The sequence below is a fragment of the Ipomoea nil genome, unplaced genomic scaffold (genome assembly GCF_001879475.1).
Source record: "Ipomoea nil cultivar Tokyo-kokei standard unplaced genomic scaffold, Asagao_1.1 scaffold2149, whole genome shotgun sequence".
Taxonomy (NCBI): domain Eukaryota; kingdom Viridiplantae; phylum Streptophyta; class Magnoliopsida; order Solanales; family Convolvulaceae; genus Ipomoea; species Ipomoea nil.
In genome coordinates, this window is record NW_017618577.1 from 994,467 (window position 1) to 1,066,555 (window position 72,089).

Genomic DNA, 72,089 nt, shown 5'->3' on the forward strand with positions numbered 1-72,089 from the left:
GGTTACGAAAATGTTGTACCCTAAGGAATAGTACGAGGTCTAACCTCGCTCACTACTCTACGGAAGAGCCGACCTTTGACCGAGCCTACGGCCTGTCGAAGTAAGCTGCGAACAAACATACAGGTTTAAAAAAAAAAAAAAAAAACAATAGGCAGGAGCCACGATCGGCCGAGGGCCACGATCAGTCAAGGTGACGCCTCGGCCACGATCGGCTGAGGTGCGCACCTCAGCCTGCCAGCCTAGGCCGAAGCCCATCTCGGCCAGCATAAAAAAAAAATCATATATGATTTGGAAAATAAAATCATATATTCTAGATTGTCTAGAATTCTATACAGTGTCAAAATGATTCAATTTTACTCCCAAGCCAGCTCAAACACATCCGCAGACTTGGGAGTAAGGGGGCTGGTGACAGAGTAATGGTGCTAGCACCCGACTCGAGTTGTCAACAAGCACCTGACCCGTCGCCCCGTGGAAACCCAACCGGCAAAACTCCAACGGCCAGAAGTCATTTACTACCCCGCTCATTTAAGACAAGGAGATAATGGCTCAGCTCTCATTATGATAGCTGTTACGTACCGCCTCATCAAAGAGCAGTTACTAAGGGGACCTACACTTATGGAAGGGAGTCGTTGCACTTATTAGAAGGCAATTACTGCCTATTATTATAACTGTTACCATTATACTGTATAAGTAGATGATTATTGGATGAGGAGGGGGACACGTTCAATATTCTGTACTAGGACACACGCTAACTATTCTGTACTCAAACCTATTGCAACACAACTTTCATTGTCTCAGTTACATAATAATATTATCCGCTAACATATTTACCGTCAATGGTGATTAGGGATGTCAATTTAGCCCGAACCTGATGGGCCAACCCGAAAAAAATCGAAACCGACAGGGCTATGGCCCGAACGAGCTAGCCCGATAAAACACATTAGCCCGACGAGCCCGAAACCGATTAGCCCGATGCCCGATAGGGCTAGCCCGAAATTAAAAGGGCTAGCCCGACAACCCGAACTATTGAAAATTATTCTTTATTATAGAAGTGATGTGAGAGCTAACATATATGGAATAATTATTATACTTTAAAATAAATAAATAAATAAATAAATAAATATATATATATATATATATATATATATATATATATATATATATATATATATAATTTAAATTAAAATTTTAAAGTTTTTTAAAATATAAATCAACATTAATCTAATATTTTGACTAAAAATTGATGAGGACGGAATTCTTCGTCCCCGCCAAATTCTCCGCGGGAACGTAGATAGGACTATTTTTAATTTTTCGTTGAGGACGGAGATGGGGAGTATACTTCCCGCCCCGTCCCATTCCGTCCTGCCCCGCTCCGTTGCCATCCCTACTCTAAATATGGGTATTCACTTTCAGTTTCTAATTTTAGTTCAGATGGTTCAACCCGCCCGATTAGCCCGACAACCCGAAGTTTAGGGTTAGGGCCAAACCGAACCCAAGAATAAAATATTAATAAACCGATTAGTCCGACAACCCGACAGGGCTAGCCCGAAACCGAGTGGATTGGCCCGATTGACATCCCTAATGGTGATACGCTAGGCGGCCGGCCAGCGCCAAGGCATAGATTAATCGCTGCCTAGACGGGATTTTTGCAATACTGCCTATGGGAGGTATAATTGTTTTTCCCGGTTGGCTAGGAATCTACCAAATTTATTCAATTTTGTATTTATCCTTTTTGGTGTCAGATTAAAATTCTTTTATAAATATAAAAATTTTGTTTCTCCCGCCATTATATATTGTTTATCAAAGAAATTTACATTCAGGTACGTACTTTTTTTTGAAAGGAGCCGGTGTGGCATTTTACTCAAAATAAGCTGAAATAGCGTCAGGATGAACAAAGTCCCAGTACATAGAAGTAGTAAAACTTACCGTGGTAGCTGCTAAAGTATGAGCTAAATAATTATCTGATCTAGGAATAAAACTAATACGACAGTAATTTACATTCAGGTATGTACTTATTAGAGTTTTATGTAATCTAATTTACAATAGGATTCATTATGTGTAACAATAAAGTGTGTGCGTGTGTGTGTATATATGTATGTATGTATGCAATACTTTATATATATCTTGATAACTTGACTTTAATTTTTGAGTACTTAATTAATTTGATAACTTGATAATTTTTTGACATATGATTTATTAATTTATAAGTAATGTATTAAAAGGAAAAAAAAAAAGTAATGTATTAGACTCTCGATTATTTTTTTTTAAAAAGAAAAATTGTATATAGAAAGGACATATTATAGATTTTAAAATTTTACTGGGGAAGTTTAGACGAACCAAACGTGTTAATTAATTTTTCAGGTAATTTAATTATTATGTTTTCATGTAACACCAGACATGTTAATTAATTTTCCCTTTAAAGTTATTCCCATCAGAAATATTATTTTAGAAATTTAATTGATAGAAAACTACCAAACAGACTTTATTGTCGTTGCTTTAATTTCTACTGCTGCTTGCCCACCGTCCCGTACTAGTGTATAACAAAATCTATATTAGCTGATTATAAGGCCATCTACAACCCTTGTTTCCTAATCTCTCATTTTATAAGTTTAAAACTTTCACATCAGCGTATAATCTCCCTTAATTATGATATGAAATAAGAAATGAAAATTTTTTAAAAATAAATAATTTTTTTGCATCCTCGACGACAAAATAACCGTTGAGTCAATTTCTTTCTTCTTTATTATGGTGAGGCGCTATGTGCCTGAAGATGCAATCTCTCGAGAGAATAGTATCTCCAAAGATTGCTTAGAGATGCCCTAGGTCTAAGGTCTCTTATTAAATGAATTTAGTGAGCCTTTATATTTATGTGGTTAAGAAAAGAAAGTATAGTTAATTTTTTTTTTTTGTTTTAGTACTACTGACTCTATTACAATTTAAAATTTATCCAGGGTTCAAACCTGCAACCTCAAATTTGGGAGAGTCACTAGATGTTATTGAGCTACATACAAGCTACTTGACAAATTATTTTTTATTTAAAACAAATAAGAGAAGAAAAAGAATACAAAAGGGACATAATTTTATTTGTACTATGCAATGATATAGAAAATTTTCTATTTCAAAAAAAAAAATTAAAATTTAAATCTCAATTCATTAAACATTTTGTAAATTATTGAAGAGAAATGTATACATTGTATTATATTACTAGTTTTTTACGCGCATTGCATGATTGTGATAATGCCCAATATTTTTTTTTTTAAATAAGTACTTTAAACTATATCAAGGCAAGATTATATTGGAATTGTTCATACATAGATAATTGAATGTTGAATTTGCGTATTTAAATAGGTAATTCTAAGTTTACAAATGCAAGATAATATATTTAAGATTGATTATAATTGTCAATAAAATAATTGTATAGGTATGGTTGAAACCAAATACGGGACATAAGGGAGAGCAAATAAAAATTAGGGCATAAAATATTAAATATATATTAATATTGAAGAGCTAACTACTGATTACCAAACAAGGACATTGCGAGGTAGTTTCCCCCTTCAATTTGTTGTGTGATTTGAATACTCTTTTTGTCAATAAATCCACCAAGTAGTTACTATGATTGGCTTAATTACATTTTTTTATTTTTTATTTTTTTTAAAAATTATTATTATTATTATTATTATTATTATTATTATTATTATTGTTGTTGTTGTTGTTGTTGTTGTTGTTGTTGTTGTTGTTGTTGTTGTTATTATTATTATTATTATTATTATTATTATTATTATTATATCCTTAGGTCATTTTACATGTTAATCTAAACAACTAATTTTTTCAAATATCTTTTTACCAACCGTTGATATAATTCGTTTGTCAAATTCGTTAACGCTAATCGCTAACTGTTGATTGTCAAACAAGGAAATTGCAAGGTAATTCTCACTTCAATTTGTTGTGTGATTTGAATACTCTCTTTGTCAACAAATCTCTCAAGTAGTTAATATAATTGTCTTTATTAATTATAATTTTTTAATTTTTTCATGGTATTAATAAAATACTTGGTAAATAAATATATAGCATTATTTTGTATTATAACTTCGATACTCCCTCTGTCTCATTTTATCTATCCTACTTACTATTCATTGGTCAAACCAACTCTTTCTTCTTTGTTTATTTTCTTTGGTATTTTTACTTATTTTAAAAATTTTTTTTTTTTTTGGTGTTTAATAGCACTTTTAGTGTAGTTTCTAAATATATAAATTTTGTATACTAATACTAAAATTAATATTATGAAAAATTGGATTAAAATAACTTCAGTCAAGCCTCGTTAACCGAACCAGACACATAAAATTGGACAGAGGGAGTATTTAATTAAAAAATAGTGCACAAAAAAGATAATAGACAATGTAGTGAATATAATCAATTGATGAATTTGAATGTAAAGAATTTTTACATTGGCGAAATATAAAAACAATATAACTAATAAAATTATTTCTCTTAATTAATTTATTGATAATGAATATTTTTTTTTAATAAAGACATTGTAGGGACAATATAGTGAATATAATCAATTGATGAATTTGAATGTAAAGAATTTTTATATTGGAGAAAAATAAAGACAATATAACTAATTATGCCAAGTTTGATTGGGGTAGGGTTCGAACCTAAGACCTTTCTTATTAAAATCAATGAGTAAGTTAACGGTGAACTAACAAAAATTAACGGAAAAGATAATATTTAACGGAAAAGTTAACGGATAATCATATTCATTAAGGATAAATTAGAAAATTTGAAGGAAAAATTAAAATCTGATCAATCTGAGCCATTCATTTGATTAAAAATTTTGGCCGCCATTTTTTCTACCCATTATCGGCCTAACTCTCTTGAGCTCTTATTAGTATAGTATAGTAGATGTGTATGTTATTCGGTATTTTTTATTTATAAAATAAATAAAAAACTTAATAATGTCCCAAAGCATTAAAGAAATTTCATTATTCAAAGTTGAAACTACAATTATGATGTATTATACAGTAATAATTTTTATATAAGGAGATGGTACAATGTTTGTCATACAAGATAGTGAGGAAGGCCAAAGGTAATTATAAATGTGAAAAGAAGTTGGTTGGTGTTCAAGTTTTGAGTTGTTATGGATACATTTAATGCTAATTCAAAATATATAATGATGGTAAAATTTAAGAGGGGGTGGGGTCCGTGGGGATTGGGGGCTAATTTTAAATAGGATTATTTTATGGGAATGATGGAGTGGAGGCACACAGACAAAAGTTGTGGGGAGGGATAGTCATTTTCAAGTCACAGTTGAATGAGATTGTTTTGCACAGCAACTTTATGGGAAAACATAAAATTGGATTCACACATCTCTCTATCAAATCCAAAAAGTAAAAGGATCGGAGTCGCACCACATTTTGATTTAAATTTTCTGTACTTCCTTTTTTCCCATGCTCTACTGCATCTGCAAATTTGCCTGCCACTGTTCCCACTAAATTCAAAATGAATTTCGATTCAATTTTACCTTTTTTTTTTGTTTGCCCAAAAAATATCTCTCCCGCCGATAGTCAGAAGGCTAATCCTCCGTCCTAACGATCAGCACACTAAGTAATAGGAGACTGGCCAAATGGTTTGCTCCATTCACATGGGTGGGGATCGAATCCCCAACCTCATATTTAAGGGACGAGGTTTTGAACCACAATTTTACCTTTTTCTAATTATTCTTCCCAAACTTTATATCTGTGACCAACTAAGTTGTCATACGAACCTTTTTTTTTTTTTTTTAATTATAATACGATGTCAAGAACCTTGTTTATAAATACATATTTAGGTGTACTGTGTTTAGTTTGCAAAATATGAGATTATCCTAATTAAGTAATAGGATTACGTTGAGATTAACAAGAAGAATAAACAATAATAATAACAAAGAGTATAGAAGATAATATTTATGTACGTCCACAGTAGCAAAGTTATTATTTAATTAATTGTGATGGTGATGATGAAATTGATGATATAACATTCACGTGACATTTGGTTCAAAGAATAAAAATAAAGTAAATAGAATAGAATTCCAACCAAACATTAAATTCAAACAATGTAATTAATATTTCATATATTTTTCAACATGAAAGTGGAATAAGAAATGAATAGAAAATCAGGGTGTGTTTGGTTGACGGGTTTTACTCACAGGAATAGGTATGGAATTGATTGTTATTGTTTGTTAATCTTTATCTCTATCTATATTAAAGCAAAACAATAGGAGCAAAAAATTCCCGCCAACAGGAACGGCGACGTTTTGACAAAGCCGAAAAATTTAATGCTTTTGCGTAAAATACAGTGTAAAATGAATCGGTTACCAAGGAATTTCAAAAAAAAAAAATAATAATAAATAAATCTGGAAAATCGAAGCGTTGCATACTTAATTACAAATTTGAAGTTATTGAAACCTAATAGAAGACATCCTTTATGAAAGGTCTTATTGTTTCAAAAAGTGATTGTTCCAAAGCTTGCCTCTTCATTGTTCTATAAAAATCCTGAATAAATTCAACCTCTATATAAAGAGGTCGAATCAGGTAAACATAAATCACTTCATACTGCGAAGAAGTAAAGTTCTGTAGAAAGAAATTTGCCGTTTCAATATGTTCCTGTGAAGCAAATCAGTCCACTGCACACCAAAAGAAGATGTGAAGGTTTTGATTAGATTTTAGAGGATGCGAAATTAGTAAAGAATGCTTATTGCATAATGAGGAGGTAAATTCAATCTTTATTTTTTTTTTTTTCTATCCACTGTAATTGTTTTATAATTTGATGACACATTCCACATTGAAGAATCACCATCATGCAGATGCTTTAAATACAATTGCATGTATACATATAATACAAATTGCAGGATAGAGCATCAGATTGTAGATTAAAGCTTCCTTTTTTCCCCTTCTTAGGTAATATTATCTCCCATGGTAATACTATTAACCTTTCATTTAAAGATTATATGACCTATTATCTATTAGGAGTTATAAAGCAGCTAATTATTTGCTCCTATATGAAAGGCTACTTTATAAGTAATATTCTGCATTTTTAAGTGTTTTTGCAGGTCATATTGATTCTGAAAAAATAATTTTTAAAATGATGATTTTCAATTTTTTACACTGCAAAAGTAGGTGATATCAGGAATATTGTTTTGGTGCATTTTTTTGCTTTTAAGTGTTTTGCAGGTAGATATAAAAGAAGCAGATTGAAGTAATTTAATTTTTAACCCAACAAAAAGAATAAATAGGTCTAACCACATGTATTATATTATTTTTTTCTTGCAAAATATACATATCATTATATTTTGAAGGAAATGTCATTATCTTCCATTTTTTTGAAAAAAAAAAAGTGAATAAGATTTTAGTATAAACAGACAAAAGTAGGTCACATTTAGCAGGCTCAAATAGCTCAAATATCACAGTTTCTACTTTTGTTATAGGCTCAATAAAAATTTGAATAGTCAAATAGCTCAAATATCACAGCTAATACCATAGTTTTCAGTATTAGACTACTAAAATCATCATTTGATTATTCTGTAGTAAAACAAAGTACTCATAATTGGATATAGCAGCTGCAAATTATTCCTTATTTGCAGGGACAATGTGTAGGCAGTATTCTTGGTTATCACTAGCCCTATTTCATATGACTGTCTGTTAGTCCCTTGGAGTTGTTCTGAATTAATAGGTGTTCCAGCTAGCTCACTGTTTGAAAAGTATCAACAGGTAAAGCTAAATATTAAGTGTACTACATCTTATAATTTAGTTATGTTTTATTATTGACATTTTTTATATTTTTTTTTATAGGTTGATAATGACATTCCTCCCGAATGTGAAAGTCTGGTATGTCAATGATTTTTAGGGTTGGGCCTACGGCAGCTTATAATGTGAGAGGGTTCTAAGGGATGACGCCTTGATGTCTGCCTACTGTTCAAACCTCAATGATAACCAAGACAAGGATCTTATATCTAGAATGATTGAAGAAGATGATGAAGGAACTGAAGATTCTGCAGAGGTAACTAAGCTTGGATAATATGCTACTTTAATTGTTGCATATACAAAACATCTTTTAAAACAATATATGAAAGTTGATTGCTCTAAATACCTATGGTTTCAGGAAGGCTCCCAAGGTGATGAGGTAGATAGTCCAGTTACAGCTACTCAGCATACTAACAAGATTATCTTAAGAAATTTATAAATGCCCATGTGAAAGTAGAAAAAAATTGAGCTTGGTTTGTGTGTGATGAACAAAGTTTACTATCTTTGTTTTTTATGGCCTTTTGGACTATTCAATTGGTACCAAACGAATAAAAAAAATCAAGCTAAACAGGTTTTAAATTTAAATCAAATCATAGTTGTAGAGTGTATTAAAATGGTCTGCACAAAACTTTGTCAACAATAGAATTCAGAAAATGTTATAAAAATGTTAAGGAATAAAACTTTGGATAAAACACAGAATGATGCACCCTACACACAGAAAAAATAACAACCCAATGTTGGTAAAAGAATGAGTTAGGATGGTTAAAAACCTTGGTCATGACAGAAAAAAAAAAAAAAAAAAAAACAAATTGGCAGATTTTAACACTTATATCTAAAAAACTATGCAGATACATAAAAAAAAAAACTAAAATCAATAGAAGCATCACATTATCAACATGCATATGTAATCAGCGTATACTTAGCTGTTTCGTAGGAAGATTCAATCTATGCAGATGCTGTCAGTGTCTTAGCTTTGAAGTAGGTAAACAGCCTTGAACTTTCAGATCTGTTCTTTTAAAGCCTAATAAAATAAAATTAGCTGTCATTAAGAGTGCACACCCAGGATTTGTTGTTGAACTCAGGTTTAGATCTCCGATCTGGTGTACAAAATACCAAATTGTATAATCCAGAAAAGAACACAGAATCGATAGAAAACTGAAATTAGGGTACACACTCGGTGCAATTTGTTCATAAGTATAGAGAAACTGAGAAAAACACCTTAAGAACTCGAGTCTATCTGCTGAGAAACATTCAAGGTTTCAACGATTACCCTCGATGAATTTAGCTATGGAATTGGTGAAAATAGAGCAGAATTCAAGACGCACTTCATCTAAACGGAATTACCCCCCAAAAAAATAAGGTGGGAACACGAAGATTCAGACAATTCTAGAGAGAGAGAGTAGTAGAAATTCCCCGGAGAAAAGAACAAGGATCGGGGAAGCGTGGCAATGGTCCGGGTAGCAATATGGTAAGGGCAGGGTCGTTCGGGGCATGTTTGTTGGGCTTTTATTTGGTCCAAGTTAATTTGGATATTCAGCAGGCCTGGATTAGTATAATTGAATTACTAATATATATTCTAATTCTATTATATATTTATTTGCAATATAATTAATACTATTATATATATCTATATTATACAATTGTTAATACCCACTTTATAATATAACATTATTAAGTATAGTATGTGTTTAGCTATAAATTGTATTTTATATTATTGTTAGATTATTAAGACATTATATATTTAAATAAATATTTTATGTTCATAATCATTGCTGACAATTTGGAGAATGCTTCTTTGATAAATAATTCAAGTCAATTTTCACACGAAGTTTATCCCTTGAACAAATACTGAAGACAATCCTTAAAAGATTGTTCTGCTAATTTGGATACACTAAGTAGTACTATAACTAACGATAAACATTTTTATATATTTTTAATTTATTATAAATACGCAGAAGGTGTATATATATATATATATATATATATATATATATATATATATATATATAGAGTTCCCATGCGATATATTTATATTATAATAATATAATTTATTATTAACATTTGTTTATAATATCATTATGAACAGTTAATAAAGGTAACTAAAAACAATTTTGAAAATGAATAGGTTTATATTAGTCGTATTTCTAGAGTATATATAGTTCCCATGTGATAGATTCATATTATAATAATAATATAATTTATTATTAACATTTGTTTATTTAATATCATTATGAACAACTTAATGAAGGTAACTAAAAACAATTTTGAAAGTCAATATTAGTTTTATTTTGAGAGTAAGTAATCTAAAGGATTTGAAAATTTTGATATGAGGGGATAATATACTATCTATAAAAAACAACTAAAAATATCGTATACGAAGAAGTTTTTAGTAATGTGTAATATAATTTCAAAGTTAATCATTATTTAATAATTATCTAAATTTATTCTTTTATTTTTATTTTTTTCTACTGTTAACCTTTTGTAGATTATATTTGTCCCTGCATCGCACGGGTGCATGGGTTCATTCTTGCCCATAAGAAATACAGGACATAATATAGAAATGAATTTCAACAAACTTTAGGAATTATTAGAAATGGAGTTGAAATGCTTAAATGATATAGCATTTATTATATGATTTTGTAATCAAATTTGGAATATAGTTAGTGTTCACGTTTTTTGTTACTTTAGAGAGTAATGTTTATTTTGATTTTTTTTTTGTGCAGAAAATCAAGGCATAAAATGTTGTGAGTTTATTCTATTTTATATTTTAGTTTTATATTTTTAAAAATTTAAATTAATAACTAAATTTAATAATTTTGTTTATAAAGCTTAGGAAAAATTACAAAAAGAGATACAAAGATTGCGATCGTTCTTTCCAATAGGGAAGGGCGTTGGTTAATTTTGCAATTGTATCTTCGTCAAATTCTAGATTATTTTCTTCATTTTCATCCAACATTACTAGGCGTAATTTCAAGTTGCAATATGAGTCTGCTTTGTATTGCAAATGTGGGCTAAAATCTCTGTTATGCGTGGGTGGTGATAGTTGACAATATACACTCAATAACGGTGTTGAGTACTTGACCTTTAGAGATGCGTGTTATGCTCATGGATTGCTACTGGTCAACTGCACATTCATTGAGGAAAGCTGGGTGGGCGGAATGACGGATTCGCAGAGGTTGAAATATCTAATCACATGTTAGTATCATCCGGGGGGACGACATTAAAGCAATTGTGGAAAGTACATTTCTAATGTTTGCAAATGAAAACACTGACCCCGAGCATCTGATAGGTCGTGCTATACTAGCACCAACGCTCAACGTGGTCAACGCAGTTAATGAATATATGACTGAGTTGCATAATGCCGAAAGCAGGTCATACTATAGTTCAGACGCAGTATGCAAAGCCGACGGCGATAATTGTATACTTGGAGATGTACACACATCGGAATTTCTAAACAGCATTCGCGTGTCGGGTCTACCAAATCATACACTGAATTTGAAAACCGGCTCACCAGTAATGTTAATGAGAAATATTGACCATTCTCCATAACTTCTCTATCACAACGCCACCAAAAGTACAGCCTACCCCAAACTAAGACAAACGTAGGGCCACACTCCTACCCAGGAGGCCGAACTACGAGTTGTCTAGGGGTGAAAGGGTGGACTATGACACCGGGCTTCGGGGACGAAGCCCCTTGTAAGGGGGGGAGAGTGTAACACCCCGTGTTACGGCCTTTAATCCTGGATTAATTATTTAATTAATCCCGCTAATAATAATTAAATATGATTAATTATGTTAGGTTCCCCTTTAATTAATTAATAGGGTCCACCATGAACCGTGGACCCTTGCCTAAATTAGAGGCTTAAGCCTATTAGGAATAAAGATAGTAAACCTTTTACTATTCAGATCCTAATTAGGAATCCTAGACCTAGTTATCTATTAGGAATAAAGGAAGTAGGCCTTTTTACTATTCAGATTGTGATTAGGATCCGCTTTAATTAATATGGACCCTTATCCCTAAAGCAAGTCCCTGAATCCTATAAGGAATAGAATTAGTAAACCCATACCATTCAGACCCTAATTAGGAGTCTTAAATATATAAATAGGGAACTTAGGAGACACCCAGAACCCCCCACACGCCTAGACGCCCCATCACCCCAGGAGAGCTCCAAGAATTCCCTTAGAAGAAATCAAGAAAGCAAGAAAGCTTAAAGAAAGATCCTTCATAGCCAAGGAATTAATTAAGGCTAAGAGGTAACCCATGTCTCAACAAAACCTATTTTCATAGCTATGATTTCCCCTTAGGGTTTCCCCCATATTGTTGTAAATGGCGATTGATGATGATTATTATTGATGTCGATATAATGATTCCATGAGGAATCTTGATAATCTTGATATTGGGAGTTTCTTGATAATTATGATGTTCTTGATGATCAATTGGGGTTTTGATGATTATGTGTTGTTCTTGATGATTATGATGTTTTTGATGATTAATTGGTATCCTTGATGATTATGTGTTGTTCCTACCGAATCTTGCAATTAGAAGACGAATTGTATCCTTGTTGATATAAAAGTGATTAGAACCCTAGGTTGTATCGTATGATATTATTCTTGGATTATCGGGTGGGGAAATCGCATGTTTGGGTGTTGATTATGTTTAGAAAAGCATGATAGGTTAGGTGGCGTTCGTTCCTCGTATTTGATCCGTTAATTGTCTACGTGTTGTCGTTAATTGCGTTGTAAAGTGTCTAAGCATGGTTTCGGGTTCCACAACGGTTCCCGGGGCGAAAAGTGATGAAACGAGTCAGTGGGGGGGGGGGTAGGTGAGGGTAGGGGACCCGCCACCTACCCGTGGCAACTCCGGGCAGTTCCGGCAGCGGGCAGCCGGCGGGCGGGCAGCTGCCCGCCGGGCACCCGCTGCCCGGAACAGTGATGGCCGGCGGGCAGCCGGCGGGTGGACCCCCACCCACCGGCTACCCGCTGGAATTTTCCCTCCCTCGGGACCCCGGCTTCCCCGTTTGATGTTTCCCCGATCCCCGTGGTGTCCCAACGGACCCCGTTTGTCGTGCCTATGTCTAGTTTGGTATTTCGGGTATCGTTCGTAGGTTTATGAGTCGATTATATTGCATGCTAGTTGAATTGGTATCCCGTTGACCTAGGTGGAAGAAGTATGAACCCCTTAGGACTATTCTTAGTTGGTGATGGTTCACGCATAGGTTTATTTATACGTTTATTCCCCTTCCCAACGTGTAATGTGGGTTGTATGTGCTTGCTATGTGTTATGTGTGCGTGTTGCCCCAATTCGGTTGCGATCGGATTGGTTATTCCTGAGCTGCGGTTCAGAAGCCGGCTACAGTCAGATGGGAATTCCTGGCTGCAGTCGGATGACGGTATCCTGGGCTGCGGTCCAGAAGCTGGTTGTAGTCAGATGGGAATTCCTGGCTGCAATCAGATGACATTTTCCCGAGCTGCGGTTCGGAGGCTGGCTGTAGTCAGATGGGAATTCCTGGCTACAGTCAGATTACACATTCTTATGAGCTGCGGTTCATCGGTCGGTTTCGATCGACCCCTCCGTGTTGCGATACGGGGCAGGGTGCTGCGGGGCCGTGTCAGAGCTATATGCGCTGGCCCTCATGTATGGGCATGCGATTGGTCCTGTGGCGCCAACAAATTGTGTTATGTGTTGTGACATGGACGAGTTGTGATTACGAGTGTCTTGGGGGATGTGACTATGGGATTTATATTGGGGATTGTTCCTGTCGGGTTATGATCATTGTTTATGCTCTGCCTTGTCTGCCTTATCTGTTGTAAACTGCATATGCTCGTTATAACTGTTGCTTGTGTCTGGCCTTATCTGTCGAGTCGTTCCCGGTTTTAAAGCTAGAGTTCGTAGGATATATCTTCATGCTCAAAATGGTTTTCGTATATCTATATATATCTCTATATGTATTGTATTTCAACGCGTTGGAGTGGGTTACCAGCATCTCTCGCTGAACAGATATATTTGGCTTTCAGGCACAGAGGATTAGAGCACTGGAGCGCGCTAGAACTGGAGCGTAGAAGTAGTATAGTTTCCCCTTCGGCCTGCGTGCCATGTTATGCATTTATATTTCGGAGGATGGTAGTTAGACAGCCTGTGCACATGGGTTCTCCAGCCCAGGTGTGGCATAGCACCCCGTACACTTATGTTACGCTTTGGGATTTAATGAGATGTTACCTTTATTATTAAGTTTTAAATGTCTTGAAAATCAGGGGTGTTACAATGATATTCCATTCTCAATGTATTGCATCATTGTATGAACTGAACGTCACGCTAGGGTTACAAGTATCATATTTATATGTAACTCTAAACATGTACAGGTACAAAAATACTCTTTAGTGTTGTGTATCTCGAGCTAGGAGTGTCTAAATAAGGTGATTCAAGTGGCCATGGAAAGACAACTTCAAGGGCTACAACTTTGGTGAAGGCAAGAAAGGCAAAATCCTAGCAGAAGAGCACAACGCAAGTCACAATGTTCGTTGTGAAATGCGTTGTCGGGAAACAGAAAGTACAATGAATTCCACAACGAACGTTGTGGAATTAGTTGTGAAACCAGCGCGGAAATTCCAGATTTTCAGCCTATTTAAAGGCTTGTAAATGACTTTTAGGGGATCTCTCTTTTAGCTCTTTCACTACACTTTCATTTTAGCTCTGTTAGATTAGATTAGGGTTAGATTAGATTTCCATTTCATCAATTAGAATAGATTTCCATTGTTCTAGCTTGAAGATTCATTGATCTACATTGCTTCATGGATTACAACACTAAAGATTGAAGACTTGGGTAACATTTCTTCTCTTTGTTCATATTTCATATCTAATTTGTGTGTTGTGATCTATTGATGATTATGAATTGTTAGAATTCTAGGATTTGGATTGAGATTGGATTAGATTGTGCTTTTATGCTTTGAATGAATGATGAGACTTGATGCTTGAATGACTTGTATGTCTATGTTGTAGAGGTGTGCATGTTGACCTCTCTCCATTGAGAGCTCCAATGGAGAGAAGGGAGTGAGGTTGGAGATTCCTGAATGATGACAATTTCTTGTGGTCCTGTGTTATTAAGGCTAAGTATGCCCCGAAGGTGAAAGACATAACAATTTGGAAGCCAAAGGCAAATATGTCACCAGTTTGGAAAGGTATATCCAATACCACTTCTATTCTTTCCAAAGGAACAAGAAAGGTGGTAAAAAATGGTGTAGCTACTTTGTTATGGCTCGATTGGTGGATTGGTAATCGTCCTCTTAAGGAGGATGCTATCTGAATGATTCAATCGTCCGATATTTTTGCATCAGTACATGATTATTGGGACCAGATTTCTGGTTGGAAATGGAATAAGCTTGGTGGGTTGCTCTCTGATTCTGCCATCAACCAGTTGAAAGCCTTCGTTGTTCACGTGGGGACTGAAGAGGAGGACGGTATAACATGGAGCAGAGGGGCACTTAACCACTTCTCTATCAAAAAATCTTATGAAATAGTAGATGGTTTTGATAACGAACCATCAGCCAGTATTTGGAATAGTATTTGAAAATTAAATTAAAAGTTCCAAATCGCATTTGCTGCTTCCTATGGTTGGCTAGACATGATAGAATCATGTCTAACCTTAACAGGGCCAAAAGGGGCTTAACTACTGATGTCGCGCTTGGATTGCAGGTTTCACCTATGGCCTCGGTCCTTCAAGTGTAGATAAGGCAGAACTTTGCGGTCTGCTCAGAGGAATTCAGATGGCCAGACGTCTTGGCTTCAAACGAGCAATATTTGAAGTTGATTCTAAGGATGTAGTAAATGCAGTCTCAAAAGGGAGACCTCTCAACAGCCAAGCAGACGAGATGGTACAGTCATGCAAAGCGGAACTCAGCTTCTTCGATGGTTGGCGATTGGACCACATAATGAGGTAACAGAATACGGTAGCAGATCATATGGCTGCTAAAGCAACATAAAATTGCCCCCAGAAGCTCGAGAATATGGTCACCATACCCCCCCCCCCCCCCCATATTTTGTTCTTACCTTTTTTGAGAACGATTTAGCCTCTATCCTGATCTGGCGGAAAATAGTTAGCCAACTTGAATTGTAATCGGGTATCCCCTTCATTTCGATCTAAATAAATAAATAAATAAATAAACATATATATATATATATATATATATATATATATATATATATATATATATATATATATATATATATATATATATATATATATATATATATATATATATATATATATATATATAGTTTTTTTTTTTTTTGTTGAGTACTATCAACGGCAAATTATGCTGTGCATCCGTATGCACCGCATGGTGCATACGGATGCAAAAACGCGCGTCTCCCCTTAAAAAAAAAAAATCAGGTTCGATTCCCAACAACAACATATGAACTAAAATTCCATAATCGATGAACTATAATTCCATAATCTAATCTATGAACTAAAAATTCCAGAATGAATGAACTAAAATTCCATAATCTATAAACTAAAATTTCAGAATCGATGAACTACAATTCCATAATCGATGAACTATAATTCCATAATCAATGAATTATAATTCCATAATCTATGAACTAAAATTCCAGAATGAATGAACAATATAATGTTGTTGCTGGGAATCGAACCTGAATTTTTTTTAAAGGGAAGACACGCGTTTTTTAATAAAACGCCGTCATTTTGGCATCCGTATACACCATGCATGGTGCATACGGATGCACAACATAACGATTGACTATCAACTCTATTATAAGGTAGTATCTGTTCAATATGCTTTCTCTATCAGTTGTAGCCCAATGAGTCAATACCTCACCACTGGGGACTTAATCTTATGACATTCCCTCAAGAAGAGCCACAAATGTGCTAACGTAGCACAAGGTGCTTGACATATATATATATATATATATATATATATATATATATATATATATATATATATATATATATATATATATATATATATATATATATATATATATATATATATATATATATATATATATATACACACACACACACACACACAGGATCAGAACAAGTCTGTAGGAGAAAACTAAGAACTAATCACAACCTTACATCTAGAAAAATTGAACGTTCTAGATCAGATTTAAAAAAAAAAATGTGATGACAATTTCGTAATTATCACCAATTTTACTATGCAAACGTGAACACTAAAATCTGTTATTTAGTATTAACGTTTTGCACATTTAGTGTTAACATTTTGCATATTTAGTATTACAAGTTTGCACTTGCAAAAATGTGAAAGTACATTGCAATTAGGGTTTCGATTTTAGAGTTTTTATGACTGAGTTTTTGGTTTTATATTGGTCCAGTGGTTAACTTTTTACTGCTTAAGGTCTAACATTTACAGTTTAGATTTAAAATTTAACTTTTTCATTAATTTTATAGAATTACCAGGTTTGCATATTTAGTTGTTAAAGATTGCATTAAGGGGGCGTCTGGTTCAAGTCATCTTAGATTACCTAGGTAATCTGAGTCTGATAATGTTATATTACCTTGTTTGGTTCAAGTTATGAGATTACCTAGTAATGTTATATTACCTGAAAGCTGATGTGGCGGTAATGTTTCAAGGTAATGTGATTACTCCCGTTTTTTTAAGTAGTCTTACATTACCTTGAATTATTCCAACTTTGCCCTTGTTAAATAATAATAATAATAATAATAATAATAATAATAATAATAATAATAATAATATGGTTATATAATCATATACATGTGTGTATATTTATATATTTAATTCTTTTTAATATTTAAGCATTGATATACATTCATACATATAAATAAATAAATAAACACACACACACACACACACACATATATATAATCAAAGGTTTCGTGAACCAAGCGCTCCCTAATATGGTGTTTGGTTGAAGGAAATTTAAATTTGCTTCCACTTAATTCCAAAGGCTACAAAATTCCCAAACATGGAATTAAAATCCCATGTCCTCCTGCAATTTTAATTCCTGGAATTTTAGGAAGAAAAAAAGATAGTGATGAGTCAAAATTACCCCTTCATTTTTTAACCTAAAATTAAGCCTAACAATAACAATGAACATTTTTTACTTTATACTACTTATTCCCTTTCAATTCCCATGTATACCAAACATTGGAATTGAAATTCCCAGTAATTCTATTCCTGTAAACCAAACACTGGAATTTAAATTCCCACTTTATTCACAGTAATTTATTTCCCATGGAATTGCAATTCCTTTCCCACTTAATTCCCACTCTCCAACCAAACACTCTGTAAATATTGAAGTTTGCAAAGTGAAATTGATGATAATTATAAAAATACCATTGCATTTTTTTTTTGTTGTTGTTGTTAAAATCTAATAATAACTGCCAAATTTTTACAAATGTAAAATTAGGATTAGTTCTTAATTTCTTATTTCTTATTTCTCTCCCTCACAGGATCCACAGGCCTATATATAGTTTAGAACATAATTTAGACCAAACCCGAGGGCTATACTGGAAATAAACGCCTTAAAACTCCGATGGGCAAAGCTCTGTAATTCCGGTTCTTCTTCTATTGTATTGCTTTACGGTGAATTTCTCACCGCCCAACCCTACCCGCCATAACACAGCATCCTCAGCTTCCCCCTTATGTTGGCCGCTTCTTTACTGAACAACACTGGATTTCGAATTCTTCGAAGCTGCCTCGTTGCTCTTCCCCAATTTCCTTGCGCTTCCTCTACACCATCCTCTCTGCTATCTGGCTTTCGTGCATTAACTTCAATGGATTCATACAAAAATTCACCCTCTTCTTCTTTCTCTGCTTTTGCACATTCAAATCGCAGGTAACTTCAATCACAATTTTATGTAAACGCATGCATTTTCTGTTTTTTATTATATTATTTGAATTTACAGCAGCGGTGGTAGAGGAAGAGGATTGGATACAAAGGATAAGAGGGAAAGGTCGAGAGGTAGAGGTGGAGGTGGTGGCTCTGGAAAAGATAAAATTGATGCTCTTGGTCGATTATTGTATGCTCTATTCTTACCTTTTGCATGCTATGTATATAAGCATATTAGTAGTTTTTTGCACTAATAATGTTGATCCACAACTTTTCGCCCCTATAAAGGTGAATTTTTCTGGTGAAAAATTGTCCTAAGATTTCACCGGAAGGACCATTTGTGCTAAGAAATTGATACTCGTGCACCAATTATGCAAGTTTTGAAAGTTGTAGATCAACATTGTTAGTGTCACAATACTCGTGAGACCAAAAGTGCGAAAAACTCCTATGTATATCTTCGAAAAAGTATTTGAAGTGCTGATGATAATGATAGTAGGACTGATTTACTCTTAAAACTGTCCACTGGAACTGGTCATTGTCTTCAATGAGAAGTCAGTGGAAATTAGCTTTTAAAAAATGAACCAAAAAGAACATAAAAGATTTAGTCTGGATCTAACTCAAGCAATTTTAGATTGTTTGGCATGAAACTTTTCTAAAGGGGATTAGGGTATGGAACAAGTTAGAAGTTGTATTCCACATTTTCCAAGGGGAAGGGAGGTGAAAGATTAAAAAATTATACTCTTTGCTTGTATACCAGCATTGAAATTTCTCAGGTTCTGTCTAAAATGCTTTACATTCATAATCTTTGTCAAGGTTGTATTTGCTTGGATTCCAAAGATTGGAAGTGGATAATCTGTAAAGGACCACTATGTTTGAACACATTCTCTTTTCTTTGCACTTAAGCACCTAAGTACTTGCTAATCAACACAAGCAGGTTGCCAACATCTTAATTTGTTTGTTTGTTGGCAATTATCTCAGAACACGAATTTTGCGTCATATGACTTTCGAGCTAAATTTAAATATGAGGAGTGATGGATTTGTCAAGGTCCAAGATCTATTGAAACTAGATTTAAAAACGTTTGCCAATATACCATTGAGGTTGCACACAGTTGACGATATCAAAGAGGTTAGTTCTAGAATCAGTTTCTCCATTTATTGTTGTCTATTGTTTTTGTATAAAACCCATGGAGTGATATGCAAAGATTAATTTGCTTGGTTTTTGTGTGTGTGTGTGTGTGTGTGTGTGTGTGTGTGAATAACTTCTATCACGGACTCTAATCCATTTTTACATTTTGAAAAATTCTATTCTTTTTCATTTACTGGCAATGATATGTGACTAAGTAGTTGACAGTTTTATTGAAAATATAACACTAATGCAATTCTAGCACAAAAAGTTTCATAATTGCACTTTTTTTTTTTTCTCCTTTGTCGCATTTACTATGAAATATTTTGTTCAGAGCCTTGTTGGTTTTGGCTTTAATTTTTGCAAAATAATTGAAACTTCTTTTTGCTCTTTGTATGTTTTAGGCAGTCAGGAAGGACAACAAGCAAAGGTTTAGCTTGTTGGAGGAAAACGGAGAGCTTTGGGTACGTGCAAACCAAGGGCACACAGTTGCGGTAATCAATCTGTCAAAAGAGTTAGTATTATGTATATAGTAGTTTCTGATAGAACAAGCTGTCTTCATTCTGTTGGACCTATTCACTCTACCAGAAAATGGTCAACAATTAAAAACAATTAAAGCCTTAAAGGTATTGTTGGATACTGCTAACACATTGGCAATGTTTAAAACTTTTACCACAGTTCTCAACATGTTGGGAAATTGTTGTTTGCCATTACATTCCCATTCTACTTCATAAGTTCACAGTATCTATTTTACTCCAATGAATATATAAAAATGATGGTGGTGTCAGTAATTATGGGTATATGCAATTTTAAATTTTTATTCCCTCTGGTGTGCATTCGAATTAATGTTTTATGCAAGATTGAGTTACCCTTCTCTGCTGGAATGACATGTAATAGACGGTTGAAACTGAAAGCTTGTTGAAACCAATCCTTTCAGCTGAAGAAGTTCCAGGTAAAGATATGTTTGCAATGTGCTAGGATTTAGGAAGCTTCACTCTCTTATGCTGTATAGTAGTCCATTTTTATTATGGTTGTTTGTGTGTATGGTGCAGTGTGTGTCCATGGGACCTACAAGAAGAATTTGGAACTGATTTTGGAGCAAGGCCTCAAACGCATGAAAAGGTTACATGTTCACTTCTCACGTGGCTTACCAACAGATGGTGAAGTAATTAGTGGTAAGATGATAGGATCTTTAAAACTTTAAAACTTTAAGGTTATAAATCATGTTCATGATACAGGTGATGGGGGCATTGATTCTTTGGGCCGAAAAAGATTGAGAAAAAGTATAGAACATATATTAACTTGTAAAGACTCATGAGTGTTTAAAAACAAAATCATGTTCATGATACAGGCTGAAAATTTTGTAGTAAAGAAGACAGTACTTGGTGAAAGGTTTTAACTTATAAGAAGCCTTGATTTGAAGTTTGCCTTAGCAATTCTTAAATTGTGACCACCCACCTATTTACACTTGTTTCCTAATGTTTTCTAGTATGTACTTTTCTCAAGTGTCATCCTTCTTGACTTCTATGGGGCAGCTACCTTAATGGTGTTAAATTAGGTGTGACTATATTCTCAATGGTGAGAGCCATGTTTCTTATTCTTGCAGGAATGAGGCGAGATGTCAATATCCTAATCTTTCTGGATGTCAAAAAAGCTCTAGAAGGTAATTTTGTATTACTACAAACTACGCAATTAAGGTTGGATCACTTGGCAATCCTACGAATCTAATGCCTTGTTATGATTTCTCTCGTTTTTTTTACTTCAGAAGGAATGAAGCTTTACATCTCTGATAATAAGGTCATATTGACAGAGGGTTTTGATGGTGTAGTGCCAGTGAAGTACTTCAAGAAAATTGAATCATGGCCAGATAGAAAATCCATCTCATTTCCAGTTGATTAACCTTGGATTCCTCCATTTTTTTTTTGAATTTTTATCTTTTACTGTTTATTGAAGTTGAGACATTCAATCAAGAGTCACAAGTTTAGACAACTATAGTAAAAGGTCTTTGACATATGTTTTGAACCATGATGTTTGTCATACTTTAAAAGCCTGCCTTGTATACTGCTTTAGACCAATTACATAAACAATATAGAAGAAATGTTGAGTTTGGTAACTGGCATTTTCAAGACAACAAAGGATTAACTACATAATGTAAAAACTGAGCTATGGGTAATCAACAATCAGAATAAACATTCATCGGTATAATCCTAACCAAGATGACTAAGGATACAAACTTGTAATCACAAAGTCACGAGTTCAAATCTTAACTTTCTTGGTTTGAGTTGGTCAGTTATAGACAACTTAGGTTGGTTTACTTCTTTATTGTCATTTGTTGGCTAAGGTCACAAGGCGAGATTTACTCCGTGCACGAGATTTACCCCGTGCATATCTTCAGGTAGTGACTGTGAGTTTTTCTCGACACTTTCACAAAAAATGAAAATAGTAAACATTCATCAAGTCTCAAAAACCCTATCTTAAGGAAGCTACTCAATCAAGGTGTGGATTTTCTTCGTCACCTACCCCACCCAAAAAAAAAAAAAAAAAAAAGTAAACATTCGTCAAGTCTCAGAAACCCTATCTTAGGGAAGTTACTCAATCAAGGTGCGGGTTTTCCTCGTCACCTCCCCCACAAAATTATTATTATTATTTTTTTTTAAAAAGTAAACATTCATCAAATCTCAAAAACCCTGTCTCAGGGAAGCAGCTAATCAATCAAGGTGATATGATACACAGATCCATATAATCACAAAACTGAATTGGGAAGTCACAATACTACACAATATCCTGGAGAAAAAACCAAAACTTAAAAACAACAGGACATTTTTCAGAAGCCAGTCTTAATTTCAGCCATATACAAATCATATTTTCTCCATCTCTTGATATTTATTTTTACATTCTACCAAAAACTAAAGTTTAATAAATACTTACAAAAAGAAAAAGAAGTATTATAGGCACAAACAAAAAAAATGATATGCATATACTCCTTTCTGTTTCTGCAAACTTCAGTTACACATCGGATCAAATTCCATCTAAGATTCTCTCCTAAAATAGTCACATTCATTCCAAAACAATCAACTTTAGCAGAAACATTAGGAAATCAAAGTAATCTTCGGTTACCAAATCCATAAATTCTTGCACATCTACTGAGATTGACCAGATAGGTTGAAATATCAGAAAGATAAAAAAAAAAAAAAAGAGTAGTTTTGGCAATAATAAGATGGAATAACAAACATCATGGTACAGAAAAGGTGGATTACAAGCATAAGAACAAAAGATGCACTCCATGCTAAGAATAGCAATCAAAACAATTCATGTGAAAGGCAAGAAAAGGTGGATTACAAGCATAAGAACAAAAGATGCACTCCATGCTAAGAATAGCAATCAAAACAATTCATGTGAAAGGCAACAATTATTGTACTATATAATATGCCTCTTTATTTGAGTTTGACAATGATTACACATGTTTAAGGAGTTAAAAATAAAATAAAATTGTACAATGAATTAAGCTACAACACTTACACTCACAGAGTACTAAAACAGATGAGATGCCCCCCCAAGCAAACATAAGTTTCTTCATGGTGAGAATTGAAGCACTCCTTCTATGGCAGGCACGATTAAGATAAAACGAAAAACGAGATATAGGAGCAATGAAATGGAAATGGAAATGGAATAGGCTTAAAAACAAGAATAAGAATGACAATTAAATGAGCAAAAATTGAATCTTGTCCTGCCACATACACACAATCAACGAAGAATGGTATGAATGTATGTATGTATGTATGTATATATGTATGTATCACTGGTCGCTCTTCTTTCCATCGGCATAGTAAGTAAGGTACCATCGAACGAATTTCTTTAAACCTGTCTGCAGATTGGTAGTAGGCTCATACCCGAACTCCCTCTGTGCATAGCTGATATTCGCGTGTGTATACTGCACATCCCCGTTTCTTGGAAGCTTCATTATTTTCCTCTTGGCCTTCACCTTTAGCAGCCTCTCAAGAATGCTGACAAGATCAGAAACGGGCACGGGGGACTTATTCCCGAGATTAAACACCCGCAACTGAGCAGGCCCCTTCTTCTTGCCACCACTACCAGTACTCTTCTCAGCAGTATCCAAAGCCCCCAAACACCCCTTCACTATGTCATCAATGTAGGTGAAATCCCTGGCAACAGTTCCATGATCCGGGGCCTCGAATATGGGAATCGCCTTCCCTTTCAAGATATCCTTAGTGAAAAAGAAGTAAGCCATGTCGGGTCTCCCCCAGGGTCCATAAACAGTGAAAAACCTTAATCCAGTCAAGGAAAGGCCATAGATATGGTTATAAGTATGGGCAATTTCCTCCCCGGCTTTCTTAGTGGCAGCATAGAGACTAGCAGGCTGGTCTGTCCTATCCTCCTCTGAGAATGGGACCTTAGTGTTTAACCCATAAACAGAACTAGAAGATGCCCAGACTATAGCCGGCTGGGGATTAACCCCCTTGCAAACCTCAAGAAGACTAACAAATCCTGCAATGTTGCTATGAACATAGGAGCCCGGATTTTCCATAGCATATCGCACCCCAGCTTGAGCGGCCAAATGCATAACGTGGGTGAACTGAACAATGTCGAAAAGCTTCCTCAAAAGCTCCACATCGTTAATGTCGGCTTCCACAATGTACACCCCTGTGCGCTCTAGAAGGGCTTGCCGGGCTCTTTTCAATGAAGGGTCATAGTAATCGTTGAAATTATCAATGCCCAAGACGCCATCGCCGCGTCTCCTGAGGGCAGCGGAGACGTGGGTGCCAACGAAGCCAGCAGCCCCAGTAAGCAAAACACAGATGCCATTACTTGACCTAACCTTTGCGGAGGACCTAACCCTCTCCTCCCAGGCTGGGCCGCTGTAGGAGCTGGTCCTCAGAGACCTCCTAGAGAGATCTGAAGAAGAAGAAGAAGAATAAGAAGACGGTGATCTGAAGAAGAAAAAATAGATCAACCCCACAAAAACAAAGGACCAGAAAGTGAGCTTGGCAACGGAAGAATGGAGCCTAGACCTATTGTACTTGAACTTCCCAGGGGTTGATGGAATGCTGTCAATGTGCTTCATCTGGGACATTATATATATAACAATTATTCACAATCTTGGAGATTTGGGTGACACCCACTTCTGCCCTTTCTCTCAATCCCTGAAATTTCTGGGCAAACAACTAGGGCAAGGGGGATAGGTAAAAGAAAGAAAGAAAAATCCTATCTTTTTCTTGTGATTTCCATGGATGGAGATGAGGAAATGGAACCAAGGATGGGGGCTGGAGGGGGGTGTATGAAACTTTTGGGTGCTTTATTTGTGGGAATCTTCTGGTTTCTTGGAGGGACTGGTTAACGGTTGTTGTTGGTGGAATTCGGTGGTGGTTTTTTGCTTTGTGGGGGGCTTTTTTTTTTTTTTTCTTTTGGTTCTACAGACTAAAACACAAAGGGAAGGAATGGGTGATTGAAGAGAAAAAGAAGGGAGTGGGAGAGAGAGATTTGAGGGGTGGACTAATGGGTGGGAGAAACTAGTTTGAAGAATTTGGAATTTTTTTATAAAACTAAATAACAAAAAAATCAACATGCACAGGGATTAAGAATTGAGTCAAAACATATTTTATTATGTTGGGTAACACTTGTGTGAGATCGTTTCACGAGTCTCAATCTATAAGACAGGTTCGATATTTGATTAATAGATCAAATCTTTAATTAATGGATCGGATCTGTGACCTTATTAAACAAAGATTCCACCCGTCTCACGGATTGAGACTCGTGAGACGGTCTCACAAATGTTTTTGCCTATATTTTACGCAAATTATATCGTGCACCGCGATGCATGATCGATCATGCACCGCGCATCAAAACGACGTAGTTTTATTTAATGAAAAGAAACAGAATCTTCGCAAAAAATAACTCTGTTCTTCAGTTTGTATACACTGCAGTTTCATTTCGATATAACTACAGTTTCATTCAATATTTATACACTCAAATATGTAAAAATGTTATTTAATTTTATTTTAGAGAAAATTGTAAAAAATACCCCTCTATAATATGTCAATTATCAATATCACCCCTGAATTATGAGTGGTGTAAATGTTGTCCCTCAATTATCAAAACGGTGCACATATAGCCCCTCCCGTAACGGACATGTGGTTCCCCGTTAGTGTACGACACCGTTAAGTCGGAGTAAATATGTAATTTAGTTGTTTTTTCCTCCCTCGATTCAAAGTACCAGCGATGGACAGCGGTGGAGAATCACAAGTCCGTTACGGGAGGGGCTATATGTGCACCATTTTGATAATTGAGGGGCAACATTTACACCACTCATAATTCAGGGGTGACATTGATAATTGGCATATTATAGAGGGGCATTTTTTACAATTTTCCCTTTATTTTATATACACTATAGTTTCATTAAAAAACAACTACATGATCATTTCAATATAATTACAGCTTCATTGTACAATATACACTCAAATATGTGAAATATTATTCACTTTCATTTTATATATACTGTAGTTTCATTTCACCACAACTACAGTATCATTGATATAACTGCAGTTTCATTTGATAATATAAAAATAATACGTGAGATAGTGTCGGTTTAGACACACTGTAGTGTCACTCCGTTATAACTGCAGAAACGACACCGTTTTGACGTGCGGTGCACGATATAACGACTGATTATTTTATGTATCCAAATTAGCCCTAACTAAGTTAGTTTGTGGCTAAAAGTTTGATTCTCAACAGGAGCAGCATATTGACTTCCTTGATTTGAGTTGGTTAACTATGAACAATTTAGGCTGATTTACCTTATTGTTGTTCTTGGGTGGTAGCTGTGAATTTCTATTGTCATTCAAAAAAAATTAATTTTTTTGTTAAAGAAAAAAAGTTGTTTGATCAAGTTGTTGGTTAAGCTATTGACTTTATAATCACAAGATTACAAGTTCGACTCTCAACGGGCAGCCATGGACAATATCTGTTGGTTTACCTCATTGATTGAGATTTATTAAATGCACACTCTTATGACCGTGAATTTCCATCATCACTCAAAAAAAATTAGTTTATTTTGTTTAAAAAAGAAAATTCAACTCTATTAAGAAAAAATAATTGCATTTTTTCCTTGTATTATAATATAATTTTTAAACAGTAATAATAAACGAATATCATTGCCCTTTTCTTGGTAGATGAGTACGTGATTATCCTTTAAGTAGAAGCCAGTCAAAGGATTTTATTGAATACTTTTTATTATATTTAAAATTTAAAATAAAGAAGTCCAGGCCATGTGTTTTAAATTAAAAGGAGCTGAGAATAGGAGATTTGTGGGAGTTGGAGTATTTTGACATCAAATTTCTATGAAATATAACCATAGGATCACTCAAATATAAATTAGCGTATAATAATAATAAATGCACAATTTGGTTTGCATTTATATTAATTATTATATGAAAGACATTAAATGTTACATACCATGGTGGCCAGTATGCAAGTAGGCCAAGTAGCATTATTATATTCTTAACTCATTAGTTCAGTAGACATTATTTGAAAGAAGAGATCAAGATTCGAACTTCGACACCAGTAGTGAGAGAGTGATGCCTAAAGTGAGTAGATCATTTGTGCACACCTTGTCTGTTGAGCAATTAAATTACCGTAATTTACATCCTCCTAAATGGTTTGTCGGATTGAGAATTCAACCTCTTGAGAAGCATTATCCAAGGAGAGGAAGGGATGAAGGTAAGAGTAAATGCAAAGGGCATTAAAGGAGACAAAGTCATGTGAGAGTCACATTTTGCTTGTGGAATTGAGTAAACGGAGTTTGGGAGCAAGGCAAAAACATCTCTCTCTTTCTCAAGGAGGACCCTTTCATAAGACATTTTATGTCCCAAGTTGGTAGGTGCATTGTATAACTCCATCTCCTAAGCATCACAAAATATTTGTTTCAAAGTCACAAATGTGGTGATGGATCGAAAGAATAGAGTATGATTCTCATATTATCAATTGGTCTTAAAAGATAAGTTAAATTTGTTTAATTAGGCAAAAATAATTGGTAGTGCAAGTTAATTACCAATTATCCTATCAACATATATAACTTTTTTTTTTTCTCGGTCTCCGGCACCATAGACAAAGATCTCTTCGTCTTAAAGGAGATGAAGAAAAGCTCTTGGTCTCTAGTGCCAGAGATGAAGAGAAGAGATGTTTTAATATTTTTTTGTTTACTTTTTGAAAGAAAAAATTATCTATCTAGCTTAATCAGTTTTTTTTTTTTTTTAAATAATAATAATAATTTGTAAAATTTTAAATGTTACGTCAGCATTTTTACCTAGAGTATTGGTTATTTTGGATTGAGTGCACAAATTTAACTTATTTGGGGGCCAATTTTTTTTTTTAATTGAATGATCTGATTACATTTTCATAGACCGGTGCTCACTGCACACAAGAAAAACCCCCCTCAATTTGAGAGGTTGCTCCCACACTGCCGCTGGTGAGACTCGATCCCTGGTCATTATTCCAAAGTTTCACCTCTATGACCAGTTGAACTACCCATATGGGCTCTAATTACATTTTCATGCATCTATAGATAAGTGACTAATTTGACCCTTATTTCAAAATAATACTGTAAATTTATTAAAAAAAAAAAAACGTCCAAGTTTATAGAAATGGTACAAATTGATCAATTATTACTTATATATATATATATATATATATATATATATATATATATATATATATATATATATTCTATTTCATTTTGTATAAATAAAATCAATATATAAAATGTAAGTATTTTTCCTGTATATAATATATTATAATATATAATATATTGTATTATTGGGTGGTTGTGGTGCAAGTAGGAAGATTAAGTCAGTTAGTGGCTTAATCTGTTAGGCAACTCAGGATATTCAGTTTAGGATTAACTGAATATCTGCCTACATTGATGGCATGTAGGCTTCTAAGCATAATGAGTCCTCCCACAGTTCCAGTGTTCAGAAGAAACAACATATCATTAAAGATATCTTGTTAAGATCATTTAAATGATACCTTTATTAATATATTTTTGCAATATGTTGTTTCAATAATGATTAATGAACTTGTACTAGTGTCTTTATAAACATGCAATATGTAGTGACTTTATTAATATGCAATAGTGACTTTATGAACTTACCGTATTGACTTTAAACCTACGATAGTGATTTTATAAACATAAAATAGTGACTTTATGAATCTACAATAATTACTTAATGAATATCTATTAGTGTAGTGATTTTACAAATCTACAGTAGTGACTTTAGGAATGTGTAAATTCACAACAAAATTAAAAAAAATTAATATAGGTGTCATTTAAAAGATTCCAATTAGAGCCTTTTAGTTATATACTCCGTAAGTTTTATATATTAATTTTAAGTTTTATATATTAGTTTTATTTGTATAAAAGAAGAAAAAAGAAGAAGAATAAATTTAAGTTGAAAAATAAAAAGATTTAGGTAGAGAAATTAGGTATGACTTGGGTTCATGTCGTTACATTCATCCTAGCTAGTCCATGTTGCCTATGTTTGATTTGTGGAATGATTTTTGCAGGAATAATATTGTTTCGAAGAGACTATAATAGGCCAAAAATATAATAGAATAGAAAATTTAATTCATTTAATTTATTTGGTTCACTAATGTTTAAGGAATTGAAATATATAGTAAACATAAAAATAAAAACATAAAATACTCCTATGTTGAATGTTATATATCTTAATGTGTGTGCATTTTTTTTTTAAAATTAAATGGAGAGAATTTAAGTAGTTCAAATAAAAAACTTAACACATCTTAAAATCTTATGAATAAATGAGTTAATTATCGAAATGGTCCCTTGACTATAGCGAAATTACCAATTTGGTCCTTGACTATTTTTTTAAAACCAATTAAGTTCCTCAACTTTAAAAATCTTAACCAATTGGTCCTCCGTTTGTTTGACCGTTAGTCAACCGTTAACTTGGGACCAAATTGGTAATTTAGTCAAGGGACCATTTTGGTAATTAACTTTAGGGATGGACAATTCGGTTTAGTTTTCTCGAACCGAACTAGTTTGGTTCGGTAATATACCGAACAATCGAACAGTATTGGATTCTTGTATACCGAACGGTTCGATAAAAAATCGAACCGAATTGTTCGGTAAAAAATTGAACTGAACCGAATACCGTTTGTTTTTTTTTTTTTTTAAATAATAATAATAAAAAATAAATAAATAAATAAATAAAAAGTAAATCCAAGTCTCTTGTTGCTTGCTCTGCCGTTCAGCTCATATTCTCACGAGTATCTCTCGTAAATGTTTTATTTGATTTCTTTATGGTTTGATATCAAAAGTTCTATATTATGTGTTATGGTGTTTACATAGTCCATATCCAAAGTCTAATATATAACAAAATAGCAATCCAAAATTCAAACAGTATTCGGTTCAGTTCGATTTTTACCGAACAATTCAATTCGGTTCGAGTTTTTACCGAACCGTTCGGTTGTTCGGTATATTACCGAATCTAACTAGTTTCGTACGGTTCGATTCGAGAAAATTGAACCGAATTGCCCACCCTTAAAGTTAATTACCAAAATGGTCCCTTGACTATAGCGAATTACCAATTTGGTCCCAAGTTAACCGTTGACTAACGGTCAAACAAACGGAGGACCAAATTAGTTAAGATTTTTAAAGTTGAGGGACTTAATTGGTCAAAAAAAATAGTAAATGACCAAATTGGTAATTTCGCTATAGTCAAGGGACCATTTCGGTAATTAACTCTGAATAAATTAATACTAAGGCTTCCCAACTATTTTTCTTGGGTTAAATCATGAGGTGTCCTAAGCAGACCCTAATTGTAGAAGACACCTTTAAGCGCCCATACCATATTCATATTAATCATCATTCACACTTGGCCGACCCAATTATGGGACAAAGTGTTTGTCAGATTGATTTTTCTGAAGGGTTTGAACTCCCGACCTCTCTTAAGGGATGAAAGTGCATGGCGACTCACACCAACTTCCCTACTATTTACCTTGCATAAGGAATAATTCATTTTGAATAATAAAAACTATTAACGAATGACAAAATATTAGTAGTAGTTCGATTTATTTTCAAGAACGTTACCAAACTCATTTCGTGAACCAAATGTACTGTTATATATAAGAACATGCATGGAGATCTAGTCGAATCTCCTTCATTATTGGTATATCCTTAATGATTCACCGAGCTAAAAAGATACGGAGAGTAAATTTCAATTTTGGTCCATTGACCATTGCATTTGTATTAATTGCAACACTTGACTTTCAAAAATATTAATTTAGTACCTTGACTATGTAATTTTTATCAATTTTGATCACGCCGGCCCCAAATTATCGACCAAATGTGAACGAAAAATCTTAAATGAACAATTAATCTTAAATAGAAGGGACAAAATTGTCATTTCATGTTATGTCCACCACCAAATTGGGAAAGTGAGGCTTGACCAGTCAATGACGATGATGATTCCGGCAGCCTGGTGGTGTACGCCTCCTCTGTCCTCGCCACCACCTCCGCCAGCAGCCTTATGCTCTCCGCACCTCCCGATTACGGTCCCTCCCGCTGACGCCGACGTCTCTCCGTTTTCTCCTCTTGTTCTTCATTCTCTTCGTCGATGATCTCAACTTGTTCGTCGTCGCTTCTTTCGCGACCTCCTCCTTCTCGTTCCTGTACAGCACCGACGTGCTGATGCTGTCCCTGTCTGTCGCCATGTTATTCTCTGACGCCATGTTTTCCGATAACTTCTCTAGCATAACGTCCTCCTATCATAACAGTATTCGTATATATATAGTACCTGTTAGATATATTAAATATAATATATTTAATATAATGTATATTAAATATAATATAATATATCTATAATATATATTAAATATAATATATCAATATATTATATTTATATATTGAGAGAGAAGAGAGAGGAATGAATAATGTTATTTGAAGGGATGATTAACAAATGAATACAAACCACATATTTATACTAAATGAAAGCTACTAATCAGGAAGCTAATGCTCCATGTACTAATGCTATAATTTAGGCCACTCTTCACATACAATGCATGACCCACACCCATTATTTCCAACAAATTAACTAATTATTAATTACTTGCTTGGTTTAATAATTATAATAATAATATTATTATAACATTGCCTCCTTTAAACCAAGTTGGATATATTGGTCATTCCAATTTCCTTCTTCAATTTGAGAAATGTCTCTGTCTTCAGCGGCTTCGTAAAGATATCTGCAACTTGACATTCACTTGAACAATACTCAATGTTGATTTGCTTTTCAGCAACCAACTCTCTCATTTTGTGATACTTGATATCAATGTGTTTGCTGCGACCATGAAAGACTGGATTTTTGGACAACGATATTGCTGATTTGTTGTCACAAAAAATAGTTGTAGGTGCTTCTTGGTTGTGTTGTAGAAATTCCAAAATTCTCCTCAGCCAAAGGATGTCCTCATGAACACACTTTGTATGTCAAATGCACGGATTTGCCATACAAGGCTTTTCTCAACCTGTACACTTTATTTTCCTCCCCTTTCTTCAGAAATCCTGCAGGTTGCTCAACATATATTTCTTCTTCAAGAAAACCATTCAAAAAAGCAGACTTGACATCCATTTGATGCAATTTCCAATCATTTTGAGCAGCAAGAGAAATAACCATTCGAACTGTATCAAGTCTACTTACAGGAGCAAAAACCTCAAAATAATCAATACCTGGTTTCTGCTTGTAACCCTTTGCTACTAACCGTGCCTTAAAACGGTCAATTTCTCCATTTGACTTGTACTTCGTTCTGTAAACCCACTTCACTCCAATTGGCTTCTTTCCAGGAGGTAAATCTGTTAACTCCCAGGTACCATTCTTTTCAATGGCACGGATCTCCTCATCCATCGCCTTAAGCCAATGAGTTTCTGTAGCAGCCTCCTCAAAAGTTAAAGGATCACAATCTGCAAAGAGAGCAAATTGAACAATTTCTTCATCAGACAGGTCATTATCATGACCCAAAACATAATCTTGCAAGCGAGCTGGTAAGTGGCGCTCGCGCTGAGATCGTCGAATTGACGGCTCTGGCTGTGAAGGAGACCAGACATTATCTGGAATCGGTTGCTCATCAACAATATTTTCAACAACAGGAATAACAACTGAACTTTCATCTTTAGCTAACCAATCCCAAGCACCATATTCATCAAAAGTGACATCACGACTTATAACAACCTTTTTAGTTTCAGGATTGTATAGTTTATAAGCCTTTGAAGCGTCACTATAACCAATGAATATGCACTTCTCACCTTTATCATCCAACTTCTTTCTCAATGGATTCGGCACGTGGGCATATGCCAAACATCCAAAAACCTTGAGATATTTGATAGAGGGTTTTCTCCCACTCCAAGCTTCTTCGGGCGTCTTATCACGGACACTCTTAGTTGGACACCTATTCAACACATAGACAGCACAAGCAACAGCTTCTGCCCAAAAAGGCTTAGGCAGATCCTTAGATTTCAACATGCACCTCACCATATCCATGATTGACCTATTCTTCCTCTCAGCCACTCCGTTTTGTTGTGGAGTGTATCTAGCTGTCATTTGGTGCTGAATACCCTTTTCTTTCAGAAAATTATCACAAGCAATATATTCTGTACCTCTATCAGTTCTCAAGATTTTAACTTCATAACCACTTTGCTTTTCAACAAAAGCCTTAAATTGTTTGAAAACATCACATGCTTCAGACTTTTGCTTCAGAAACTAAACCCATGTTTCCCTACTGAAATCATCAATGAAAGTAATAAAGTACTTACAACCTCCATATGAGGGAACCTCCAACGAACACAGGTCTGAGTGAACAATCTCCAACTGTTTTGTGGCTCTCCTTGACTTGCCCACGGGAAAGGGATCTCTATGCTTCTTCCCAATCACACAAATCTCACAGATACGATTAGGGATATTCACAACAGGTAAATCAGAAACAAGTTCCTTTCTCGCAAGATAGTTTAACCCAGAAAAATGAAAATGCCCAAACCGCATATGCCATAACCAATTATCATCACAAACTTCAGAATTAAAGCAAGCAAGGAGAGTATGCTTAATTTTCAAAGGAAATAGTCGATTTTGGGACATATTTACCTTTGCAATCAAAACTCCTTTAGCATCTGCAATGGTACAACACCCCTGAGCAATATGTATCTTATATCCTTTTTCTGACAACTGACCCATACTCAACAAATTTTGGTGTAGTTCAGGAACATAGAACACATCGGATATAAAATTGTGAGTACCATCCTTCAACTGAATAGAGATTTTACCTTTTCCCAAAATTGGCACCTTTGACTTATTGCCAAACGTTACTTCAGACCGGACTGATTCATCTAGTTCGGAAAACAATTCTTTCTTCCCACACATATGGTTACTACACCCAGTATCCAAGAACCATATGTTCTTATCTGCAGAAAAACTATCGCTGGCCAAAAGTAAAGTTTCAGAACTCTCACCAGACTTTTCAGTAGTATTTTCAGCAATGTTTGCTTGATTTCCACGATTGTTGTCCTCATTATACCAACAATCTGCAATCTTGTGCCCATACTTGCCACAATTGTAGCAATGAAATGGAAATTTACCTTGTTTGGTATTACCTCCACCTCTTCCTTGGTTGGAGTTACCACGTCCTCCTCCTTGGTTGAAGTTACCACGACCTCTTCCACTAGAACCTCCTCTTCCTCTTCCACGACCTCTACCAGATCCTCCACCTCTTTGATTAGTGCCAGTCACATTAAGGGTGACTTGACTCTTCAAAGCTTCTTCTGCTAGTGGTTCCGATTTTGACGCAATCCTGTCAATATGACTTTCTACCATACCTTTCAGCTCTGCAATTGATAAGAGCTCGGTTTTGTGTGACTCTGTTATTGAAGCCACCACATGGTCATACTTCATCGGCATAGTTCGAAGAACTTTTTCAACCACTGCACCATCTTCAATCGTATCTCCATATAGCCTCATCTTATTCACCATATCAATAAGACGAGTGAAATACGCATCTACTGTTTCTGTAGAGGTCATCTCACAATTATCGTACAACCTTCTCAACGACTGCAACTTAGACTTCTGCGCCCGATCGACTCCTTTGTGTGACACCTTTAAGATGTCCCAAGCTTGTTTTGCTGTTTGAGCACGAGCTAATTGCCCAAAAATGGAATAATGAACACCTTGGTGAATCTGACCCAAGGCCAATTTATCTCGCCGTATAGCGCCTGCATCAGCTCCTTCGGGTAGACCGGGATCAACAAAGCTCCAAAGATTTTGAGCTTGCAAATGTATGGACATCATAATTTGCCAATAATTGTAATCGAGGTTCCCGTCCAATTTGGGACCCGACCATACAATATTGAAATTTGTGGCCATAATTCACTATGAAAAATACCTCGGGGTTGAAAGGTTGACTGGCTCTGATACCAAATGTTAGATATATTAAATATAATATATTTAATATAATGTATATTAAATATAATATAATATATCTATAATATATATTAAATATAATATATCAATATATTATATTTATATATTGAGAGAGAAGAGAGAGGAATGAATAATGTTATTTGAAGGGATGATTAACAAATGAATACAAACCACATATTTATACTAAATGAAAGCTACTAATCAGGAAGCTAATGCTCCATGTACTAATGCTATAATTTAGGCCACTCTTCACATACAATGCATGACCCACACCCATTATTTCCAACAAATTAACTAATTATTAATTACTTGCTTGGTTTAATAATTATAATAATAATATTATTATAACAGTACCGGACAACTAGGGACGACGTAGGAGCTGGTGAAGGAGGAGGCGGTGTAAGGAGGGATGGTTCCAGCGCCATCATAAATGGCGCGTTAGCGACTTTGGAAGTGGGCTGCAGCGAAGGAGGAGGCGACAACTGTTGTTGCGGCGGAGGAGGCGGTGGCGGGGGAAGAAGAGCAGGCTCAGGCTGATGAGAGACAGCACGAATTGCTTTCCCAAATTGGACTGAACACGAAACGACTATTTTACCCCATCCAATTCTGTTCAATTGTTGACTTAAGATTTTTTGGTCACATTTAGCCGTTAATTTGACCGGCGTGACCAAAATTGATAAAAATTGCATAGTCAAGATACTAAATTAACATTTTTGAAAGTCAAGTGTTGCAATTAACACAATTGCAATAGTCAGTGGATCAAAATTGAAATTTACTCATTATTAGGATTTCGTATTCTAGGAACACTAGAATTCATTCTCCACCCCTTATCCTGACTGGGACTCTTTGTATCCTTATAAATACATATCTTCACGTACTTTAAATATAATGGATTGTTCAATAATAAGATCATCCCAGAACTATTGTTCCTGGTATCAGTAGATCAAACGATCAATGGCTACAAACCTTACCAAGAAAAAAAGAAAAAAAAAAAAAAACCACCGCTGCCGCCACCAAGCCCCATTGCCGGTTGGTGGTACAGCCCCGATAAATGCCCTGCAAACAACCCATAACTTTATCTCTATTAAACTTACTTCCTCAAATTATATTTTTTGGAAGATTCAACATGTTCCCTTTCTTCGTGGTCAAAATCTCAGTGGATACGTCATACGTTGATATGGCATGTTATCGTATTAGACTTAATTTATTAAGGCTCCGGATGAGTATTTCGTTGTAGCTAACCCTGCGGTAAAAAAATTTGGTCTGTCAGGATTGTTTTATTTTTGTCCGTGTTCATCTCGACTCTGTCCGATGAAGTTTTGTATGTTGCAGTGGGAAATGCCATGTCCCATGCTCTATGGCAGACTATTGAAGTCACCTTTGGGTTTTCTTCTCGGGCATGATATCTGAGTCTCCATAGTCGGCTGGTTGGCTGCAGTCTTTGTGTCAGGGGGATTCCACTACGAGTGAGTATCTTGGCAAAGCTAATGTTTTAATTGTACTTCTGCAGAAGTCGACCGACCAATTTGTTTGGATGAACAAAATCTCTATCTATTCAAAGGCCTCTTCCCTGAGTACTGCGCGATGATCTTCTCATTGACCACTAAGGGCATCTACATTAGTAGATTTTGCAAAGTTTTTACACGATTTTTAAGAAATGTAATGTGATGCGGAGGAGTGAGAGTGTGGAGAGAGAGAAAAAAAGACCCCATGCAAGACATTGAGTTTTTGCAGCTTTGTGGATCCCAGCATTTTAATTGACTGGGCATTCAATGCCGCGTGAAGACCAAAGTCGCGCCTAGCCGGGAGCGTTAATCACGCTAATCAGACTGTTTTTTTTTTTTTTTTTTTTAAATTTCAGCATTGTTTTGTTTTGTTTTTTTTTTTTCCCCTCTGTCATACCATTTTCTCTTTTCTAATCACACCTTCAAAAACTCCTAAAAAACCACAAAAAAACCCACTATTGAAAATGCCCTAAAAAATCTATGACAATTGATCAACTCAACGACTACCATTTTATTCGTGACAAAGTAGCATAAAAAGGAACTACAAATAAACTACATATCTACAAAAAGACCAAGTGGCATACATCTCAATGTTTTCCTTAGATGCTCAATGTTTTTTTTTTAAAAAAACTTTAAAGTTGAGGAGACATATTAGGACTCTGTATTCTAGACACACTGTAATTTCTTCTCTTTCATTGTATTATTGAGAATATATGAGACCTTTTGTATCCTTATAAGTTATAAATATAATTTGAATACATAAAATTACATACTTTTGAGCTGTTGGTGTTGTAGGCTTGTAGCCTGTGAAAGAAGGCACTTAATCTTTAATGATGGAAAAGTAAGAGAAAATGAATAAGCAGGGTGGGCAGGCCAGGGTGCACCATGTTCCATGTGAAAGTATGGCAGCCAACCATGTTCCAGCACTAGTTCATTGTTTATACCCTGCCATTCCTATGCTATTTAAAAAAACATGTTCAACTCTCAAACAATAATTTATTTAATTTCATTTCTATGTTAGATCCTAAATTTTCATTACAGATTGGATCTCACCTCGGATCCTACAAATATCTGATGCTACGTACACAATAAGTAGTCAACATCAACAATTAATAAAACCTAAACTACAAAACGTACAGAATTTTTCATGAGTTCTATTATGGGGTGTTTTGTAAATAACTGTTAGCTGATTTGGTTAGTGGGTAAAAATAATTGATAGCATTATCTAATTGTAGAAAAGTGTTTGGTAAATTAACTGTTAGTTGATAGCTGATTATATGCAAAATGACTGTCTCAAAAAGCTTATCGAAAGAACTGCTTTGAACAGTTTTTTGAATTTTAGCATTTTGGAGCAACTGTTACAAAAAGCTAATTATCAAACACTTATATTGATTGTTTAACAAAGTCAAACAACTAATAGTGGTCAAATAAGCCAAAATTAACTGATAAGCTAACTATATGTTACCAAATATGACCTATATCTATTTAAAGTTTTTCTTTAATGTGATAGGCACTAATAAGTTATTATTATATTTTTCATATAAAACCATTAAATGTGAGAATAAAAATTGAGAGTAAAGAAGAGAATTACACATAATATTTTTCTTTTTCCATTCACTTGCTCTATAGTCAATATAACTAACACAAGTAGACTTTAGTTGCAAAATGAATAGTTTGCAAGTGTCTTTATTTATTTATTTATTTTTTTAAGGCTTCCTTTCACAGTTGGCAGTTGAATCATCATCAAAAAGTGCAACTCCAGCAAGGGTCATGGCATTTTATTCATGTTGACATCAATGGCATGTAAGTGTTTCATTTGACATTAACACTGTACTGTTCTCTGTGCAGGTAACTTCAGCTCCCATTTTCTCAAGAACCTCAGCAAATTTAGCATCATATCCCCCTTCATTCAGAGAGAGAGAGAGATCCATTCAGCTGTCTTGAAAATATAATGAGACAAATGCATAACATACTATACAGACATAACCATCAAGTAGGTTCAATCAGAAATTTGAAAACAAGTATCACAGACATACTTGGGGGAGAAAATTGATGCCTCCATAGATAAAAGATGAATAATATTAAGTGTTTGTAGGGAATGAATAAATAAGTATGACACAGTGGAAACCATAATGGTAAAAATCACGGGCACCGAAATCCACTATGTATAATGTATAATACATGTACACAAGCATCCATTACAATGGAGTGGAAAGGATAAAGATATATTATACATAAGAGAAAGTTATTCTCAGTTTGAAGCGAGTCTGGTACCCTCTGTTTGATCCGTAGCCTTTATATAAGGTCATTTCTTGGCAGTTGCAACTTCTCTTAACAACATAATGAAATATGCCCCCCACTTTCTGAGCCGCAAAATGTTTGTCGGTGAAAGAAAGTAGAAAACTAATTCATGTGAAACCAAATGGCATGTCAAAACAATAATAACACTCGGAGTGCATTCTTAATGATAGTCGTAGTTTGGACTACAATTTTGTGTACGGAGCGCTAAAGTTGTGTCCTTAAGATTATGCAGAGAGTCACAATTAGGTGCACGTAGGAGCTCATGACCTGCAATCTAAATATATAACATATGATTAGAGGGGCATGTCCTTAGTATCATCATTTAAAATATAAATTTCTAAAATAGAAGATAGGCTTGCGGAAATTCATATCTTTTTTATTTTTTATTTTTATTTTATTTTTATTTTTTTATTGTGACCAACCGCATACTTATTATCGTGACTATTGTTGTAAGTGGTACCACGTGGAGCTTATCATGTAATTTAGGTGGCAACGCATGACTTGCATTGCAATATAGTCGGTAGCAGAGAGGTTACCACACCATATTATGTACGTGGCAGCATGCATATTATGTAGATAGGTGACAATGTAGAACTTGCTGTGTTATTGTTTTTATTTGAACAAGTTGTAAGTTGGACACATTAATTAATTAAAAAAATAATATAAATAACAATAATACTTATTTTTCATGGCATGGGGATATGATACCTCTTTGCACTATGCTGGTAAAAATGTCTTCAAATTCTATGCCTCATCACCAAGATACTCCATGCATGCATAATGGTCTGGACTAGCAATCACGTAGCATTATTTGCCCGATAACTGTGCAATTAGAACCCTGACACGCTTTCGATGGGTTACACAGACCTACTACGGATAGCTTGCACTAGCAATCATGTACACGAACCTCACTATTGCTCAGGCGAAGGGAGAGAGAAGGAGAATAGAATAAATAACTCGAATTCAGGTGTGTTCTAAAATGATGTTGGGAGCTGCTATTTATAGTAAGCAGCCCCCTCCATCCCAGCCACAAAAAAGGAAAGGACGAATATTGCTAGGAACACATGTATTAGGATTTTGATGATACCAATGTAACATAGATAGTAGACCCCTAACTTTTTGTCATTTATTTTGTTACCTTCGTTCTAGACGAAAGGTACCATAACTCACCATGTAATTCGTGTTAAGCTAGTCAAACACACGAAATCGAGTTATGATTCTTAAGTTAGGTTCGTTAATCGAAAGAAGAGCAGTTTTATGAAGCAGAACCCCATCTCTAATGGACAACGAAAGATGAGAAGATCTTCTACAACTGAAAGCATAAGCCGAAAGAAGCCTTATGGTCAAGAGACTTTTTAACTAAAGATTTGACAGCTAAGACAATTCATCTTCTCTCAACTCAAGAAGAATGTTGTCAAATGTCTCATCTGGGGATCATCGTAGGATAAGCTTTCCTAAGAATGAGAGCACACTTATCAAGGTGCATTAAATGCCAAAGTACTACTTTTCAGAGCTAGAAGACAAAATAAGCAGGAGTGCTTGTCTCCAACGTCTATATAGTACAACTGCATTTAATGAAGCAATAAATGCACAAGGCTCTCTGGTTATTAACCACTGGATCATAGGTTTGAAATGCCATCTCCCTCCAACGGATGGATTATTTCTCATCTATAAATACCCATCTTCTCCATGATAGAAGGTGCTGGTTTTTGGAACAATTGAATACTTATTCTCAAAAGCTCCTTATACAAGTTCACTCTCTCAAGCTTTTGAAATCCAGTGATTCAAGGTGTGAAGTTTACAAGAAGACGCATCTGGTCTCATTCACACAACCTTGAAAAAGTCTTGAAATTTTGCATACATTGATTATTCATCAAGTCACCAGCCAGTCAAGACTTCACCGTGTTGGAGAAACTCGAAGATTATTCTTATCCAACCCTCAACTTTGAAGAAGACGTTGATAGAGGCGGAGTAAACTCTAGGAGTTGAAAAACCTTCAAGTAGCTGTCCGGCTTAGTGATCAAGGAAGCTATCTTGGTGTATTTTGTACTAGGAGTGATAGTGCAAACCTTTCACGAGTTGTGAAAGAAGAGTGGAGTAGGCACAGTTGGCCGAACCACTATAAAAATCTCATGTCTCTATCTCTTTACTTTTGTGCATTGCATAACATACGACTCTAACCGATAGCATTCTTAAAAGAGCAAATAGTGCAAAGCAACCTAAAATTTGAATTACATATCCGCTGCGTAATAACCCCGAAAGGAGTTATTCTCGTGAAAAACGAATTGAGTCTATTCACCCCCCCCTCTAGACTCTCCTTTCGACCCTACCGGGACCAACAAGTGGTATCAGAGCAGTTACCTTGAATGGTAAAAGCTTTGCCTTTACTGCCTGGTAGATCCTTTTTTTTTTTTTTTTTTTTTTTTTTTCTTTTTTTTTATAAAAGCTTAAAACTGCTTTTTCTCGTCTTTGCACTTTTTTTTCTAAAAGAAAATGGAAAAAGATCACTCTAACCGATCTAGGCCTCTTGCCTTCAATTTGTCTAAGTTTGATTATTGAAAAGTCAGGATGCAGGCACACCTTTCGGCTATCTACGATGAAATGTGGAATGTTATATGCACAGGTCCCATCACGGTAATGATGGTGAACGCCCATGCTGCTGCATAGGGAGCTGATGCAGAAACGATGATACCGAAACCAAAGTCTCAGCTCAACTCTGATGAGAAAACCAGAGCAAACCAGGATAATGTTGCACGAGACATCCTTTACAAGTCCCTGGACGACTCCCTCTTCCCGAGAGTTTGTGTGATACCCGGCTTTTCTAGCCTTCCTAAAATTAGAAAGTCTTACATTTCAAAATTATTACTTCTTTCTGATCGAGCCATTTTGATTGAGCCATTAGAGAATCTCATCTCTATTATATTTGTCGTTATAAATAAAAATAATATTTTTGTTATAAGTAGTTATGTATTAATTTGAACTAAAAAATAATTATTTTTGGACCGTATGATTTTATATACATTTGAATATAAAATGTATAACATTTTTAGTACATATATAATTATGTGCGTATAGTATATGTACATAAATTTACTAAGTAAATTAACTAAGTATGTATGTGTATAGATATATATAATTATTGTTATTAGTAGATACTTTGTAATATATATATACATATATATATATATATATATATATATATATATATTTATGAGTGTAATACTTATATATCTAGTATGTGATATAATACATGGTGTATAATTATATTTATATAATATAAACTAAATATCTTTTTTCCTCGACCCCGTCGAGATCCACGACCATCGCATGTTCGTTCTCCTCCGCATTGTAGGTTCTTTCTCGATCGGTCGGGATCCAAGCCTCGATCGGGAGTCGGGCCTCTGCTCCATAAACCAGGGCGAAAGGGGTCTCCAAAGTAGCTTCCCTCGGGGTCGTCCGATAAGTCCACAACACATATGGCAACTCATCGGCCCAACTGCGACCAGCCGAGTGTAGCTTCTTTTTTAGACCTTCCAAAATCGTCCGGTTAACGTTCTCCACTTGTCCGTTTCCCTGCGGGTAAGCCACCGACGACCGGACGTGGGTCGTCCCGATCGTGGCCAAGAAATTTTGAAAATATTGACTTACAAATTGGCGGCCGTTGTCGCTGATGAGATGTACGGGCACACCAAAGCGGGAAATCACATTGCGCCAAAGGAACCGAGCACACTACTGAGAAGTGATCGTGGCTAAGGGCTCGGCTTCTATCCACTTGGAAAAGTAATCGATGGCGACAATCACGAACTTTCTCCGACCGGAGAGCTGAGGGAAGGGGCCTAAGATATCTACCCCCCACCTAGCGAAGGGAATTGCAGTCGTGACCGGCTGATAGAAAGTTGCCGGTCGTCCAGGCATCCGGGCAAACAGTTGGCACGTCTCACATTCCCGAGCTAACTTTTCACAGTCTAGCTGGAGGGACGGCCAATAGTACCCGATCAGCATGATACGACGGGCTAACGATCGGCCTCCTTGATGTGAAGAACAAATTCCCGAATGCAATTCCTTCATGACCAGATCGGCCTCAAATGCGGTCAAGCAACGCATAAGAGGTCCTCCGTACGATCGCCTGTAGAGACGACCGTCCAAAACTTGGAACCTTGGGGCTCTAAGCTTAGCCTTTCGAGCACGCTGGGGGTCGTCTGGGAGTCGACCGTGCTCGAGGAACTCCTTTAGATCGGTGATCCAATTGTCTTCTACCGGTTGGATCCGATTGACCGGTAGACGATGGATGCTATGTCTCGGGATCACCAAAATTCGTGCTATCTTCGACATATGTTCCGGGGCGTCTTGAGCTAACTTTGACAAGAAGTCCGCGTCGGCATTATCCAATCGGGGTATGTGCCGGACGGTATACCCCCGGAACTGAGCAAGCTTCTCCATGGCTAGGTCTCGGTATAACTGCAGACGCTCTCCATTGACTTCATAATCTCCGAGAACCTGCCCGACCACGAGCGCGGAATCTGTTTGAGCTCGAATGTAGTCAGCCCCCAAGTCTCGAGCGCACTGTAAGCCATTAACAAAGGCTTCGTACTCGGCTTCATTATTGGTCGGATGGAACTGATACATAAGAGCAAAATAGACTTTGAATCCTTCCGGGCTCGTGACTACCACTCCTCCTCCTGCTCCTTTCTTGCTACTCGACCCGTCAGTAGCCAACGACCACCACTCAGCCTTGGGATCCGCAACCTCGGGGGGTCGGGTATCCCGGGCGGTGCACTCGACCAAGAAATCAGCCAAGGCTTGACCTTTGATAGCTGGTCTCGATCGGTATTCGATCGCGTACTGGGTCAACATCAACGCCCACTTGACTAGGCGACCAGACGATGAAGCAGTTCGGAGGACTGGCCCGATCGGCTGATCGGTCAGCACGCGAATTGCTCGACCCTGGAAGTAGGGAGCCAACTTCTTCGCGGCAATGTATAAGGCGTAGACGACCTTCTCTAACCGGGAGTACCGGAGCTCAGGACCATGTAGCGCGTGGCTTACATAGTACACCGGTCGCTGGACCCCTTCCGGATCGGTTCAGCACAATACTGCGCTTACTGCACGATCGGAGACGGCGAGGTATACGTCTAACTCTTCTCCGAGCTCGGGCTTTGAGAGCACGATTGGTGACATGAGATACTCCTTCAGCTCATCAAAAACCGCTCGGCATTCTTCGTCCCAGACGAATCCATTAACCTTTCGCAATACCTTGAAGAAAGGTAAAGCGCGCTCGGCCAACTTGGAGAGGAATCGGCTAAGGGCTGCCAACCGACTGGTCAATTGCTGGACTTCCCGAACGGTGGAAGGTGGTTGCATGTCCAGAATCGCTTTTACTTTGGCCGGGTTGGGCTCAATTCCTCTCTTAGTCATCATATAGCCGAGGAACTTGCCGGTCTGAACCGCAAATGTACACTTGGTCGGGTTCAGCCGCAACTGGTACTTCCTCATGATCTGGAAGCACTCCTGGAGATCCCGAGTGTGGTCGGATCGATCCCGACTCTTGACCAGCATATCATCAATGTAAGCTTCCATCGTTCGGCCCAACAGATCGGCGAAGAGCATATTGACCATTCTCTGGTAGGTCGCTCCCGCGTTTCGGAGACCGAACGGCATCACTCGGTAGCAATACAGCCCGTCCGGGGTCACGAAGGCTGTCTTGCTCTCATCTTCATGGTGCATCATGATTTGATGATAACCCTTGAATGCATCCATGAAACTCATTAACTCGGCCCTGGCCGTCTCGTCGACCATGTGGTGGATACTCGGTAGAGGATACGGGTCGAGCGGACAGGCCTTATTGAGGTCGGTAAAATCAATGCACATCCTCCAAGCTGGGGGCTTAGGAACAAGGACAATATTGGCCACCCACTCGGGATAGATCACTGGTCGGATGTGCTCGATCGCCGCCATCTTCTTGACTTCTTCTCTAACAAACTCGCGACGATCGGAGGAAAGGTGCCGGGTTTTTTTGCACGATCGGCTTTGCTGCGGGATCGACGGCTAGCTTGTGGCAAATTACCGATCGGTCGATCCCGGGCATGTCTTCGGGCCCCCAGGCGAAGATATCGGCATACTCCCGGAGTATGGCCAAAATTTCCGCTCGGAGCTCGGGGGTGAGGGCCCGGCCAATCTTAATCTTCCAGGGTGAAGGTTATGGGCTCCATCTTCTGCCTCTTCCCGGTCTCCCGGGAATCCACTATGGCGACCGGGCAATTACTCCGCGGTCGGGAAGCGTCTTCCAATCCACCGAAAATAACGTGGATGGTCGGCTGCTAGACGGAGGGTCAGGGTCCCGTCGGTCATCACGACGATCATCTCTTCGATCGTCTCTTCGGTCCTGACCTGACCGATCGGAGCGTCCTTCACGATCAGAACGATCGGAACGGTGATAGGAGCGCCGGTGATCTCTCCGATCGGTATTCCTCTTGGGGTCTTCTCTCCTCCCCACACACTTGTCCAACTTCCCAAGATTGAGAAAATCCTCCAACAGTTGGCGCAAGTGGGTACACTCTTCAGTGTCATGCCCAGCACATCGATGGTAAGCGCAATGCTTACTCTTGTCAGGACCATCTCGATCGGGATGGGGAAGCTTGATGAGATTGCAAGACTGGGCATACTGCATGGCCTCCGCTGCGGATCGGTTCAAGGCCGTAAACTCACCAGGCCTGGTGCGGGATCGGGGATGGTCGTCACCCGATCGGTGTTCCGCCCAGCCGGCTGGTTTACGGGACGATGACCCGACCTCCTGCGAGCGTTTTACGGCGTTCGCCTCGCCGGCGTTGGCATAATCTGTGACCCTTCGAAGGGCCTCCTCGTACGTGGCCCGGGGGTGTAAAATGAAATCTTGATATAAATACCCCGCCCGGAGAGAGATGTGTAACATGTGAGTGGCGGTCGCATCATCCATGGGCTCAACCTCCCCGACCGCCGCCTTCCACTTGATGAGGAAGTCGGTCAAGCTCTCGCCTTCAAGTTGCTTGGCCTTCTCCAGATACATATAGGGCTTCCTCACCACTTTTGAAGTGATGAACTTCCTCACAAACTTGATCGCCAAGGTGTCAAACTTGTCGATCGAACCCGGCTGCAAGTTTCGGAACCATTCCGCCGCCCGGCCGGTGAGCGTGGAATAAAAAGCCCTACACATTACGACGTCTGACACGCCCTTCAGCATCATATTGCTGTAGAAGTCGTTAACGTGAGCCTCGGGGTCTATCCGGCCATCATAACTTTTCTCTCCAAAGACCTTTAAATCAAGCGGGTAAGGCTGAGCCATCACCGCCGCTGTGAAAGGCGTCTGGTGTAGGGTCGATTGGTCGACCGGGGGTGTTGCAGGGTGCGCGTTTCTAAATTGCGCAAACTCCACCTGGAGGTTGTAGAGCAATCCTCGGGTCTCGTTGAGCTCGGCGGCTTGGGCAGCTTGGGCTGTATCCCGAGCGCGTCGCCGTCGGTGAGATCTCGACCCGCTATACCCCGATGAAGCCTCCTGGCTGGCTTCCTGCATCTGCACGTCTTCCGGCTGACGGTTCGGGTCTTGGGGCCCCAAATGCTGCCGCATCTCTGGTCAAAGACGATCAAAAGCTGCCGCTCGGGCAACTTCCTCGGGGTCCTCCGCTTGGGCGGGAACCTCGGCCGCTTGCTGGGCCTGCCATGGTGCCTCCATCGCATCAGCACCCCCCGACCCCAACCGCGAACGAGCCGAGCGTCGAGCCCGGGAAGCGGACTGACGCTGCGGCTCTACCTGTGCGGTCGGGTAAACTGGAGGGGCGGCGGCTGGAGCCGTGTACGCAGGCGTATATGGTGGATATCCAACCGGGGGAGTGTAGTACATCGGTTGGCCAGGCCAATACCCGTACGACGGAGGTGGGACCGGGTACGGATACTGACCGGGATACATCACCGGCTGTTGTTGATACGGCTGACCGGGTGTTGGGTATCCCGGTTGAATGTAGTTCACCGGCTGTTGGGCAGCCGGGTATGTGTTGGATGGATGTGGTGGTGACAGATTAAGATTCAAGTCCACCGTCTGACCTTGCTGTTGGGTGGCGTGGTGATCGGATGAGCTCGCTGCATCCACCTTGTCGTCGGCGAAATTGTTGTATGCCCACAGATACATCGTTGGAAAGGAACCGAGTGCTCGTCAAGACGTTGCTTTCTTGCACGGGTCCCCACAGACGGCGCCAAAATGATACTGCTAATTCTACGTAAGCAATATTTAAGTAATACCCGAGACCAACTAAAGCAAGTAAATATCTTTATTGATCACGGTAGAGGCCCTAAGTACAATCTACTTGGTTGCTCTGAGTGCCAACTGACTGCGGTCGTGATTCTCTAATAACAACCTATCGATCATCCAAAAGTCCCCTACATTGTAGCTACTGTGGGTATTTATAGCCGCTGCGCCGGAGACACAAATCCGGTCGTTCGGCATGCTCTCCACGTAGCCACCACGTGTCATCCTCCCGGGTGCCCTATCTGTCGCCACAGAGAGCCGCCACGTGTCCTTTATCAGCTCCCTCGCCAAAGGGCTACCGCTCGGTGGTTGACACTACCGCTGGGCAATTCCCGGTCGCTTCCCGACCGGGTTCTTCATAAAGCCCGACCTGCTACCTGCAAAGACAAAAAGACAAAGACAAAGGCACCTCGGTCGTGGTAGAGCTATGGCGGTCGGGATATTCCCTACCAATACCCATTTATTTTAGCTATGGGATTTGATGCCCATTTATATTGGCTATGGGATCTTATGCCCATTTATGTTACCGGATATGTGATTTTGTGCCCATTCTTGTGATTGGTGATTTTCCATAAAAACTTGTATTTACTTGAAAAGAGAAATAAAATATTTTAAAAAGCACATATCAGTTTTTAAGTAAGTCTTGTGGCTAATTATTATTATGGTGATGTTCTTCCAAAATGATTATTTGTATGTGGAAAAGAAATTAAATATTTAAAGGTACATTTCGATATGGTGATTGGTTGTTGTAGAAGTGGAGAAGATTTTGTAAGTTATTTTAAAAGAAAAGTTATTTTTGAAAGTAATGTACCTTATTTTATTTTAAATTTTGTTTCCGGGCAAAGTAACCCTTACTTAGCATGTTTTGCTAATCTCCACTGTTTGTTATGTGTTTTTGGAAAAAAAAAATTTTAACAGGGATTTATGAAGCTTGAAGTGAAAGTGCGCGTTAGAAGAAGAGGAGAATAAATGTAATAGATGTAATTGAAGTATTTGGCGGTTTTGTGATTAGCCTTGCATCTAGTCTTGATAAGTTAGATGTGGCGGTAGCACCCTATAAGTGTTAGAATTTGAATTACAAATTATTTGAGACTTGAATTGAAAAACAATTTATAAGAAAATTTATTTTTAGTAATTCTATTTATACTAAGTTTTGAATTGTAATGTCATTTAACGAAAGTTTTGGAAGTCAAATTTTGGGGTGTTACAAATTGGTATCAGAGCAGTTCGAACCTTTGGGAGCCTAGGTTATGGAACTTTGAAACCCTAGGTTATGAATTTTTGAGGATATTTGAAAATATAATTGACTAAGAATTTAAGATTTTAGAAATTCGCTGTGAGAATGTGTGGCTTTGTAAAATGGTTCCATGTTTTGTTTTGATTGCTAATACTTGCAGGTGGTGTTATATATTGTCATGAAAAGAAGAATATTTGAAGGTAAAGTTTTATATTTATTGAGATATTTAGAAGTGGTGCTTTATATTTTGGTAGAATATAATTATTTGGAAGTATTCTGTATTTTGATGAAAGTATAATTATTTGGAAGTGGTTGGACTAAGTAATCGTGGTGTCCTATATATGAGGAAATTTTTTGGCTTAGTAATTTTATTAAGAACTTGATTTCTTATTGATTATGAGAAAAACATTTGGAGTTGGTGATCTAATTAGTGCTTAATTGTTTATTTTGGAGTTTTGTGACTAGAGGAATATATTGAGTTTAATGATTGTACGAAAGGATTTGATTTCCTATTAATTATGAGGAAGATATTTAAAGTTGATGATATTAATATATTATTATTTGGTTATTATTATTATTATTATTATGAGATGAGATGAGATTCTATATTTGAAGGAAATATTTGGGTTTAGCGGCTTATTTCGGATTTGATCATTTATTCATTGAAAAGGAGAAGATTGTACATGGTGGGTTATTAAAAATAGATTACTTATTATTTATTTGTTTTGAGAATTTTGGTTTTGAGAAAATAATTGGAATTTATGGTTTGATTTCTTCTCCGTTGAGGAACTATATTTTGATAAAGTATTTGGAATTGGTTAGGGAATTTTGGATATAAGAGCCTAAGTTATGGAATTTGAGAATATAGCTCATGGAGTTGACTAAGGAATTAAAATTTTGAAAATCAAGGTAAGGATATGCGTTGTTGAATATTTTGTGTAAGTTTCAAGTGATAATCTATGATTTGAGGGGAATACTTGAACTTAGTGATTTTATTTGGAATATTGAAATTCTTAATGGTAAAAGTTGGAGTATTTACTTGATGATTTTATGGTTGAATTACTCAAGTATTAATGAGGAAAGATTGATGATTTTAGAAATTGCTTCCTAAATAGCTGAAGGAGGATCTTGCATGAAGATAGTTAAGAGCCTTGTAGATTTTGGACTTGATATGTTGGAAGTTTGACTCAAGTAATAGTCAAAAGGATAATGATGTTTAAATTTTGTGAGATTGAACTTGGTGGATAATAATTTTGAGTAGAAGTTATCAGTATTCAAGCATTTATTTTGCTAAATGATTTTAAGAAAATGTTGTGGGACCAATTAAGTCTTTAAAATTGAACTATGGATGTCTGAGTATTGGGTAAACATAATATCTTTTAGAAGTTTTAATATAAAGATTGGAATTGTGTGGATTCGGGTTGGACTCCGAAGATTGATGGGTATCTATAATTGTAAATTAAGGAAATAAGTTTGACTAAGTTATTTACGAAATGGTATTCAAGCCTAAGGTCAAAGCATTAAGATTTTAAGATTTCCCAAGTGACAGGGTGAATCCAAATGATGAAACTTATGAAATGGTGGTGAGATATGAGTTTCGATCATTATATCTGTTTTGTTGTAACTATTTGTATTTTGAGTAATACATGCGAGTGAAAGCAAGTCATTCTTCTAGAATATGTTTCCTTGATGGAATAGTGCGTGAAGTGAAGTTTTAAACAAGTGTGCTGTTTTGAAGATCTCTTGAGTATTTTATATGAACTGTTGCTATTGCACCTCGAGGGTGTGCATTTTTAAAGTATGTGATTGCATATTTCAATCGATTATTTGTTAAAGTTATAAAATGTGAAGGACTATATGCACCTTGTTTCTTATTTGTGCTTTTTGATGATTCGTAAGTTGTAGGGTAGGAATACCCTTGAGATGTGTTGGTTACTTGTAGGTTTAAAGTTACGAGGACGTAACTTTCTTTTAAGGAGGGTAGTTTTAACACCTTACCCTTATGCGTTGTAGCCTAAAGTTGTGAAACTTAAGTTCTAGTTGACCAAACTTCTTAAGCTTGGGAGTGCTATGGGGACGAAGCATTCCTTAACGGGGGTAGATTGTGATACCCGGCTTTTCTAGCTTTCCTAAAATTAGAAAGTCTTACATTTCAAAATTATTACTTCTTTCTGATCGAGCCATTTTGATTGAGCCATTAGAGAATCTCATCTCTATTATATTTGTCATTATAAATAAAAATAATATTTTTGTTATAAGTAGTTATGTATTAATTTGAACTACAAAATAATTATTTTTGGACCGTATGATTTTATATACATTTGAATATAAAATGTATTTTATAACATTTTTAGTACATATATAATTATGTGCGTATAGTATATGTACATAAATTTACTAAGTAAATTAACTAAGTATGTATGTGTATAGATATATATAATTATTGTTATTAGTAGATACTTTGTAATATATATATATATATATATATATATATATATATATATATATATATATATATATATATTTATGAGTGTAATACTTATATATCTAGTATGTGATATAATACATGGTGTATAATTATATTTATATAATATAAACTAAATATTTTATATTGATTGGGAGTTATGAATTATAGATTGGGGGTAACAAATGTGTGATTGGAAGTTACAAACCTAGAATATTCTCCTATTAATTAATAAGTTGACTAAGTATGGATGATGAACAATATAATTATTCTTCTTCTCTCCTTCTTTGGCCGATCACCCCTTCATCCCCAAGATAGAAAAAAAAAATATTTCCTTGTTCTTTCTCTTCTATTCAAGACTTAAGAAGTCCCTTCAAGCTAAAGAAGAGCCTTTGAATCCTTAAAAGATTACGAGGAAAATTTTAAGAGAAATTCGCTTCAAGTAAGTGGTTGTGTTTCTTTTTTTTACTTTGCCATTATCGTTTTCAAAATAATAAATTTTGTTGGTTGATGGTCATGAGATGAAATGATATAGATTATGAAATGATTAAGTGACTATTTCATATTGTATGATGTGTTGGTTAGATTGTATTTGAAATAAATAAATAAATAAAATACATTTGTATGCACTGTATGAACGAAAAAAAAAGAGACTTATAGTTTCTTTATTAACTACGCTTTGTTTTTCTAAAAATATGTATATATATAGTATTTTATTATTTGTTTTATTTATATGAAAAAAAACAAGAAAAACAAAATAATAAATAAATAAGTAAATAAACGATATATATATATATATATATATATATATATATATATATATATATATATATATATATATATATATATATATATTTATTTATTTATTTATTTATTTATATGTTTGCCGTAGGTGTAAAACAAAATTTTGTTAATAAAATTAGTAAATTTAAATAATAATGGTTTAGCGGTATTTTATTCTCGGAGATGATGATCAATCTTGTTTTTGTGAGTATAGTATTAAAAAGAAATTGTGGAATTTGTTGTTGTGTTATAAATGACTATATTGGCTATGGGATTGTATACCCGTTTATATTGGCTATGGGATTGTATACCCATTTATATTGGCTATGAGATTTTATACTCATTTATTTTGGCTATGGGATTTGATGCCCATTTATATTGGCTATGGGATTTGATGCCCATTTATATTGGCTATGGGACTTCATGCCCATTTATATTGGGTATGAGACTTCATGCCCATTTATATTGGCTATGGGACTTCATGCCCATTTATATTGGCTATGGGACTTTATGTCCATTTATATTGGCTATAGGACTTCATGCCCATTTATATTGGCTATGAGACTTTATGCCCATTTATTTTGGCTATGGGATTTGATGCCCATTTATATTGGCTATGGGATTTTATACCCATTTATTTTGGCTATGGGATTTGATGCCCATTTATATTGGCTATGGGATCTTATGCCCATTTATGTTACGGATATGTGATTTCGTGCCCATTCTTGTGATTGGTGATTTTCCATAAAAACTTGTATTTACTTGAAAAGAGAAATCAAATATTTTAAAAAGCACATATCAGTTTTTAAGTAAGCCTTGTGGCTAATTATTATTATGGTGATGTTCTTCCAAAATGATTATTTGTATGTGGAAAAGAAATTAAATATTTAAAGGTACATTTCGATATGGTGATTGGTTGTTTAAGAAGTGGAGAAGATTTTGTAAGTTATTTTAAAAGAAAAGTTATTTTTGAAAGTAATGTACCTTATTTTATTTTAAATTTTGTTTCCGGGCAAAGTAACCCTTACTTAGCATGTTTTGCTAATCTCCACTGTTTGTTATGTGTTTCTTGGAAAAAAAAATTTTTAACAGGGATTTATGAAGCTTGAAGTGAAAGTGCGCGTTAGAAGAAGAGGAGAATAAATGTAATAGATGTAATTGAAGTATTTGGCGGTTTTGTGATTAGCCTTGCATCTAGTCTTGATAAGTTAGATGTGGCGGTAGCACCCTATAAGTGTTAGAATTTGAATTACAAATGATTTGAGACTTGAATTGAAAAACAATTTATAAGAAAATTTATTTTTAGTAATTCTATTTATACTAAGTTTTGAATTGTAATGTCATTTAACGAAAGTTTTGGAAGTCAAATTTTGGGGTGTTTCAGTTTTCAAATGCAAGAGAGCCATGGAAATCTGGAACGTCACGTTCTCATGAACTTGGGAGAAGGAGACGAGCAAGAAAAAGACAACAAACTTACCGTGGCCATGAAGAAGTTTGACGACTTGAAGATGATGCCCAATGAAGCTATCACCGACATGGAGCTCAGATTTACGAAGCTCATGGGTGATCTCTCAGATCTCGGAAAAGAGCTTACTGAAAAGGAGAAGAACTTGAAGATTCTTCGAGGACTCCCGAAATCATGGGACATGAAAGTCACCGCAATGAGAGATCATCGAGACATGAAAACCACCAGCACAACCAAAATCTTCAGTGTTCTGAAAGCATATGAATTCGAGCACGAACCAAAGAAAACGGAAGAACCCGAGATCAGAAACGTAGCCTTGGTGGCTAACCAACAAACATCAACGTCAAATAGGTCAACTTCTAACTCTTGCAATTTTTTATCTGACGAACAATATGCTTTGTTTGTAAGGAAAATGAAAAGGTTTATGCGGAAGAACAACTTCCAAGATTTTCAAAGACCATCGAGCCGAAGGCAACATGAAAGATCTCTACTTCCACCAAGACAAGAATCAATGGAGTCACAAATGCTATGCTACAATTGTCGAAAGCCTGGACATTTTAAAGCAAACTGCCCACATCCAATGGTCAGCAAACATCAGGGCTCGGGCACGTCAAAAGAAACCAGTGAATCCATCAAAAGAAGTGACAAACCAGAGTCGTCGAACTCCAGAAACGAGAGAAGAAGAAAAGCAATGGTCGTAAATGAAACGGCTGAAAACATAGAAACCGAAAGCATCTCCTCAAGCTCATAGTGTTGAAGAAGAAAATGGACTGCTGTGTTTGTTCAGCGAGAAAGAAGAATCAAATGAAATGTGCCTCATGGCCCAAGATGAAGAGGTAGATTCTCAATCCTCTTCCTTCCTTTCATTAGAAACTAGCTCAACCAGTGACCAAAACTCCAATGAATCAGTTAGTGATATGATGAGGAGATTTACCATCATAAATAGCACATACTCAAAACTGAAAGAGGAGAACTCTCAACTATTGATCAGCCACAATGAGCTAAGGCGAGTTTGAATAGAGAACATAAAGCTAGCCATTGTAAAAGATCAGCTCGAAAAACAAGTTCTATCTCTCAAAGAATAGTGTACAGAAAGGGAGATACGGGAGCAACAATTGCGTGAGGTTCTTGATTCGTTTAATAATTCGTCCAATCTAATGGACCGAATGGTGAATGGATCAAAACCGCCCAAGGAAAGATCTAGAATAGGTTATGACCTCGACTCCTCTTCACATGTCACCTTAAACAAACCCACAAATGTCTATTCTCGTGAAATTTTTAATTCTGCTTTTGTTCAAGGCCCCACTCAAGTGTCTGAGCCAGTGACCAGGGTTAACAATTGTGAAACACCACTGTAACACCCCCTAAAACATGCTATTTAAAAGCCTTAAACATGCAGATAACTGAACTAAACAACAAACACAGCGGAATACTGAAAGATAGATAGATAGATAAAATCTGGAACACGGGGTGCTATGCCACGTTCACCAAAAGGATGAACGCACAGGCAACATCTGCAATGTTTACATCTAAACCCATTGTCTCAAAGTTCTACATCTAAGCTGGCGCACAGGCCACAAAACATGAGGGCGAAGCTAAACTAGCAAGTACTAGACCGCGCACTCGCCTAGACATCACCTGAAAGAACACAATAAACATGGGATGACGCCCGGTCAGCGAATAATGCTGGTAACCCACCAATACTTGTGAAACAACATACATAGGTAAGATATAAGTTGTAAAGCCATTTTCGAAACGGAATACATATATAGAAGTACAAAACCAAGAGTAATCGTCAACACAAGACTCAACACTCTTAACAAGAACACGGGAACACATCCCAAGACCACAAAGAACAACACGACTCACAAGAAGTCTCAAGGTATGATGTATCATCACACAATAGATCAAAACCCGACATGTACAACGCAAAGGAATAAGACTCACCCACGGCAACACATGCCTTTGTGACTACACACGTCACAAGAAAAGAACTCACAACAACGGCTACACAAGCCCTCGTGACATCACCTATCACGAGTTGATATGCCTTCCTTATACCCGGTTCCAACCTTATGGCTACCTCCAACCTTATTTCTTCTTCCAACCATTACCTCCAGGACCCAGTACAACCAAGTCCAACCTTTTCCCTCCGAGGACCGTCGTCCCCATCCGCCAACGACCGCCAACGAGACCACCAATTTCATAGTACACGAGGGTACCGTACACACACACGGCAACACATGCGTCCCAAGAAATACGTGAACCTTACACAAATGTCACAAACTCCATAATCACATCACGGCCACCACGAGGACCGCTGCAATACCTTGGTGACTAGTGTCCCATACCACTAATCGTGCAATCCAGGTAAAGCCACACACGCATCACACCACAACAGGAATCAATCAACGGATCACAACGAAGATATGAAACCATACTCAATCAAGGAATGGGTCACAGCCCAACAACAACAACGATGAATAACACAAGTTATCATCAAACCAATCGGAAGGTACATGTAACACCCCCCAAAACAAGCTATATAAAAAGCCTTAACACATGCAGATATCATAACAAAACACTAGCACAACGGAAGATAAAAGGAAACTGGATAAATGAAAATCCAAAACATGGGGTGTCACGCCACGTTTACCAACAACGATAAACGCTACGGCAAAGTCTGCATGGTTCACAACTATCCCAAAACCTCATGAGTCTATCACTACATCGGCTCACATGTCATAAAGCAAAGGAAAGGTACTATACAATCAAGCACTAGACTCCGCTCTCGTCTAGACATCACCTGAAAGAACACAAATAAACATGGGACGACGCCCGGTCAGCGAATAATGCTGGTAACCCACCAATACATGTGAAATAACATACATAGGTAAGATATAAGTTGTCAAACCATTTTCGAAACGGAATACATATATATAAGTGTAAAACCAAGAGTCAAAGCCAACATAAGATTCAACACCCTCAGCAAACAACACGGGAACACATCCCAAGACCACAAAAACAACACAACTCATAAAAGAGTCAAGGCATGATCTATCATCACTCAATAGATCAAAACTCGACAAGTACAACGCAAAAGAATAAGACTTACACAACTGGCAACAAATGCCAAGGCAACACATGCCTTTGTGACTACATACGTCACAAGAGAAGAACTCACCACAATGGCTACAATAGCCCTCGTGACATCACCCATCACGAGTTGATATGCCTGCCTTATGCTTACCCCCAACCTTGTTTCTTCTTTCCAACCATTACCTCCAGGACCCCTGTACTTCTTAGTCCAATCTTTTCCCTCCGGGACCGTCGTCCCCCACCAACGACCACCAACGAGACCACCATTTTCATAGTACACAAGGTACCGTACACACACACGGCAACACATGCCACCCAAGAAATACGTGGACCCATCACTCAGGCCACAACTCCATAATCGCATCACGGCCACCACGAGGACCGCTGCAATACCTTCGTGACTAGTGTCCCATACCACTAATCGTGCAATCCAGGTAAAGCCACACACGCATCACACTTCCACAAGAATCAATCAACGGATTGCAACGAAGGTATGAAACATACTCAATCAAGGAATGGGTCACAACCCAACAACAACAACGATGAATAACACAAGTTATCATCAACCAATCGGAAGGTACAAATAACACACATGCTAGCATTTAGACACCGAACTAGCATGCTTATCAAACGGATAAACCAAAGATAGTTCCGAAGAACACACAAGACTCACCATGGTTCAACGAGACACAATGTTGAACACTTAGCACGATTCAAGACACCAAAGTCCTACATGGATACCTACCACATAGTTCTAGACATACGAAACATCAAGAAGACACTCAAATAGTTCCACAAAAGAACATCGGGAAGTCAAAAGACCAAATATCGTGTCAAAAGGATCACGGAGAACAAATCCCATCACAACACCGAAGTGTTCCCCGCGGGTAGACCCACGGGTAGGCTCCCACCCGTGGTTCCGCCCGCGGGTACACTACCCACCGGCCTACGTTCCCCGCGTGTGGGCGGCGGGTTGGAGCTCTACCCGTCGTTCCGCCCGCGGGTACATATACCTGTACAAAATAATCCCTTTGGGGATTTTCAACTCCAAGCTCAAATTCAAGTCCAAAACATGCCAAATCTCACCCAATACAACAAAATGACTTGAATCAAAGGAAATGCCAAGCAATGGCACAAATGAACCCTAAACACAAGCTCTAGATATGCATTTTCACAAGATAATGCATAAACACTCACATTTCATAGCAAAACACAAGTAGAATCCAAGAAATCACATATAGGTAAGCAAAATAGATTTTGTAGAGCATGGGTTACCTCTTGTAGACTAAAATACTTCACTTTACACCTCAACAAGCTCCCCACAATGCTCACTTTACAAACCCACTTCAAGAACAAACTAAAAGATCATAAAGATCCTACCTTTAAGACAAGACACCTAAGATGGAACCAAAAACACAAGATAGGCTTAGATCTTACCCTCCTAGATGACCAAATAGGTGAAAGGTTGAATCTTGGAAGCAACTCTTGAAGTCTTGGCAAGGTCTCAACCTAGCTTGGAGGAAAAGCTACTCACCTTTCTAGAGAGAAGGTAGAGCTATATTTTAGAAAGTGTAAGGGGTAGAATGAAGATGTCTATTGGGTTAGGTTACAATACTAACACTAGGTGAAAGGTCAAGAATGCCCTTACTAACATTAGAAAAGTGTAAGGAACAACGGAACTCTTTTCAAAGCTCAAGGTACAACTTGACTTTGGAGTTGACTAGTCAAATACTAGTCCTCAAGTATTAAATTTCAGGATTTTAGAAATTAATTCCTCAATTGAAATAGGATTAATTACTCAATTAATCCATGAATCGAATTTGGATTTTTTGGGGTGTCACAGTACAAACAACACACACGCTAGCATTTAGACACCAAACTAGCATGCTTATCAAACGGGTAAACCAAACGTAGTTCCGAGGAACATACAAGACTCATCACGGTTCAACAAAACACAATGTTGAACACTTGGCATGATTCAAGACACCAAAGTCCTACATGGATCCCTACCATATAGTTCTAGACATACGAAACATCAAAAAGACACTCAAATAGTTCCACAAAAGAACATCGGGAAGTCAAAAGACCAAATACCGAGTCAAAAGAATCACGGGGAACAAATCCCAAAACAACACCACAGTGTTCCCCGCGGGTGGACCCATGGGTAGGCTCCCACCCGTGGTTCCGCCCGCGGGTACACTACTTGTGACACCCCGATTATTTTTGATAATATTATTTGATTTTAATATCTTTCAAAATTATTTTGAATGATCCAAAATTATATTATTATAATTATTATATTATTTGATGTGACCCAAAATCATTTGAGACTAGTTACTATTATTATTTTATAGCTCTCCCTTATTTCTAAACTTAATATAATAACTAATTTTCCTATTTCTTAAACTAATATATATATTTATATAGGTATGATACGTATGTCTATAGATAGGTAAGTAGCTAATATATATATTTATCCTACTCCCTAACTTACTGGTTGAAAACAAAAAGAAATATATGTTGTCTTTAGAGTCCTATTATTACTATAATCCTTATTCCTACCAATTTCCCTAAACCTAAGCTGTGTTACTCTCTGACTCTCATCGTTTTTCTTTTTCCCAATATCACCGAACACAAAATTAAAGAGAAAAATATACATAGCTGTCTTCTTTTGTCATCGGTCTTCTTCTGTTATCATCTGGCTCTGTTCATCGTAGGATTTCATTCAAAGATTTTGTTGATTCTGATTCGAGGTAAGATTTATGTTCACTCAAAATTGTTTTAACCCCATATGAATCAAAAACATTTTCCTAAGTGCTTATGTGAAAACCTTTTCAGTCAAAAATCTATTTTATTATTTTTGAATAATTGCTATGTGATTCATGATCTTGGTGAATATTATATTCGATACGAAAATTGATTGATGATTCCGTGAAATTGAGTACATGAAATTATATGCTTGTATTATATGTATCTGTCTAAAATCTAAATATAAGTCTATTAGCCTAACATGTTTAATTAGTACGAATATATGTTTAAATGGTGAAGTAGTGTTTGAAAACATAATTGTTAAATATAAAGTATATGATTATGGGCCATTGTGCACAGTAGGTACATATGTATATAATTAACGTCTAATTGTTTGATCTGTATATCTATTGCTATCTTGTGTGATTAAAACAATTTTAGCTAAGCCTAATAATGATTATGCCAAAGGATTGAGTGACTATGGATTCTGTGTATATAGCGTATAGTGTATGTCTATATACTTGCACAGTAGCCTTAGTGTTATATAGATTGTGTATATTTGGATATATGTATGTGGAAGTATGGTAGTATACATATATTTGAGTATGGTGGAGTAAACGAATTAGTTGGTATGAAAATATATTTAATTAACTTTGGTCATGGAGAATTTGTATCTGGATTTTTATTGTGATGTTGGTCTCTCACATTTGATTATGGAACCAGTGTGGGGTTGGTCTCTCACATTTGGTTATGGATCTTGTGGGGTTGGTCTCTCACATTTGATTCTGGATTATTATTATATACCTTGTGGGGTTGGTCTCTCACAATCGAGTTCGTTCTATCCATTGGGGTTGGTCTCTCAATGGGGGTATGCATACTTAAGGGATTGATCTCGTGCCAACTAGGTTGGTCTCTGGTTGGTTGGTTTTGGTCACTGGGGCTGAAGTGATGGCTCTTGCCTTGTATTTTTCCTCCTCATTGACTTGGTGGTAAATAAAGGATTAAATCCTAATGTTGAGAAAAGTGGTAAAATGTGGAAGTTGTGGAATTTTATGTGATTATAAATTATATTTATTATGTTGTTGATTTGTTAGATGGTAATTAAATGTGAAGAAGTGGTATAAGAGATTATTCTAAGTATAATATGACTAAGGGGTTACATTGTGGAATTATGTGCTCCAAGATGTTATGTGTTATGTGTAAAATGTTTTACGGAGTGGAGTAAGTCTTACAAACTGTTGTATGCTGAATTTGTCCCCTCTTAGTTATTTTGCAGGTACATCCTGCATGACATTTGGAGCATGAGAGCGATTCAACTTTTCGAGCCTTGAATATTTATTTGTTTTTTTTTTATTAGCTAATTTAGAAGTTTTTCTAGACAATTGTAGTATTACACTTAATGAACTAGTGTTAGTTCTGGGTTGTTTTTTGGTAGTGTTCTTTTTAGCCTGTGCGTTTAGATATAGGTTGTTATCTAAACGTGGCGGTAGCATCCCTTTTTCCTTTTGTTTTGTTAGCTTCCGCAACTAGAAATGATTTTTAATCAAATAAATTCATTTTTTATAAGTTATTTTTGTTAATGAAAAATGGGGGTGTTACACTACCCACCGGCTCATGTTCCCTGCGGGTGGAGCTCTACCTGTCGTTCTGCCCGCCGGGTACATACACCTGCACAAATAATCCCTTCGGGGATTTTCAACTCCAAGCTCAAATTCAAGTCCAAAACATGCCAAATCTCACCCAATACAACAAAATGACTTGAATCAAAGAAATGTCAAGCAATGGCACAAATGAACCCTAAACACAAGCTCTAGATATGCATTTTCACAAGACAATGCATAAACACTCACATTTCATAGCAAAATCACATGTAGAATCCAAGAAATCACATATAGGTAAGCAAAATAGATTTTGTAGAGCATGGGTTACCTCTTGTAGACTAAAGACTTCACTTTACACCTCAACAAGCTCCTCTGAAGGCTCACCTTCTAAACCCTCTTCAAGAACATACCAAAAGATTATAAAGATCCTAACTTTAAGAAAAGACACCTTAGATAAAACCAAAAACACAAGATGAACTTAGATCTTACCCTCCTAGATGCCCAAATATATGAAAGGTTGAATCTTGGAAGCAACTCTTGAAGTTTTGGCAAGACTCCAACTTGGCTTGGAAGAAAAGCTACCCACCTTTTTAGAGAGAAGGTGGAGCTAGATTTTTAGAAAGTGTAAGGAAAGAATGAAGATGGTCTACTAGGTTAGGTTACAATACTAACACCAAGTGAAAGGTCAAGAATGCCCTTACTAACATAAGGAAGTGTAAGGAACAAGGGAGCTCCCTACAAAGCTTAAGGTACAGCTTTGACTTTGGGGTTGACTAGTCAATTACTAGTCCCCGACTATTGAATTTTCAGGATTTTAGGAATTAATTCGCCAATTGAATTAGGATTAATTACTCAATTAATCCCTTAATTGAATTTGGATTTCGGGATGTCACATCCACAATCAACAAGCCAACCTAAGGGAACGGCTGTACAACGAATTGTGGAGTCAAGATATGAGAACTTCTTGAAAGGCAATCCTAGGCTCAAAAATGCCAAAAGGAATGGACCTAAAAGCAATAGATCTAATCTATATCAAAAGAAGGGTTAGCCTACAAGGAATAATCAATCGAGGATAAAACTGAATGTTAATTAGAGGCAAAAGCGTTCTGAGTATATACGAAAGGATCCTCAACGAGGAAATCCAAAGCCAAGAAATGAACGATTCAGACATGCCGAGAGGTCAGTCAGAAGACCGAGGACAGACAATGGATGGAGTGGACCATCCGAAGAAGATTGGTTTGATTATCCCGAACCTTTGTCAAAAGCGCAATTTGACAAAATACATCGGCACAAACAAACCAATTATTCCAAACAGTATCATAATCCATGTAACACCCCAAAATTTTGAAACCTTTAAAGCTTATATAATAAAGGTGAATTCTCATTAAATCCCAAAATTAACATAAGAGTGCGGGGTGCTATGCCACATCTGAGCTGGAAAACTCAGATGCACAGGCTAAACTAGCTAAACAACCTCAAAGCAATGTCAATACATAATCATGGCACGCAGGTCGAAAGAGAAACTAACTAATCTACGCTCCGGATCTCTAGCGCGCTCCGGTGTCTACTCATCTGTGCCTGAAAGCCAAATATATCTGTTCAGCGAATGATGCTGGTAACCCAGTCCAACGCGTTGAAATACAATATATATATATATATATATATATATACATATATATATATATATATATATATATATATATATATATATATATATATATATATATATATATATATATATATATATATATATATATATATATATATATATATATATAGATATACTAAAACCATTTTGAAGCAGGAAGATATATACTTAGGGGACTCTAGCTTTAAAATCAGGGATAGACTCAGCAAGTAGGGGTAAGCACATTCAATCATGATAAATAGTTATACAGAGACAACATCATAAAGAATATATATCTAAGATCACAGTTTACTTTCAAATCATCCATATCATCATTCAATCATCATTCAAGTCATCATTCAAATCATCATTTAAATCATCATTCAAATCATCATTCAAATCACACAAGCACACCTTGGTGGCGCCACGAGACCAATCTCATGCCCCGAACATGAGGGTTAGTGCGTATAGCACTTAACATGGCCCTGCAGCACCCTACCTCATACCGCAGCATGAAGGGGTTGATCGTAACCAACCGTACAGACCGCCGAAAGCTCGACGGCGGATCACAGCCCTACACACCGCTGGCGCGCTCAGTCGGTGGACTGTGATCCTCTTATGGGGACTACGACCCTATACACCGTTGACGAGCACAGTCAGTGGATTGTAGCGAATCAAGCCCTACACACCGCTGAGGGACTCAGTCGGTGGGCGAAGATCCTCGGAGACTACGACCTTACACACCGCTGGCCCTTCACTCGGTGGATCGTAGCCGACCATAGCCCTACACACCGCCTGATCACTCATTCGGTGGGCTATGGCCTTCCTCAGGCTGGTGGCCCTACACACCGCTGGCGCGTCCAGTCGGTGGACCATCTGCACACGAGGCCCGTGGGCTGTAGCCCAAGAAGTGAATCACTGACCGCATCCAGGAGAATGAACCGCAGCTCATGTAAACGTTTGATCACAACCAAATGGTGGATCGCAGCCCTATATAATATTTATATACCTGACCGATCGCAACCGACCTGGTTAACAGTTGGTATAGTTCTCAACCCATCCAATTGCCCGTATAGCCAATTCGATCGCAACCAAATTGGGGAATCATGCATCACATAACACATTATAGCACATAATAGGACATTGGGAAGGGGGAGACGCATAAATAAGCTTACGTGTAATCATTCACATACTAAGACTAGTCCTAAGGGGTTCATGCATTCTTCTCCTAGGCCAATGGGTTACCGATTCACTAGCATGCATTTCCTAAGACTCTTTTATCCTACGATTGGCACCCGAAACATCAAACTAGACTCAAATACGACAAACGGGGTCCGTTGGGACACCACGGCGAATGGGGAAAATCAAACGGGGAAGCCGAGGACCCGGGGTGGGTAACGGACCAGCGGGTAGCCGGTGGGTGGGGGTCACCCGCCGGCGATGGCCTTCCGGGCAGCGGGTGGCCGGAGGGCAAACGTCTGCCCGCTGCCTGGCGGTAAATCTCGGGCAGCGGGTAGGTGGTGGGTACCCCTACCCCCACCTACCCCCCACTGACTCTTTAACTCAATAAACGTCCCGAGATCCTTTGTGGAACCCGAAACCATGCTTAGACACTTTTAAACGCAATTAACGACACCACATCGACAATTAATGGATCGAAAGCAAGAATCATATCGAACACATCCTAACAAGACTTCTAGACACGAACAACACCCGAACATGCAAATTGCCACCCAAACATAAATCAAGATCATCACAATACAAATTCCCTATCCAACCTAGGGCTCTAATCCCACCCAAATCATCAAAATCATATTTTATTTCTATCATCAAGAAACATCAAGATTTCATCAAGAATCATCACATAAATAACAAGAACCTCTTCTTAACATCAAGATCACACATAAAATCATCACATCAATCAACAAGATTATATTGCGATTATCATAAAGAAATTCATCAAGACACAAGCATATAGATGGAGCCAAAGAAGGAGAATATAGCAAGGAAAATAGGTTTTGTTGAGACATGGGTTACCTCTTAGCCTTAATTAATTTTCTTGGCTATGAAGGGTCTTTCTTTAAGATTTCTTCTTTCTTGATTCCTCCTATGGGAATTCTTGGGAATTCTTGTGTGGTGAAAGTTATTGTGGTGTGAGTTCTAGGTGCCTCCTATGTCCTTATTTATATATCTAAGAGTTCCAATTAGGGTCTAAGTGGTATTGATTATCTAATTCTATTTCTTATAGGACTAAGGGGTTGGCTTTAGGGATAAGGGCCCATGGACTATGGTGGACCTTCTTTTAGCTAATTAATTGATTTTAATTCCCTTTTTAGGGTGAGTAATTAATTAATTAATTTGGTTTAGGGGTCGTAACACGGGGTGTTACAATCTACATGCTGATTATTTTCAAAAACGATATAAGAACAAAACCTTTGCAAAAATCTTTTATGATTATCATGTCTTTAACGGGTACAAAGGACCGAGAATGAGTGGAGTTAACTCTAGGTTCGCATGGATCCCGAAGTTGACTACTAACCCCCCAGGACCCGCAACCGAAGGGATACCTAAAAATGCATAATCTTCCTTGCAGGAAAAACAGGTCATATGGTATGTAGACAGTGGATGCTCAAGACATATGACTGGTGACAAAACAATTTTGAGCAACTTTAAGGAAATTGATGGTCCGAAAGTGATCTTTGGAGGAGAAACGAGTGGTAAGACTCGTGCGACAGGGGATGTCATCAAAGATGGCATAACAATTCAAAATGTCTCGTACGTAGAAGGACTGAAATTCAATCTGCTGAGCACAAGTCAGTTTTGCGACAAAGGATATAACGTCGAATTCTCCAAAGATAAATGCAATATTGTTAGCACGAGAGATGGCGAAATTGTTCACTCAGCAAAACGAAAGAAAAACACGTACGTTATCACTTGGAACTCATTTAATGCTAACGTTTGTCTTGTGGCTAAAAGTAATGCGGATTTATGCTGGGAATGGCACAAGCTGAGCCACTTAAACATAAAGACCATCAACAAGCTTGCAAAGAAAGATCTAGTAGAAGGTCTACCGAAAGCAACTTACGTAAAAGACAATTTGTGAGGCTTGCCAAAAAGGGAAGCAAATCAAAACGTCATTCAAGTCCAAAGAGTCAAACATAAACTCTCACCCTTTGAGCTTGCTACATATTGACTTATTCGGACCAGTAGACCCTGCAAGTCTAAGTGGATGAAAATATACTCTGGTCGTAGTAGATGACCACACGAAGTATACTTGGGCATTGTTCCTGAAGAAGAAGAATGAAACATAAATTATTTTGCCTAATCTCCTAAGTCAACTTCAAATTGAAAACAAAGTCAACATTATAAGGATTAGATCAGATCAAGGAACCGAATTTGTAAACAAAGTCATCTAAGATTTCTGCGGACAAAATGGCATATTTCACCAACTCTCGGCAGCAAGAACTCCACAACAAAATGGTGTTGCCGAATGAAGAAACAGAACCTAGAAAGAAGCAGCACCAACAATGATTGCACATTCGGGTCTGCCCAAACGTTTTTGGGCCGAAGCCATAAATACAGCTTGCTACACGCAAAATCGATCCTTGATCAACAAAGCTCACAACCTAACTCCATACGAATTATGGAAAGGTAAGAAACCTGTTATTAGTTACTTTCATATCTTTGGGTGCAGGTGTTTCATTCATAACAACGGGAAGACTCATCTAAGAGCTTTTGACGAAAGAGCTGATGAATGACTGTTTATGGGATACTCTTCGGTCAGCAAAGCTTACAGAGTTCTTAATAAGAGAACAATGGTCATAGAAGAATCTATACATGTTAAATTTGATGAACAAGCCGAGAAAATCCCTGTTGAGACAAATAAATCAATTGCTCAAAGCTCAAACTCTCGAGAAAGTGTAACAATTGATGAAGAAGACTCAGATCTTGAGGATCATCTCCCATCTTACACGAGATATCAACCAAAGTCTACGCATCCAGAATCTAGAACTCAAACTGATGAAGGAACACAAGTCATTGACCCAAATATTCAATCTACCTCAGAATCAATGATATACATTGATCTACCCTACATCCCTGAAATGGATGGTCAAAATCAACAACCATCATTTGAACCAGATCTAAGATGGCTAAGAGACCATCCACCCGATCAAGTCATTGGAAACATACAAGAAGGAGTAAGAACTAGAGCCACTTTACACGAAAACATGATGGTTTGTTTTCTATCACAAATGGAACCGAAATCTATTGAAGAAGCATTAAGTGATCCAGATTGTGTCATAGCCATGCAAGAAGAGCTTCATCAATTTGAACAAAACAATGTATGGGAACTTGTTCCGAGACCCACACACCAAAATGTCATTGGAACCAAATAGGTATTCAGAAACAAAATGAGTGAAGATGGTCTCATTGTTAGGAACAAAGCTCGACTTGTTGCTAAAGGCTACTGTCAAGAAGAAGGTATTGATTTTGATGAAACCTTCACCCCAGTGGCTAGGCTTAAAGCAATACGATTGTTCCTAGCCTATGCATCATATAAAGACTTCAAAGTCTACCATATGGATGTCAAAAGTGCGTTCTTAAATGGCTTTCTAGAAGAAGAAGTGTATGTAGAACAACCACATGGTTTCGCTATTGATTGCAGACAAGAAAAAGTATATCATCTCAAGAAATCTCTATATGGACTGAAACAAGCTCCACGAGCTTGGTATGACACTCTTTCATACTTTCTCATAAATTGTGATTTCACGAAAGGAGCTGTTGATAAAACGCTCTTTCGGATCAAATATGCTGATCATGTATTATTAGCCCAAATCTATGTTGATGATATCATTTTTGGAAGTACAAATCCAGATCTGTGTGAAAAATTCTCAAATCTCATGCTGAGCATGATGGGAGAATTGAACTACTTTCTTGGCTTGCAAGTCAAATAATATCCAGAAGGGATATTCATCAATCAAGCCAAATATACAAAGGACTTGATTCAAAAATTCGGAATTGATGGAAAGTCCTCAGTCAAAATTCCCATGAGTACATCATTGAGAATGGATGTTGATAACGAAGGGAAAGACGTTGATCAAAAGAACTTTCGTGGAATCATTGGATCTCTTCTATACCTCACAACATGTAGACCTGATATTTCTTTTGCTGTTGGGGTATGTGCAAGGTTTCAATCTAAACCTAAAGAGAGTCATCTAAGTGCTACCAAAAAGATTTTAAGATACCTAAAGGGAACTCAAAGTGTAGGACTTTGGTACCCGAAAGGAAACTCTTTTGATCTTGTTGGCTATTTAGATGCGAATTTTGCTGGTTGTAGAATTGATCGTAAAAGCACCCCAGGAACCTGCCAGTTCCTAGGGGGAAGACTTGTATCTTGGTTTAGCAAAAAGAAAAACTCAATTGCAACCAGCACAGCTGAAGCCGAATACATCGGATTTCTATCGGTCTCTCTCAGATTGATTTTCGGGTCAAAACTTAATTTTTAGATTTCTAAAAACAGAATCAGTCCCTATAATTTCTATGTAACTTATAAATAAATCAATTAGGAGGATAATTCAACTTTCATGTTCAAGCATTAGATTGTTATTTACATGTTAAGCACATAAGAAGTATCAAGGAAGACACACAAAGGCACAATGGATCAATAAAAACGAGAAGTCAAGAAAACATACCGGACCAGTGGGCGGTCGACCGCCTGTCAAGTCCCCACTGGGATGTGGCAGTGGGCACGTGGTGGGTGGTCGACCTCCTGCCAAGGCTCCACTGGAACGTGACTGTGAAGGAGGAATCACTTCGAGAAAAGCCCCGAGAATGCATAATTTTAAGTTCAAGGAATTCCATACTTAACGAAAGGGGTTTGAATACATGGAAAAACTCTCAAGGGATCACGTTATTATGATACTAATAAGGAATATGGGAGACTTCAACTAGATATCATAAGGATCCCACGCCCCATTCTTTCCCTTCTTAATTAAAGTCATGTTCCCCAAAATTTCCCTCTATGCAACTCATGTAAGTACTTATCGGGTTATTAGTGAGTTAACTATATTGGTCAATTATGATTAGGACAAGTGAGCTCTTATAAGCCGAATAAAATTACTAATTGCAAGTTCCAGAATACTTTATCAAGTAACAGATATCCAAATAACGCATGTTTGATCAAATAGTTAAGCAATAATACGCAGTTCCTAACTTGGCCTAAAACCAATTAGGGACATATGTTTAAGCAAATAAACAAGTATGATAACCAAAGAGTGATAAGCAACAAAGCAGGTAAAAGCATGCAAGGACATCACAGATTTCTAGGGCAAGTATGTGGAATGAAGAGTTAGTGTGTTGTACCCTTACCGTGATGTGATAAGCGAAGGGGGAAATTCTTTAAATTAATGAGGGATAAAGTGAGGGGAGGTTATGTGATGATAGGTAGGCTCACAATCTCACCGCGCGTCCTAAGATTCCTGAATCTTATGTTCCTAAATACCTAGAGTTCAAGCTTAATGTCCTAAAGTCTAGTCTTAAGAGTCTTATCGTAGGATCAAACTTAGGCTCTGATACCAACTGTAACACCCCGAAATTTTGAAACTTTTAAAACTTATATAATAAAGGTAATTTCTCATAAAATCCCAAACAAGGCATTACTAAACATAAGGGTGCGGGGTGCTATGCCACATCTGAGCTGGAGAACTCAGATGCACAGGCTAAACTAACTAAATATCTTCAATACAAGGTCATGACACGCAGGCCAAAAGGATAAACTATCTATCTAATCCAAGTCCTTCTAGCGCGCTCCGGAAGCTAATCGTTTGTGCCTGAAAGCCAAATATATCTGTTCAGCGAGAGATGCTGGTAACCCACTCCAACGCGTTGAAATACAATATAGGTATATATATAGATATAGATATAGGAAAATCATTTTGAAGCAGGAAGATATATACTTAGGAGACTCTAGTTTTAAAACCGGGAATAGACTCAGCAAGTAGGGACAAGCACATTAACCAATGATAAACAGTTAAGTAGAGATAACATCATAAGGAATACACATCTAAGGTCACAGATCACTTTTCAATTCAAACACATCATCATTCAATCATCATTCATATCACATAATCGTTGATGGCGCCATGGGACCAATCGCATGCCCCGAACATGAGGGTTAATGCTTATAGCATTAACACGGCCCCGCAGCACCCTACCTCAGTACCGTGGTATGAGGGGAGTTGATCGCAACCAAACCTTTGAGAACCGTTGACGAACTCAACGTCGGACCATGATCCGGCTCACCGCTGACGCACCCAGTCGGTGGACCGTGATCCCCTTTACATGGGGGGACTTACGACCCTACACACCGTCGATGCGCACAGAAGGTGGACCATAGCAGATCAAGCCCGGCTTACCGCTGAGCTATACTCAGTCGGTGGGCGAAGATCCTCGGAGACTATGGCCCTACACACCGCTGTCCCATCATTCGGTGGATCGCAGCCAGCCGTAGCCCTACACACCGCCTGATTACTCAGGTCGGTGGACTACAACCTTCCTCGGCTTATTGGCCCTACACACCTCCTGGCGCGTTCAGTTCGGTGGGTCATAGCACCGAGGCCCATAGTTGGACCGCAGCCCAAGAAGTGTATCAATTTGGCCTTAGCCACTTCTGAGCCTTAGCTCAGGAACAATCCATTGGCCTTCAGCCACTTTAGAACCTTTAGTCCGGGATCAATCCATTCGGTCTTCAACCGACTTCCAAACCTTAGTCCGGGAACAAATCATTCGGTCTTCAACCGACTTCTGAACCTTAGTTCGGCAACCACCCAATTGGCCTATAACCAAAATGGGGGATTATGCAACACATAACACATAGGAGCACGTAGTAGCACATTGGGAGGGGAATGACATATAAATAAACTTACGTGTGATCATTCACTTACTAAGAATAGTCCTAAGGGTTCATACAACTTCCACCTAGGTCAACGGGTTACCAATTCAACTAGCATGCAATTCCTAAGACTCATTTAACCTACGAATGGTGCCCGAAATATCAAACTAGACTCAAGCATGAAAAACGAGGTCCGTTGGGACACCATGGGGAGCGGGGAACATCAAACGGGGAAGCCAAAGACCTGGGGTGGGGTACGGACCAGCGGGTAGCCGGTGGGTGGGGGTCACCCGCCGGCTGCCCGCCGGAGGGCGCTGTTCCGGGCAGCGGGTTGCCGGCGGGCAGTCGGCTGCCCGTTGCCGGGCAGTGCCCCTTTGGGCATCAGGTAGGTGGCGGGTTCCCCTACCCCCACTGACTCTTTTCTCATATATTCGTCCTGGGAACCTTTGTGGAACTCGAAACCATGCTTAGACACTTTTAAACGCAAATAACGACACCACGTAAGAAATTAACGGATCAAAAGCAAGAATCATGTAGGACTTATCCTATTACGACTTCTAAATATCAACAACACCCGAACATGCGAATTCCCACCCAAATATAAATCAAGAACATCACAATACAAATTCCCAATCCAACCTAGGGCTCTAATCCCACCCAATTCATCAAGAACATATTTTATCTTTAACATCAAGAAATATCAAGATTCGTCAAGAATCATTACATCATAATCAAGAACTTCTTTTTAACATCAAGATCATCAAGATTATCAAGAAAGCATATAAATCATCTTATCAATCATCAAGAACATAACACAATTATCATAGAAGAATTCAATCAAGACACAATAATATAGAGGGAGGCCAAGGAAGGAGATTATAGCGAAGAAAATAGGTTTTGTTGAGACCTGGGTTACCTCTTACCCTTAATTAATCATCCCTTGGCTATTAAGGTTCTTCCCTAAGATTTCCATCTGTTTTGATCTCCCTAGGCTTGGTGGTGGGGAGTCCCTTGGGAATTGTTGTGTGGTGATATCTATTGTGGTGTGACTTCTAGGTGCCTTCTATGTCCTTATATATATATATATATATTTAGGAGTCCTAATTAGGGTCTGAATGGTATGGGTTTACTAATTCTATTCCTTATAGGACTAAGGACTTGTTTTAGGGATAAGGGTCCATGGTCCATGGTGGACCATATTAATTAATTAATTAAAGAGAATCCTAACCATAATCTGAATAGTAAAGGTATACTTTCTTTATTTCTAATAGGCTTATGACTCTAGTTTAGGCAAGGGTCCACGATCCGTGGTGGACCACATTAATTAATTAAAGGGATTTCTAATCAAATTAAATCCTTTTTAATTATTATTAATGGAATTAATTAAATAATTAATTTGGGATTAAAGGCCGTAACACAGGGTGTTAAACCATGTGCTGATGCCAAAAAGGGGGAAAAGAAAAGACATGACGATGATGAAGTCGAAAACAGGAATCATTCACCGTCTCGCCGAGATGGATCTAGGAGAAACGAAGGAAGAACAACAAGACATGAAGCAGGAAGAAATTCACCTAGAAACACAAGATCATCTCCCCCGGCGTCTAGATCTCGTCAACAGCACTCTTCAAGATCTAAACAACAGTCCGTAAGACCTCGCGAATCCTTTGGATCCAACTTAGAATTCTCTTTTCATGGAAAGACGAACAGAGAAAAGAAGAACCTTCGTCAAAGGCTGATGCGAAAAGAAAATGTGACCATGGATGCTGTAGGAAATTTTCACACTTATCAACCATATGAAGAAGGAAGTGGAAAATGTTCCGAAGGTTACAACATACCGGTTTGGATGAAAAGGAAGGTCAACTATACCAGG

At 37.2% G+C, this 72,089-nt stretch overlaps 2 protein-coding genes across 3 annotated transcripts; one reads left to right on the forward strand and one right to left on the reverse strand.

Moving 5' to 3' along the window:
* Positions 1 to 18,281: 18,281 nt before the first annotated feature.
* LOC109149063 (tRNA 2'-phosphotransferase 1-like) lies at positions 18,282 to 21,830 on the forward strand. 2 transcript variants are annotated; one of them, XM_019296703.1, is made up of 8 exons: positions 18,282 to 18,615; positions 18,686 to 18,799; positions 19,588 to 19,735; positions 20,137 to 20,226; positions 20,630 to 20,684; positions 20,785 to 20,907; positions 21,339 to 21,395; positions 21,498 to 21,830. In XM_019296703.1, the coding sequence occupies exons 1-8, from the start codon at positions 18,422 to 18,424 to the stop codon at positions 21,629 to 21,631; spliced, it is 915 nt and encodes a 304-aa protein (XP_019152248.1). In that variant the 5' UTR covers positions 18,282 to 18,421; the 3' UTR covers positions 21,632 to 21,830. The 2 variants fall into 2 exon arrangements, with proteins under 2 accessions (XP_019152248.1, XP_019152249.1); XM_019296704.1 differs by having other exon boundaries at positions 18,300 to 18,615; positions 18,689 to 18,799.
* A 1,298-nt stretch (positions 21,831 to 23,128) lies between these two features.
* Positions 23,129 to 25,276, reverse strand: LOC109149062 (UDP-glucuronate 4-epimerase 3-like). Its single transcript, XM_019296702.1, has one exon. It carries the CDS (start codon positions 24,822 to 24,824, stop codon positions 23,529 to 23,531), a length of 1,296 nt encoding a protein of 431 aa, XP_019152247.1. The 5' UTR covers positions 24,825 to 25,276; the 3' UTR covers positions 23,129 to 23,528.
* Between the last annotated feature and the right edge of the window lie 46,813 nt (positions 25,277 to 72,089).

Coding starts and splice junctions, on each gene's coding strand:
- LOC109149063 (XM_019296703.1), top strand. CDS start 18,422: ATGTTGGCCGCTTCTTTACTGAACAACACTGGATTTCGAATTCTTCGA. Junction 18,800..19,587: donor GATGCTCTTGGTCGATTATT/GTATGCTCTATT, acceptor CAATTATCTCAG/AACACGAATTTTGCGTCATA. Junction 20,908..21,338: donor AGATGGTGAAGTAATTAGTG/GTAAGATGATAG, acceptor TTATTCTTGCAG/GAATGAGGCGAGATGTCAAT.
- LOC109149062 (XM_019296702.1), bottom strand. CDS start 24,824: ATGTCCCAGATGAAGCACATTGACAGCATTCCATCAACCCCTGGGAAG.